Source organism: Gossypium hirsutum, chromosome D11, assembly GCF_007990345.1.
Source record: "Gossypium hirsutum isolate 1008001.06 chromosome D11, Gossypium_hirsutum_v2.1, whole genome shotgun sequence".
Classification (NCBI taxonomy): domain Eukaryota; kingdom Viridiplantae; phylum Streptophyta; class Magnoliopsida; order Malvales; family Malvaceae; genus Gossypium; species Gossypium hirsutum.
Genome location: NC_053447.1, coordinates 28,809,708 through 28,881,796, shown reverse-complemented (window position 1 = coordinate 28,881,796; position 72,089 = coordinate 28,809,708). Strand labels below are relative to the sequence as shown.

The following is a 72,089-nucleotide window of genomic DNA, read 5'->3' as shown; positions in this document are numbered from 1 at the left end:
TCATGAATCTTTTACTCAAAGTTCGGGTTTCCATCTCTACTTGCCTCTTTTTTATTTAATTCTTCAGCTTTATGTGCTCGGTCAGCCAGTACAACAAATTCTTTTAATTCTAAAATCCCAACCAATAGCTTGATATCATCATTCAATCCCTCTTCAAAACATTTACACATAGCAACTTCGGTCGGGATACATTCAATGGCATATTTACTTAACCGAACAAATTCTTGTTCATACTCAGACACAGTCATATTCCCCTGTTTAAGCTCTAAAAATTCTTTCTTTTTTTGATAAAGGAATCTCTAACTAATGTACTTCTTTTTGAATTTTGTTTGGAAAAATTCCCATGTAACATTTTCCCTCGATACAACAGAAATCAATGTATTCCACCACTGGTAGGTTGAGTCTTTTAACAGAGAAACAACACATTTCAAACATTCAGCTGGGGTGCAAGATAATTCATCCAGAACCCTGATGGTATTTTCTAGCCAAAATTAAGCCCTTTTCAGATCATCCTCAGTAGTGGCCCTAAATTATTCTGCCTCATATTTACGAATTTTATCTACCAGAGGCTTACTAGTTCTATTAGGCTTTGTACCTTGTGGCGTGTCAGTAATCGGTTGAGGAACAGAAGGGGGAGGTTATTGTACAGCTAGATTTGTCCTTAAATATTCAGTGAACCATTCATTCATCATTTGAAAGAAGGCTTTTTTAGCCTCCTCACCTCGGCCCTTAGATACGGGCCTTCTACTATTTGATGCAACTCTTTGAATTGAAGCTTGAGCATTGCTATCAGCTTTCTCGAATTCAGCTCGGTTGGACGACATTACTATATGAAGAACATATTTAAAATGGTTAGGAGATATCACACTATCACAAATTATATAATAGCATGTATAGCTAAACTCATACTTGGTACATTAGTTTGAGAATCGGCTAAACCTGGCTCTGATACCAATAAATGTAAACCCCTAACCTATATCTGTCATCGAAATAAGGTTACAGAGTATTATCGAAGTTTACAGATCAAATATAATTAAATCGTATCATTTATTATTCATATCCAAAATCAAACATTTTCTATCATATTGTCATTGAAATGGACCCTCAAAGCCCAATTTATGAGTGAGAAACAAGTCAAGACTAAATCGAGAACTCATACAATTTTTTGCAAAATTTCAAAAAATTTACAAGATACAAAGGACACACGCCCGTGTGGGTAAGCCCTGTGGGCATTCGATGTGAAGCATATAGCCGTGTCCCAACCCTTGTCTTTACCCGTGTAACTCTCTAACTTGTGTCACACGGCCAGCCACATGCCCGTATGCTAGGCCATGTGGTAAATTAAATTTTTTAAAATTAGGTGCAGGGGACACACGACCAAACTATACGCCTGTGCGCATGGCCGTGTGTCACACACGGTTGAGACATACGCCCGTGTAGGCAAAATAAAGTCATTTATAAACCTTATTTCTCACCAAACTTGTCTTCCACCTACATTGAAATTTCAACATATTCACCAACCAATTCAAGACATATAAATCAAGCTAATAATTATGTTTTATGCATGACATGTTTGTTCATACCTTCAAGTATCTATCTTGCCTTTTTAATCATATACTTACCCAAACATGATTATACCTAAAATACTAATCCAAGCATACTCACATACCAAACATAATATAACTTCATGCATATATATACATTAAACACACTATCACTAGCCATTCCAATGGCTAAATACAACCAAAACATTTACATCCCCTCATTTGTCAACATTAACCTATACATGCCATTATACCAAAATAAGTTTTCTATTTATATCAAAATAAGCTGGAGGATAGTGTGATGATGCTCCAACCGAACTCCGACCTTTATTAGCTTCTAAGCACTATAAAATAGAGGAAAGAAAACCAAGTAACCATCTAATTTTTAGTAAGTTCGTATAATAAGAACTTAACATACGAGACTTATCACACATCGGGCTTTGTGGAATCAATAATTGTCTTCAATAACATAACAAATTCTTAATTCATATATACAACATTCAAATCAAACATGTAAACATACATAATTTAGTTACACGAACTTACCTCGTCACTTGTTCGTATACGAAAATCTACTAATCCGACACTTTTTCTTTTCTTCGATCTAACCTCGCATTTGAGTTATCCGAATCTATACGAGTAAATTTAACTCAATTTAATACAATTCTTATTCAATTCAACCAAATACACATTTTAGGCAAAAGTACCATTTTGCCTCTATACTTTTGTTAAATTCCAATTTTGTCCCTAGGTTCGAAAAATAAAATTCATGCAATTTAATCCTTATTCCAAGCCTAACCAAAATTTTCATATAACATTTAAAGCCCATGTATTTCACAAAAATCAGAAAATTTCTATGAAATTTACATCTTTACAATTTAGTCTCTAAATCTTAATTTCATCAAAATTCACTTTACAAAAGTTGTTTATCTATCAACAATCTTTCATTTTCTACCAGAAATTTCAAAATTTTAGTATATTCGTTCATGGAAAAATTTTGATATTTTGATAACTTTACAAATTGATCCCCAAAATAGCTAGATTAGGTTATTCTGATCTCTAAAATATAAAAATTAATAAAAACGGGACAAGATTACATACACAATTAAGCCAAAATAGCTTGCTTGAATGTTTTTCTCTTAGCTAGGGTTTCCATGTATTTTAATTTGGGGAAGATTATGAAATAAGATGATATCAGTTTATTTCATCTTTAATTAACATAAAATCGGTAAAATTTTCTTATCAAAATTTTCATACGTCTTTCCTATCATAATGTAGATCATGTAATAATGTTAAAATAAATTTTCTTTCTAACTCGAATTTGTGGTCCCGAAACCACTATTCTGATTTCACTAAAAACGAGCTATTACAGAGTCAGATTCTAGAAGATATGCTCAGATTTTGTATACTCAAATTTGAAGGTAACTGGGAAAAGTACCTACCATTAGCTGAATTCGCTTATAATAACAGTTATCAATCTAGTATAAAAATGGCACTGTTTGAAACTCTTTACGGGAGAAAGTGTAAAACACAGTTGTATTGGTCAGAATTGAGTGAATTTAAAATGGTGGGAAGTGATTTGATCCGAGAAATAGAAGCCAAAATTTTAATTATTCGAGATTGTTTGAAAGTTGCATTTGATTGTCAGAAATTGTACGCGGATCTAAAAAGAAAAGATATAGAATTTACTGTTGGCAGTCGAGTATTCTTAAAAGTCTCTCCATGGAAGAAAGTGTTGCATTTTGGCAATAAAGGAAAGTTGAGTACGAGATTTATAGGACCGTACGAAATTTTTGACGGAATCGGACTTGTAGCTTATAGATTAGCCTTGCCCTTTGAACTCAAGAAAATTCATAATGTGTACCACGTATCGATGTTAAGGTAATACATATATGATCTTTCACTTGTGATTCCTCATACTGAGATTAAACTACAGCCAGACTTGTCGTATTCGGAAGAACCAGTGAGAATTTTAGCTCGGGAAGTCAAAGAACTGCGGAATAAACGAGTACCATTAGTAAAAGTCTTGTGGCATCGTCATAGTTCAGAAGAAGCTACTTGGGAAATAGAGGAATCAATAAAACTACAATATTCGAATCTATTTTCAGGTAACAATTTCGAGGACAGAATTTCCTAAGGGGGAGAGTTGTAACAACCCGATTTTTAGTGTTGACAGAATAGTGATTTCGGGACCATAAATTTTCATCATATCAACTCATAAATATTTTTTTTAGAATATTTATAGAGTCACTAAGGTCGTATTAAAATTTGGTTCAGAGATTTTAACGTTTAGATAGTTAATTAAAAAAAAGGACTAAACTGAAAAAGGTGCAAATATTAGTAATTATTACAATTAGGTGATCAAATTGATTATTTAATAGTTGAGGATGGACTTAAGTAGTAATTAAACCATAATTAATGTGTGGGACGGCAATTAGAATTAAAAATGAAAGGAAATTTAATGATAATGGCATAATTGTAAATAAATAGAAATTTTAAAATAAAACAAATTAGAAGAAATATTCATTTTTTTCTTACCCATTACTGAAACACCATAGAAAGAAACTTGGAGAATCAGCTAAGCATTGAATCCTTGCATGTGAGTTCATTTCATACCCGTTTCTTATAATTTTTATGTTTTTGAGATCGTTGCAACTAGGTGCAACTATCTCGTATCTTCGTTTTTTATTTTGTTAAAAATTTTGGAAGTTTCCATTGATTAATATTGAATTTTTTTATGAATACCATGTATTTGGAGCTTTTATTATGTTATTTGATGAATTTGTAAAGTGATTTTTGTTAGATTTTGATTTTAGGATTAAATTGTGAAAATGTCAAAATTTTAGGGTTTAATAGGGAATTTAATAATTATTAGGGACTGTTTAAGGGCCTAGTATATTTGGATAAAATATTTGTAACACCCCTAACTCGGCCTAGACGTTATGGCCGAATCTGTGTGTATTACGAAGAAGGGTTTTAAAATTATATCTTTTAAGCTACAACGTATCATTTTATTAGTTTACCAATCAGAGTCTTAATATCCGGAAAAACTTGAGTTTATAATCTTATTTGAAACCATTTTGAGTTATCAAGAATTTGCAACGGAAGTTGAAAAACGTTTTATTTGAAACCAAACTCACGTTTCCAAAAACCATTTGTTAAAACCGTTTGTTTGTGTAAAGTGTTTTTGTCAACGTTGCGGAAAAGAAAACAAAACAAAATTCAAATCCATAAGTTAAAAACCATACAGTCCAAAGAGTCTCAAAAATTACAAACTCTCAAGAAAACCAGATTTTAAAATAAAATCGAAATTACTAAATAAAAACAGCTCTCTGTCGAGTGGTCACCGCTGAGCCTCCATCGCACCGACCCGCCTAAGTCTGTGGATTACCTGAACAGAATAGGCAAACAGATGTGAGTTTTCGTAAAATCAGTGTGTAACCCAATAGAAATAGTCATGCAACATACACATAATTTCATATACAGTTAGATACAGATTCGGACCTAAGTCCATAACAGATACAAATATCAGAATCAGATAAACAGAACATATATACAAAATCCTACCCCCATCCTCTACACACCATCTCCGACCAGTGCATCACACCATGCGGGATTAAAAACACCCACTCATCCTAACACACCATATAGTATTGATGCGACACATAACAGAATAATATGCAGTCAAGCTAACAGAATATAGGTGAAAGGTCACCGTACAGATTACTTCCTCCACATATGCAAATCCCACCCCAAACACAGATACAAAATATTGAATTAACAGAACTAATATGTTTAAAATGCTCATATACAGATAACATACATACTCAAACAGAATAGTTAGATATGCATATCAGTGTCCTACTCAGATCAGACTATCAGAATATCAGATCACATGAGTTAGGGTTTGGTTAGCCCTTATAGACTCTACAGTAAGCCCATAGTCGATTGGAATGACCTGTGTGACCCTACGAAAAATTTTAGAATATGGGACCCACATGCCCATGTAGGCCCACACGCCTAGATTAGCTTTGCCCGTGTGGCCCACACGACCTAGCCCAAAACCCACACGACCGTGTGGCCCATACGCCCAATCTGTCCTAGCCCGTGTGGCCCACACGGCTACACTTACGCAGTCACACGGCCGTGTCTCGAGCACAACCACACCTACGACATTCACACGGCCGAGTCACGTAGCCGGCCACACGCCCATGTGGTGTCTACAGACCCAAATTTTTGGCTTTTGTCGAACCTCGTTTTCTCATGTTAGGGGTACACACCTAGTTCGTTTTTCCAGTATAATCAATCCTAAGATCATCGAAACCTGTAAACAGTAACCCTAACCCCGCTTAGCAACCAATTTGCGAATTCACAACAAAAATTTAACAACGCTCACAAATTTCTTGTCGATGAAAACCACCACTAACACAGATTAGGCCATCGGAGTGAATTTTTTGCTTCACAATCTTCTCCTAAACACAAAATCCACTAATTAATCGCTACAGCTTAACATCGCCAACATCCCAAAACCAATTGTTAAAGAGATGCGAAGTTCTATTTACCAACCGATTAAAGAACCCGAAAATCACAGTAGCAATGATTTGAACGATGGATTCACGCATAGAATCAAAGTAAAACAAAAAGGAATTTTACCGAGAAGGGAAAAATGTTAGAAGAGGGAAAGAAAAGAGAAGAAAATTGACGTTAGAAACTTTGAAAAGAGAAATAAAAATAAAAATAAAATAAAATTTGAACCTCATAATATCTCAACTTCTCATTATCCCACTAACTAACCCACTAACTCTCCACCACATTAGAATTTTACTTCCACCCAACCTCTATCTCACAACCGAAACAAAAATATCATCTATGCTTACACAAGGAATTGAACACGAGACCTTAGGGCAAGCTAAAACCTTACCACTTGAACCAGTAGGTTCATTCTAATATGAGTTAACTAAAGATAAAATATAAGCCCACCCAACAGGGATAAGGATAAATAAAAATAACAAAATTTGCCAAAAGTGGGACTTGAACCCATAACATCAAAAACACATCTAGAACACTTAGCCACTGAAGCAAATACATATTTGTGTCAAAATTCCCAGAAACAAAGTTAAGAAATTTATGGCGTTACAATACTGACTTGAGAAAAATGTTTAATATGATGAATTTTGGGTTAAGGGACTAAATTGCAAAAATTGTAAAAGTTTAGGGTAATTGTGTAAATTTAAAAAATAAAAGGGTATTAATTGTAAAATGCATTGGAATGTGAAATGTAAGCTGATAATTGATGAATTCTATATTTTAGATCAATATCCCGTAGATACTCGTAAAAAAGGAAAAATAACAGAATAGTCCCTAAACTGTTGCAACTACTACAATTTAGTCCAGGTAAGTTTATACGGTTAGAATTTAACATCAATATGAATTGTTGAGTAAATTAACATGGTACAAATTATATATTTATTTTTAATTTTAATAATTAATGGTAATTTGATATATAATATTGAATTTGATGCTCGGTTTGGATTCAACACAGGATAGAGTACAATTGTGATTTGGTGTGTTACGGGGGTTTGGAGTGGAGATGGTATTGGAGGGAGATATTCATATATTACCTGAGTAAACCGAGGTTCAGAATTTTCTGTGAGCTTTCGTGTTATACTCTCTGTTTGGTGTGTTTCGGTTGGATCAGCTCTTATGAGCTTTTATCTGGTGTGTTCAGTTGATCTGATGATGTACTCTTATTCGTAAATCGTTCTTTAAATGAAAAACCTTGGTAAGATAATCTGTTTAATGAATTTGAATGATTTGTTATTTATTGAAATTGATCTGAACATAAATGAAGTCATCAGTTGAAATTGTGGATGATAGAGAGTTCTCCTAGTTGATTATTATTGTTTGAATTGTTGTATTTACTTCAGTAAGATTATTCGTTTAGTGCGTCGAACTTACTAAGCTTCATTAAGCTTACTTGTGTTGTTTAATGTTATTGTAGATACTCGGAAGGTTGGACGATTGGATCAACGTTCAAGTCACACTATCCAGCTTAATTCAATAGTTTTTGGAATGTTTGGCTCGATTTATATGGCATGTAATAGGCTTTTGTGTTATTATTAATTTTTTGGGATATGTATGTATCAAGTATGATCTTTTGTGCGAATGGCCAACTATTATGATATATGAGAATGAGGTATAGTTTCTATGCTAATGTGAATGACATGTATGAAAGAAATGTTGTGATTGAAAAGCCTTTGATAGGTAATTTAGTTAGGTATTGCTTGAAGGAATTGATGAGTTGAACTGATAATTTTTTATGTATAATTATATATATACTAAGATTGCCTTCAACGTCGCGACATACCCCTGAAGACACCCTGAAGCTAAACATACTGCCTTCAATGTCACGACACAGGCCCTGGTGTGTTGCGACATCTCCTCTGTAAGGGAAATTAATACGAGCTAGGGTCATTTTGGTTCGCACAATCCAAATTTAAGCTTGGGAACATTAGTTGACCTAGGGTTAAGGATGACGACCACTCTAAATCTATAAATAGGCCCAGTTAAACATGTTATAGACAGCTCTTTCTATTGTATAATTTTTTCTTTAGTTTTTTCCTTTCTCTTAGGTTTTAGACTTTATTTCCATTTTTTTATTTACTTTCGGGAAGAAATCAGATTCTGAAATTATTTTCAAACTCTGTGAGGATTCTACGCTTAAAATTAATACAATCAAGCTTCTTCTAAACTCTATTCTTGAAATCGTTCTTTATGTTCATTCTTTTTTTTTAAGTTTACATGGTTTACTAGATCCATGAAGAACTAATCCTCCTATGGGGGATTAGTGAGCAGAGATATGAATAATTAACTATCTTGTGGGTTTTTCTTAACGGATCAACTATTCAGGATAGAAAGAGCCTAAACCCTAGGTTTGACAACCCTAGGAAGTCATCAAGCTGGAAATTAACCCAAAATTGATATGGTATATCCGTGAACACTTCAACCTTGAATCAGTTTGGAATGTAAGGTCGAAAGATAAGTAGTTTCTGCCGACTTTGTATGTTAGTGGACGTATTTGAAGATCCTACTGGGATATTAACTAGTTGATTGAATAAGAAATCCCAAGATGACAGTTGATTAAAATTACCAAAGCGAGCTAATCACCCATGTCCAGATTTGATACGTATTTCTTGATTTGATTTCTACTTTTCATTTATTTAATTTTCTTGTTCTTGCTTATTATTAGTATAGTTTATCAAAAACTCTTCTTTTGATTCTTCGTACTATAAACTAATTAAAGTATTGATTAGATCTATTTATGTTTAAGTTATAATTAATTTAGTGCTTGCCTCCCTTAGGTACGATCCTTGGAGTACTCACCTACTCCGTTATAACTATATTACAACCTGACCCGTATACTTGCAGATATCGTTTTTCCACATCTTTTGTGTAGGATTTTACACTCTAGATGTTTGTACGTCCGGAGGCGGTCAAGTTGTTGGCACCATTGCCACTATTTTTATTTTAATCTTCGCATATTAATAGAATAATTAGGAAATATTTAGATTATAGATGCAATTTTAGTTTAGTTAATCATTTATTTATATTACTAACATTTCTCTGCTTTTCAAAAAACCTTCTTGAACAGTTTCATTCAAAGATACCCACAGCAGTAACCATGGGAATTGGCTAGTATAAACCATAGATAATTTTGATTATATGTGGTCAAATGAGGAATTAGATTATTATGCTGATATTTACAAAGAATGGGTCTATGAAGAATGGGAGATTCAGGAGAACCAACGACTATTGATGCTTGAATTAAGTCAATTTTGAGAAGAAATTCCCACTCCCTTACAAGATTATGACATCAACATCGATACCAATACGAAGGGGTATTAATAGGAGCAAGACAAAGAATAAACAAGAAGGAGAATTTAACGGTAAGCACTCATGAGGAAGGGGAGATCTCGAATAACCGGTTAACCCTGAGTATGATAGAATATCAAGATAGAATAAAAATAATAACATCCCAAGAAGCTATAGAACATGTTGAGGAAATGGTGAGGGGACACAGGAATCAATTAGGAGTTAAACTCACCTGTCTAACAATGTTAGATTCTTTCAATGAAGACAGCGTGCAAGATCAATATGTTATGGATCTACCTTGACAATCAAAGCTACTGATATTCACTACCAAGTTAATAGAAGAATGCCCGAAATCTAGGAAACTTGTAAGAAAGAGCGATGATAACCATGTACTTTCAGGGGATATACTTAATTTGAATTTTTTTGTAGGACATTAATCCTTAATTAGATGCCCCAAAATTTTAATGTTTTAGGGATCTTCCAGGTGTTAACAAAGATAGAAAAAAAACATACATTGATAGGACTTATGACCACACAATAGGCATTATTCGAATGATACCACTGATAAGTAGAGAAATAAGACTGAAGGAACCACTAAGTACTCGATTACTGCGAGAAACATCTGATATAATGGTAATACAACCTGTAGAAAGATTCGAAGGACTCTGGAACCGGGACTTAAGTTGTGTGGTACGAAATGGCACACTAATTGAGATGTTCAAGGAAATCCCTGTAATGCCATTTCTATTAGAAGGGTTATTTAAGTACTTTATGTATAATAAATATGAACAACCCCCGAACCTTTTGTAAAACAAGGACAAAAAACAAAAGTTAATATGGTTGTGTTGTTCCTTAATTCTGCAAGTGATTAATAGTTACGATCTGCAGAAGGAATTACCAGTGATTAGTGCAAGCCAAAAGGGTAAACTCCGAGAGTGGAATAAATGAAGAAGAATAGAATGGCACGATGGGTGTTGGACTAATACAGACAAAATTAAATTGCAAGAAGCACCCAATGGTGTACTAATTAACCTGATCGATGAGTCCAGTAGCAAAACCTAACATGTTTATGTAACTTTCACTAACTGTACAAAATTGTATATTTCACTGACCAATTAATTTAATTTTTAACAAGAAGCTCAAACACAAAACTACCATACACCTAAGGCACCCAGCATATGGAAAATTTGGGAAAAGCAAAGTCGGTGTTGCAACACGGTAACTCAACACCATGACTAGCAGCAAAGTAACCAAGAAAATTATCTCGATGTCGTGACACCACTCTTCTATGCCGCAACATGGCATACAGTTCCAAAAATTTCTAAACTACAAGGTGTATCACGACAACAAACCCCGGCGTTGCGACATCAACAAACTAACAAGGATGTTGCGACATAGAACCCTTGTGATACGGAATGAGATGGATGAATGCGAAAGCGGATCATAAAGTTTGTCAAAGTCATGGATTTATCCTAGATCTCTAGCCGAACGTAAATTGAAACAAGAAACAACAAAAATAGATTAGTTGTCACAAAAGTGAGTCATACGAAATTAAAACAAAAGAAAGATGAACTGGCTGGTAAAGAGTCCAAAAGAGAACGAATTAGGGTTTTTTTTGGATGGAAAACAACAATCCTTGGACATCAAGAAAATGCCCCAATCAGATCTAGAAAAACAAAACACAAACAGATTTTTTAGAAGTGATTTTATAAACAAAAGTAAACTATTTTGTGCAAGAATGTTTGAAACAAAAGAAAAAGATTAAAACTCCTAATTTTGATGTGTTTCTTGATGGAACAAGATATGAGAATCTCTTTATTGAAGCAACTTTAACCTAGAACGAAAATCAATAAAATTAGCAAGCCAAAACAACAAGAACTAACTTAAATAAGCAAGAAATGATAAATTAAGGATAAAAAGGAGAAGATGACGTCCTAAGAAGCCTTGAAAACATTAAGAATCTACAAATCCTTTCAATGACTCTAATTCCCCCTCCAAGAAAAATATCTTGGCAAGAAAAAGCTTAAAGATAATTCTCACAACCTGAAAGATTGTTAAAATAGCTTCTAAAAGAAACTTAAGAACAATTCTTGAAAAAAAAACTCAGAGAATTATTATTAACTCAAAAAAAATCAATTGTGCGTATATAAGGGTGAACGTCCATGCTACTTATAGGCCCCCAGAATAAGTTTTTCTAACCCTAATAAAATAATTAACATGACAACTCATCAAATAAAAAAAAACAAAATAATTCTAAGTGTGGACTTTTAATGGGAATTCATTCAAATGAATTAAATGGACTCTTTGGGCTGAATTCTTACATGATGATCCACCTATTAAAATAAAATTGGACCTATAGTTTAAATATTTTACAATTTGGTCCACTTTCATTATTTGGTCTGATATTTAATTAAATTACTTTGCAAACTTCAGGATGGATTGTAGACATCTCAATGGGCCATTTTTACAAGAATTTGGTATTGTGATATGTTTTCTCTCGAAATTGGCTCGTTCAAACTTGTACCTAAAATCCAATGCGCCTTGGCTGCAAGATTCAGTTTCTTGGACTAAGATTTTCAAAATTTGAAATCTTGATTTTCTTGATTCTTGAAATTGTCCAAAACAACAAAATTAGACCAAGATCCGGTTTCTTGATTTTCTTGAAAACAAGAAAGAGAATATTGATTTTCTTTTTTGATCGTGTGCGTATCTAGGGAAATTTAAGCCCATTACATTCATGAGCTTGATTTTGGGCCTTAAGGCTCATATCACCTTGTGTTGTGACATCGCTGCAATTTTTTGCAAGGTTAACCCGACCCGTTTGCACAACTCGGTGACATAAACCTTATTTCACCTGATTTTTAACTTTATAAACCTTTAATTTTAACCTAAAAACACTTTCAATCACCATCTTAACCCTTCTTAACTACTAAAAAATCTCTACCCTCCTCAATCCACAAACCCCTCTTTTTAATCCAAACCCTAACTAAACCCATCTCTTTGGTTGATTTCAAAAGTTGAAGTTGGGTGCAAAATCATTCAGCATTCGAAAAAGGAACAAGGAGGTTGAGGTTTAAGTATTTCTTTCTCGTTTTACTGTTACATTGATTATTGCTAAATTATTCTTTTTTTATTTAATATAGAATAGTAGAAAAGGCCTCTTAGGAAGAGTAAGACAACTACGATCCAAAAAACTCTAGTAGTTTCGGACCCTACAACATTTGATAATCCAAATACAGAAAAATATTTTCCCGAGTTACAAAGTAGGCCTTTCATCCAATAGCGAGGGTTCGAACCCTCAATGGTTTTGTGTAATGAAATTTGGACTTTAGTTAGGTACCATCATTGGGAGCGATTTTGAATCACTCCTAGGGAGATATGTGAGTTCTACGATGTACCTTTCTATAGTAAAGACTTCCTTAATAACACTGATTTAGACAATTTTGAAAATATAGATATGGAGGATGTCATTAAGTACTTAAGTCAAAATAGAGGCACATGGAACCATAGGCTAGATACAGATTTGCCAACTAACTTCAATCAAGCAATAATGTTCCTAGTAGCAAAAATGTGGATGTAGCTCCTGGGCACTAGAATTGCACCCGTATTAAATGTTTCTAATATTAATATTCTTCGAGCTATTTTGTTATATGACATTTTACAACACAAGTAGATATGTGTGGGTAAACAAATTTACCGTGAAGTGAGGCATTGTGTATATAGCCAAAAAGTCAAAATCTTCTTTCCCTATTTGGTGACAGAGCTATATTGAAGGGCAGGAGTTCCAATGGGGGAAAATGAACAGTTCATGAAACCAACAAAAAGCATCACCGGGGATTCATTGTATACATAGCACATCAATCTTCAAAGGAAACAAATCATGAACTGGAATCAGATGAGGAAAGAAAATATGGATGTCCCAGTTTCACTTAAATAGAAAGAGAAAACGAAAGCTCGAAGAGGGGTAAGCGGGGGCACGAAGGAGAAGATTGATAGGATAATGAGGTGGATGCAAGAAAAAGACCCAGTACTCCAAGAATTTTCCCAATTGAACAAGTTAAGAGCTCCAAATTACCCGTCGAACATGTTCGGCCAAACACAAACACATCATGAAAATATAGAGGGGGAGGTAACTCTAGAGAATGAGAGCAAACACAATCTCTCGGAAGATGTAGATGATTATGATGAGGCCTTTCAGCCACAATATTCTACACCAGAAGGGCCTGTCATCTGAAGTCCAGCCCACCATGCGCCTTCAACGGGTGGGAGCTCCCACCAAGAATATGGCTCAAGAAAGGGAAAAGCCCCAATGAAAATGAGGTGTGCGCCACATTGGGATGATTCGAAGGAAGATTAATTTAAACTCTTTAATGTTTTTAAGGATTGTATTAATTATTTTTAAGATGATTTTAATTTGATTTTTTTAGGAGTAGGATTAATAGTAGATTATTAGTTGTTTTGTGTCTTATTCTAATTTTCTATGTAAAAACCTCATATGGAGGAGGCACAACAATTACAACTTTAAACGATAAAAGAAGGAAGCACCCACCAATAGCCTATAAAACTATCACGATCAATCAAGTAACTTCTTTCCTTATCTTTGTAAGGGCTACACATTGAGGACAATGTGTTATCTAAAATATGGAAAAGGTAACATAGAAAATTTGTTCTTGAATTGTTATGCTTTTCTTTGATTTTTTTTCCTGTCATTTGTATGCTTGAGCTTGTAGAAATACAAGTAATTGCCTTGTAGCATGTACATAGGTTAATTGTATTTACAAAAAAAAAAAATTGGCATGATTATAGGTGATTTTAAATTTTTTATTATTAGACTATTAAGTTCTATATATTACACTGTAAATAGGCATTAAAGCAATTGAATGTACCAAATGATATAGAGAATATAAGGAAACGAGCATGCTAAATTGAATGATAAATTGTTGAATTTATGGTTGTTTGGCTGATTAGAGTTGTGAATATTGAGATACCTAGGGATGACTTAAGGTATTATTTGGAATACACCCAAAGCCAAAAAGCTAACCCTATTATCTATATTTAGTACCTATTTTAAGCCAGAAAACACTTCTTGAAAACCTTTATACAAAATCCGAGCCAAAATATAAATTTGTACTTGTACTTTTTCGTTTGTCCTAAACCGCATAACCATGACATCTGGTCATACGTATTGAGGGTTAAGTAGATACATTATGGAGGGTTTTGTAAAAATAGAGTGAAATAGGAGAGATCAATGTGATTTAGTAATTATAGGTTAGCCAATATATGCAATAAAATAAAATTGCAAGAAGAGAATCAAAATGAGTAGCAAAGGTACTTGAAAAGTAAAAGCATTTGTGAGTGAGATGTATTGAAAAAGAAAAAAAATTGGGACAAATTCACAGAAGTAGAAAAGCTCATTCATTAGTGCATAAAAACTCGTAAGCTAACCGTGATTGTTATATTATGATGTGACTTCCTATAAGGAGAAATAAGAAAGGTGAGAGAAGTAGACATAAAGTGGTAAGCGGGAAAGGGTTACTAAGAGGGAGAATAGGGGACAATATGATGTGCCAAACTATTTTCGTGCTTGAAACTATTTGATGCTTACTATTCTTAAAATCCATACATGTCTTAAGCCTCAGAATGTTACAAGCCAAAAAGTCTTATGATCTAGGTAGATTTATTCACAATTCAAAATTATACTGAATAATTGCACTTATGATTGTTTGTATTCTGCTAGGGTAATCAAATTACTTGTATAATTTATTGATAGATTCCTAAATTTAAGACCTTTAATGCTTGTATATTTTGTAATATGCCAAACTTAGAAGTCAAATATCAAAAATGGTAAGCCAGTTATATCTCATGCCAAGATTATATGTGAATATGAATTGCCTATTCATGCACTCCAAAGCTAACACTTGTATCATAATTGCTCAAGGGTCATCTTTTCATTTATTTTTGTTTGTTTGTATTGCTTGAGGACAAGCAATAACTTAAGTGTGAAGGAGTTTGATCTGTCGTAATTCGATGTAGCAGATTAAACTAGTTTTCTCACTTTAGGAGCTTGAACATGAGCATTTTAGTTAAGTTTTAATTACATTTCCGTAAGTATTAGTTAACTCAATAAATTGTGTTATTCAAGTCTCTTATTGGCCTTAAGGGCTAAATGAGGCCTATGGGTGAGCTAATATATTTTGTGAGTGTGCATGAGACTATTAAAAGGTGTATTAACTCAAAACTGGTCGCTAGGTTGCAACACAGAGTATTAGATTTCACAACATAAAGAAAAGAACTGAAAAAGCCCAAGACTACATTCAATGTTGCCACACAGCCTAAGGATGTCGCGACATACTGAAGACATCCTAAAGCTGAACATACTGCCCTTGATGTTGCGACACAAGACCTAGTGTGTTGCGACATCGCCTCTGTAAGGGAAATTAATACGAGCCAGGGGTGTATTGATCTACACAATCCAACTTTAAGCTTAGGAACGTTAGCTGACCTAGGGTTAAGGACAACGACCATTATAAATTTATAAATAAGCCCAATTAACACATGTTATGGACATCTCTTTCTATTGTATAATTTTTTTTTCTTTATTTTTAGTTTTTTTCCTTTCTATTAGGTCTTAGACTTTATTTCCATTTTTTTTATTTACTTTCGGGAAGAAACCAAATTCTAAAATTGTTTTCAAACTCTGTGAGGATTCCACGTTTAAAATCAATACAATCAGGTTTCTTCTAAACTCTATTCTTGAAATCATTCTTTATGTTCATTCTCTTTTTCAAGTTTACTTGGTTTACTAGATCCATGAGGTATGGGGGATTAGTGAGTGGAGGTACGGGGGATTAGTGAGTGGAGGTACGAATAATTAACTATTTTGTAGGGATTTCTTAACGGATCAACTGTTCAGGATAGGAAGAACCTAAACTCTAGGCTTGACAACCCTAAGAAGTCATCAAGTTAGGAATTAACTCAAAATTGGTATGGCCTATCCGTGAACACCTCAACCTTGAATTAGTCTGAACTGTGAGGTTAGAAGATAAGTAACCCTACCGACTCAGTATTTCAGTGGACGTATCAGGAGATCTTACTGGGATATTATCTAGTTGATTGAACAAGAAAGCTCGAGACAATAATTGATTAGAATTACCAAAGCGAACTAATCACCCATGTCCAGATTTGGTACATATTTCTTTATTTGATTTCTGCTTTTCATTTATTTAAATTTATTGTTATTTCTTATTATTAGTATAGTTTATTAAAAACTTTTATTTTGATTCTTCATACTATAAAGTGATTAAAGTATTGATTAGTTCTATTTATGTTCGAGTTAGAATTAATTTAATGCTTGCCTCCTTTAGGTACGATCCTTGGAGTACTCACCTACTCCGTTGTAACTATATTACAACCTGACCCGTATACTTGTGGATACCATTTTTCCATATTTTTTATGCAAAATTTTGTACTCTAGACGTTGGTATGTCTGGAGGTGATAAAAAAACTATACAAGTCATTAATCCCTCTAGACTATAGAGAATAAAGTCTTAAGCCTATTATGAAGCCATAACCAAGTTGGTCACTAAAAGAAAAAATAATTTAAAAACAGAAGTCATATACATTTGGAGGTGCAGTAAGCATAACAAACTAAATAAGATAGCAAAACTGACACCCTAATTATTGGAGTGGTTCTTTTGTTGGTGTACTTGGATCACATGGATATTTTCTTGGTGTGGGGTGATTTGTTAAGCAAATGATAGCAGTTCTTACTCAATGTGGGCTGTGTGATTCCACTACATGAAATTGGCAAAAAAAAACATAGAAAATGTTAATATCACTTCATAAAGACATGCTATAAATGCAAGGTTTGTTTTGAAAGTTGAAGTAAATAATTAAATGAATGAAAAGAGCAAATGATTATAAAGTTAAAATCGATATTATTATTTAAAAAAAATGAAAGATCTTATTAAAAGGACATCCAAAATGAGAAATGTCATTTTGGCAACCAGACAGTTCTTACAAAGTCAAAATCCCTTCACTCTTCCATCACATTAATTTGTATCATTTTCATTTTAACATAAATAACCACCGTTGCAAGTCCCTCAGATCCAACCTATGACAAACTGTATGAGAAAATTTTGTTCTTCTAATCTATGAATCTCTTCTGCCATTTTTTCGTCTTTCTTTATATCTAAAAAGGACTTTACCCCTTTTATCTTCCTCCTTAAAAAAACTAAAATAATATGATGATAAACAATATAAAATTAGCTTAAAATTTTAGTTTCATTGAAATCAAGAAACCAACCAAAGCTATAAACAACGATCAAGAAGGAAAATTTGGATGGCCTTAATCTATTATCCATCAAAATAGAAAAAGATAATTAACCATTTGAAATGAAACCCAATAAATCATCCCCACACTTGAAGAACCAAAAAAAAAAGGGAAAAACAAAACCAAAAAATAGTAAAAGAAAGTTAAAATTTCAATTGAGAAAGAAATTTTAGAAATTCAGATCAAACCCAAGCATCAAAGACTGATATTTTTCAGTTTTCAAGTTCTTGAACAGTTTAAGAAAAAAACAAATCAAAATCTCAAATCAAAATCAAGTATCAAATACCCATATTGTTAAGTTTTCAAGAAGCTTGAATCTTACCCATGAAAATTGATGCTTACCTGGAGACGAATTCAACGTTCTGAGTTTTCCTTTCCCTCAATTTGATAGAAAGATGAAAAGTGAAGTTTGGAAGAAAATAGTGAAAGAATAACGTCCCAGGTTTTTACCAAATATAAGCTTGTAAATTTGTGATTTTTTGACGGGTACATTGGGAATGAAAAAAATTTTAAAGTTATTTCTTGTATTTGCTGAATAACCATTACATGGGCTAAGTTTTGAATAACCATTCAACGTTTTTAACGAATGGAGCGGGAATGAAGATTGCGTAATTTGTGGGATGATTTGAACCAAACAATTGAATGGTGGCCATCTCAGAATTTGAACGTAATTGCATAGCAATTCCATTGAAGCAAACATGGTGTAAGAGTAGATAATTAATTGAAAAGTTATATAGAGGATTGACTGCAGTAATAAAAAAATTAAAATTTAAGAGTGAATTCGAGATATTCCATTATTTAGCTTATAGAAATTTTATTTAATAAAAATGAAATTAATTAAAAAATTAATATAAACCCAAATACGAATTAGAAATGTTTATGTATCAAATTATTAAATCAAAGTTTCTAGTAATATTTAAAGTTTATCCAGCTAAGATAGTTAAATTAGTGCTTGCTTGACAACTAATTAAGCAGCCTGCGTAGTACCAAAGATTTAATTTAATATTAATACTATTACTTTATTTCTCACATGTTAGCCTGTGTTAGTATTCAATGTCATTTGAAAACTCACTAGATCTAATTTATAATGGACAAAATTTGAGTATGAGGAGAGATAAATGGTTCAACATTGCAATGAAATTGTTGACTTGAATCCTTGAAGCTTTTGAGACATAGAGTTCAGGTTGGAGTTTCTCTTTTGTCTTGTTATACCTTGATTGGATTCTGAAAACAGACCTTCCGCTTTACCTTGACAAATACCATGAACTCCTTATAATATTTCATATTCGTTGGAAACTGCAAAATAGATTTCATGCAATTTCAAAGATTGGCCCCTGCCCTGTAATTGTAGTGCTCCATCTTTTCCTTTATAATCCTTCTACACCAACCCTCTTTTCTCTTCAATCTTACAGTTTAAATCCATTGTTTCTTAGTCTTTTTCTCTCTTTTTGTTCTGTTTTTTTTAACAGCAAAATGAGCAAGAAGGGAAGCAAAGAAAGCAAACTAAGCAGGTATCTAAAGGCACCCATTAGGTTTCTGATAAAGGCCGGGGAATTCTATGTAAAAAGCTTGACGCAATACTCGGAAAGGGTAGGCTATGGAACCGTCATGGGGTGCTCGACTGGCCAGCTTAATACTTTTCCAAGGAGCTACAGTGTCAGTACAACGAGATCGGGCAATGGCGATGATGACTTGAGGGAACTTATCAGGGCCGCTTCCACGAGGAGTTTAGACAATAACAACAGGGTTCAGTTGGACCTTGTTCGACGACAACAGGCCAGGCAGTCTCTGAAGATGCCTAGAAGTCATAGTGTTGGCATTGGGAGGATTGATGAAGACAGGCCATGTGACTTTGATGAAGATATCAAGGTCAACATTGATTATGTGCCAAGGAGGAAGAGCCATGCTGTGGTAGTTTTTTCTTAGTGAAATGGGGGGTGATTTATTTAATTTTGTCAATCTTTAATAGTACCATCTGGTTTCGGCTTGTTGAATGAGGTTTGCAGTGAAAAATATCGCAGTGCCCAGGGGAGAAATCCAATGTGTCTCTTAACATGATTTTAATGAATTGTATATGTTTCAAACCTTGTTATGTTCTCTTTTAGGGTAAATCAGAAGATTGAAATTCTAAATTGTATTTTTGTAAACTGGAATTAAAGCTTCTGCCTGCAATTAATTTGGAGTTGGAGTCTTGGAGAAGGTGTTAAACACAAGCCTATAAACTGTATAGATTATACAAATGTTAGTAGTTGGACTTTATTCAAGGAAGGATTCTGAATATGATAGGACAGAATCAACCTATTAGTGTCAGAATCCTATGGGGTTTTTTTTAGATAAATAACCCTAATTTTTTTAAAAAAATTATGAAAATAATCTTAATATTAGATTATTTAGAAAAATGATTTAATTTTTATAGCAAGAATAGGTGCCTCCACTTGTACGGCGCATCATTCAAAAAATAGTTCAATCATTATTTTATTATTACAAAAATATAGGATAAAAAAATATTTTTTTGGTGCCGTCACTTTCCAAGGCGGCACCCATATAAAATTTTATATTTTCATGTGTATTTTCTCAATTAAACAAAAAATATATATATATTTTTTATATTTTTATGCCGCCTCCTTTAATAGAGGCACTAATATCTGTAAAAAAGAAATCATCTCTGATGACTACATGAGATGTGACGGCTCCAATATTATTTTTGGAGTTTTTTGGTGCCGCCATTTCATAGTTGTTTCCAAAATAGCTTAAAAAATTTTCCCTTGGTTCCTACTATAAATGTGGTGACACCACCAATTATATATACCCCTAGCCTCAACTTAATACAAATAGAGGTCGTAATAATTTTTTTATGCTGAAAGAAAAAAAAATGTTATGTTAAAGGAATGAGAGAAATTTTTATTATGGTGTTCTTTAACGAAAAAATTGTTTCCTCATGACCATTATATATAAATGACACATAAAATATGTCATTTTTAGGGTAGTAGTTACGCGGTTAAAAGTTTTTGTTGGTAGTGGTTACGTGGTTAATAGTCCATCCCCTATTGAAATACCCCATTTAACACGAAAGGAGATGAGGCTTTTAGTTGGTAGTGGTTACGCGATTAAGAGTTCATGTTAGCAATGGTTACAAGGTTATGATCGCAAATTGGTTACGTTGTCATGGTAGAAGCGTCTATGTGAGAAGTGCTCTCAGGCGGGAGAAATGCCGGCGGAATGTCGTACCCCAAGAGCAACCAAAGATGAATATCGTAAGGTTCCCGGTCGACCTGATTCAAGCAGAAGTTGATAGAATCTGGCAAAATATTGATTTTACTAGATTACCAACTCTACAATTTACTAGATTATCAACTCTATAATGTGATGATTTCAATTGAAATTTTATTATTATGGTAATATTTGAAATGTTATTGTGTTAAGCAATATTTAATCTGTTAATTATGTATATAAAATACGATTAGTGGAAGGAAAAATGTTTAGATGATGAGAAAAATAAATTTATTATTTCATATAATCTGATATATGAATAAAAATATGTTTGCTTTTATAATTATTTTTTTGCTTAAAAAAGATGTAAGATTTCATTTAATCCAATGAAAAATAGTAAAAAAAGAGGGAAAAATAGTATACAAAATATATTATTGGAGTTTACTAAAATAAATCCGAATTAAATAAATAAATTTTCAAAAATGAGGAAAAAATAATATTTGAAAATAGAAAAAAATGAAAATTTAATTGAAAAAATTGATGTATTAATAAGAGCTGAATTAATAAGAAGATGTTAGTGATTATGTAATGAAAAATTAAGAAAAAATAAATAAATAAGGATTGGTGGGCGTATGACCGACGGGTCACATCAGTGCAGAGCTGTCAGCTGACAACTCTATTTAAATGGAAAAACTTGTTGCATTTTTTCAGGAAATCTGAATCAAGAAATGGAAAAAATCTAGACGAGTTTTATAAATCTATGGCTTTCTAAACCTCTCTCATCTCTTCTTACTTGAAAATAGAATTTCTATGAAAGAAAATCTCTCATGAGTTTAAAAGTATGCTCTGTGCTTGCCATACTTATGGATCCTGCACATTAGAAATTAAACATGATAAAAGATACTATTAAGTTCAGTTGAGTTTGAAGAAGGAGCTTAGTGATTAAAGATGATTAACGGCTAAAAGGCAGTGCCTTGTTGATGGCAAAAAAAGAGATGAAAAGCTTGTGTTTTGGCATAGCATACCTGCTGTTATAAATCGTTAATTGCTGATCTTTTGCTTCTTACTCTTCTACCTTTCTTGGTATCAGAGCCAGTAACTCCAAATTTTCTTTCATTAGAAAGACTACGATCTAGTAAGAAGAGAATTTAGAATCATGGAATCCTCTAGATTATCCACCACAAAAGCACTTCTCTCATTACCAGAATCCCCATTTTGCTCTCACTCTGCTCGAAAGATTTCTTCTCTCTATGAAGTAGAATATTTTACTGAAGAAAAGAAAGTACAAGCTACTAATCTTCCTCTTGTAAATCCATATTCTACCTATCAAAAACCTTCATTCTCTCCTATAAAAAGTATTAAGTCTCTTATTACTACCAGAAGAAAAGCTGTCAAAGAATATGTCCAGTCCTCTAAATTTGATAAACATCTTATTTATGGAGGACAAGAAGAACAGTTTGTTACGTTGGAAATTCCGTCTCATTTTCTTCAAGAATGGTGTCAACATGGATATTCTCATATTCATTTTGGAGCAGTTCGTTTGGCGCTTAATTATCATGGAACTTCAGGGAAACCTGTTGTTTCCAGGATAGCCCTTTTAGATTCTAGATACAAGCGTTATCAAGATGCTTGTATTGGAACTGTTGAAGCAACACTAAGCTCGGGTATGGCAATGGTGACTTTGTTTCTAAATTTCACCATGTCCTTGTAAGACCCCAATCTGATGGACGCCCTGAAGGTACAAATCCAGATCGTTGGCACTGAAATGGTTGAATCTGCAGTTACAGCAACTCTACACTATCAAATAGTGTATAGAGTTCAAGATCATGCTTGCAAACTCGCCAATCAAGGATCTGATGATTCTCTTTTAATTTCTGTCAACACAAGAGAAGAACCTCATTGTATTCATGTGCCCAAGCAGATACCCAAACAAGAGCTTTTAAAGCTTCTTCTAGAAAAATAGGTGACAAATTATGAGCAGATCCATCAACACAATCAGCCGATCAGATCCACCAAAAGCCAAATTATCACCAAAGTTGATGGAACCAGTGAAATCAGATTTGACCATAGTCACTTGAAGCAGCTCTCAACTCCTCCTGTTTTTACAACACAGATGATGTTACAACCAGTAACAGTAGAAGAAGTGACACCTGGTCCAGAAGCCTCATTAATCCAGAGTTTCCAGTTAGATGGAAAGCCTCTGTACTTTTTTAAAGATCCCTCAGGATATTGTCCCTGGGATATCAATTGTTCCTGTGAAGGATGCAAAAATGATGCCTTTGAAGAACTTGATGAAGACATTAAACGCACCAGAAAAAAGAAGTCTGGTAGAAAATCAACACAGTCAAGCTTTTATGAAAGATGGATGAATGGAGATCCAGATATTGGTCCATTATGGAAAGATAATGGAAAATTTGTTTATCTTGTGGACTATTCTGTAAAAAGACCACAATCCCTTAAAGTCCAAAATCTACCTCAAACATCCCCACCATCTCCTCCAAAAGCAGACCCTAATCAAAAATGGTTAGCTAAGCCTCTAAAGCATCCATGTTACAAACGAATCAATAAGTGGGTACAGAAAAATGGCCAGTTTATGACATGCAGCCAAGAACAAGAAATGAAAGTTCCAGTCTCTATTCAGACATCTCTAGAAGTTCACATGTACACAGCAACTTCTTCTTATGATCAAGAATTTCCGCCACTTGAAGAATTTAAAAAAAATGAATATCTTCATATGCCAAAAATCTCTTCAAAACTCCAAACAGATGCAGAAAGAAAGAAAATCAAGATAGCAGCAGCAGGAGCTACCCTGAACTGGCAGTCAGAAAATGTTGTAGCCCAGAATGCTGCAATCAAAAAGATTGATCATAAAGTCTGTCAGATTGATAATAAAGTCTCAAAGATCGAGAAAACGACAGATGAAAATTTAGAAATGATCAAGAATCTTATTAAGCTTTTTCAAAAAAGGCTTAAAGAAGTTGCTCATGAGCCAGCAGCCCCAGGACAGGATTTATTTTCTCATCTTGTACAAAGAGAAAAGGAAATCCAGAACCTTAAAGAGCAGATAAAGTATTTGAAAGAGAATGGAAAGCTACCACACCACAACCATCGAGAAATGTGATTGAACTTTTCCCATCAGTAAGACAAACTGATAGCCCTCGACATACTGGAACACAATCACTTATTTTCCCTCCTCCAGAACCAAAAAAGAAAGCTACAATTAGTGAATTGTTAACACAAATCAAAGCTCAGAAGGAGGAAGAAAAGAAAAAAGCTGTAGAAGAAAAAAGAAAAAGAGAGAAAGCTAGAGGCAAAAGACCAGTACAAAAATAAGATGATGATGAAGAAAGCCAGTTCTCTTCACCACCAACATCTCCACCACCAAAGCAGATATCAAAATCTTTGATGATCAACGAACAAAATCCTTCTAATCCTTTAACAGGGTTTTTAAAGGATTACAGTCATAAGATACTGCCAAAGATATCTGTAGCTGAACGACATGAATCAGAAACAACCCCAGTTCCAGATTGGGAACATATCCCAGAAGAAGAAGATTCAGTATCTTTTTTAGGGGAATCAGAAGATCCAGCAGAATCAGATTCTATTGATGTAGAATCCAATAATCTTTCAGAAGAAGAAATTACTGAAAGCCAAACAGACTTACCAGAAGTAATGGCTACCCCTGGTGTGAAAGTTGAAGAAATATCAGATGAAGAAATGACTAAAGTCGGAGAACCATCAAATGTAAGAACAGCACCACATGTCTCCACATCCAAATTGGTGTTTACCTTAGATGACATTCCAATCTCCAAATGGCCAGAAAGATTACAAGAATTTCATTCGTGGCTTGATACCAGAAAGCTTACAGAAGAAAGCCATTATAACATCCTGTCTGAATTTGTTTCAAGATTCACAGGAATGTTAAAAGATTGGTGGAATTCAGTCACTCAGCCAGGTCAATTACAATTCCTGGTGTTAACAGATTTTTCCCAAGTTATAAGGATTATCCATAGTTATTTTATTGGTAATCCTGAAGATTTGTTAACACTCAAAAGAAGAGAATTTTTCAAGAGAAAATGCTGCTCTTATCAGAAAAAAGATTTATCTAAGCATTTTTATGCTATGATGAAAATTTTTTATGCATTTGAATCAGAATCTAGCTTGAAGCAAGCAGTTGTTGCATCTCTTCCTGACCCTATTCAAGTTGCGATCAATCAGAACCTCTACAGGCAAAACAAGAATATTCTTAATCTAACCATGGGAGAAATTCAACAAGAAACCTTCATTGTTCTCGAAGACATTTGCAACAGAAGAAAGGTTTTCAAGGATTATCTTCATGGAGATAAAAGAATTGACAAAGCCTGTACTGACTCGCATCTCAAAATCAAATGCAGCAAGGAAGACAAATCGTGTTACCGTCCTACAAGGAAGAAGAAACATTTCCGAAAGGAAGGAAAGTTTTCAAAAAAGATCCCCAGAAAGAAGTACCGATGGAGATACCTCAAAAAGAAGAAGAAATTTTCCAAGAAGGGAAAATCCACGAGGTGTTACATTTGCAACAAAAAAGGTCACTTTGCGAAAGACTGTCCAAAAAACAAAAAAGGAGAAAAGATGATCAAGCAAATCCAGCAGAGATCGGGAATCAAGATAACTGATGAAGATGATATAGAGTCCTTATTCTCTATTGATGATGAGCCAAATGATCAGTCAATATGTGCTATTCAAAGCTTTGCATCTAGCTATTCAGAAGACTCAGAATTCTCTTTATCAGATTCATCATTGATGATACAACCATCAAGGGATTGTTGCTCCCTCTCTACCATTCCTCAAGTTGTTGCCATAGAAATTACAGCTCCTCACATTCCAGTTTCCATCTATATGAGCAAATACAGTAAACCTATTACTGTAATCGCCTTCATTGATACTGGAGCTGCAGAATCTATCATGAATCCAGAAATTCTTCCAGAAGAATACTGGGAGCCCCATACCAGATATTTTAGCTCAGCATCAGGAAAGGTTTTTACAACAAACCTGAAAACCAAGCCTTTCAAGATTCAGTTTTTCCCCACTTGTTCCATTACCACTACAATACTGGGATCGAAACTTCCTGGAAAAGATCTTATTGTTGGTTTTGATTTATATCTTAAAGCCAAACAATTAAGAATCCTCCCAAATGGTATAAGGTATAAACAAATGTTCAAGCCTTATGTACCAATTCCCAGGTTATTCTCAATTGATGCTGACAAAATTTAAGAAGTTGTTGAAGAACTGAAACAAAAAGTATGTGCAAACTCTTATTCAGATTTCCTGAAAAAATGCAACCATCCTTTATGGAAAAATTCAGAATTCTTCATTAAACTTCCTTTCAAGAAAAATGAAGACATCAATCCTACTAAAGCTAGTCATATTGGGATGAATCCAGATCATCTCAAATTAGCTGAACAAGAATGTCAACAATTGCAGACAAAAGGATTGATAGAAGCCTCAGATTCACAATGGGCATGCGAAGCATTCTATGTCAACAAGAGATCTGAGCAAGCTCGTGGAAAGCTAAGACTGGTAATCAATTACCAACTTTTCAATCATTTTCTTCAAGATGATAAATTCCCTTTACCCAACAGAAATTGCCTATTCTCAAGTCTTGCAAAAGCCCAAATCTTTTCAAAATTTGATCTCAAAGCAGGATTTTGGCAATTGGGTATAGAAACAGAATATAGGCCTAAAACTGGTTTTTGTAATCTAAATAAACACTACCAGTGGACTGTAATGCCCTTTGGACTCAAGACGGCCCCTTCAAAGTTTCAAAAGGCCATGATCAGAATCTTTCAGCCTATCATGGATCAAGCTTTGATCTACATTGATGATATCCTTCTTTACAGCCCTGATGAGCAAGATCATGTTATTCTCCTCAATAAATTCAAGCAGATTATTCTTGATTTTGGAATAATGCTTTCTGAAAAGAAAATGCAGATCAACAAGTAGGAGATTGAGTTTCTTGGAATGATCATCAAAGATGGAAGATATCAGCCAAGTCCAAACATTGCAGAAGAGCTGAAAAAATTCCCTGACAAAAACCTCACCCAGAAACAAGTTCAATAATTTCTCGGGATAGTTAATTATCTTAGGGATTTTGTTCCCAAGATAGCCAAATTAACAAATCCTTTGAGAAAGATGCTCGAAAAAGATCCACCTCCCTGGAAGTCCAAACAAACAAAAGCTGTCCAACAGATCAAGGAGAAAACAGCATGCTTGCCACCACTACAGATCCCGTTCAATGACAAAAGAATTTTGCAGACTGATGCAAGTGATAAATACTGGGGAGTAATACTTTTTGAAGAAAAAATGGAAAAAGGCGACTTTGCGGATATAAGAGTGGAAGATTCACAGATGCAGAAATCCATTACCACTCTACCTTCAAGGAAATTCTTGCTGTGAAATATGGAATCACCAAATTCCAGTTTCATTTAACAGGATATCATTTTCTTGTTGAAATGGATATGCCATCTTTTCCAAAAATGCTCAAATTCAAACAGAAAGAAGTTCCACATTCTCAACTTCTCAGATGGGTAGAATGGTTTTCTAGATTCTCCTTTGATGTTGTACACATTAAAGGCAAGGATAATGTTCTTGTAGATATCCTTACCAGATTACCTGAAAATTCAACCCAAATCCAAACTCTAAAACCCATTGAAGTTTTCATGTTTCAACCTTCTTCTTCCTCAAAAGGAAAAAAGAAACAATCTCAACAAACACCCTCACCCTTTTCCCTTCCCTGTAATCCAAATTCCCATCCAGATCACCCTCCAAAAGTCTTAAGCCTAATCCTAGAGAAAAAATTCCATAAAGAAGCCATGAACATGATGCTTTCTTATCAGTTAGATGTCTTTAAGAATTTTGGAGGATTATTTCTTAAGCCTTTAGGCCTTCATCCTGATTACCCATTTATAAACCCAATCAAGTTCCAGTTTGGTGAATTTCCTGAAGAATTAAAATGGATGTTCTGGTATTTAACTCATCTCTTTCATATAGGGATTGAGTTTTTTATGCCTGATCTCCAACACTTCCTAACAATGGCAATTCGCAATGAAGAAGCTCCTGAGATGAAAAACTTAGCCACATTTTTAAGATGGTTTTATCCTTTAGAATATTGGGTAGATATGCTCATGTTTGAATTTCTCAAAAATACCCGTGTCTAGTGGATAGTAATCATCTTTTATAAACTTCAATACTTCATGCAGAATGTACCTGCAACACAATTAGCCTCCCTTCCTAGCTCCTGGATCCATAAAACATATTTTGAAGAGGTTTATGAGAATCCTTTTGATATCAAAAAGTTACAAAAATATTTGTGTCAGATCAATAAGATCATTCCTTCAGAAATATGGCCTTCGGGAAAGTCACAAGCACCATGGGATGTTCAAAGGAATCCACCGACACCTTATCAAAACCAGTTGAAAGAAGCCCTGAATAAGTATCGGTCCAACATACCAGATCCAAAAGAATGGTCTCAAGATTATCCCATGCATTGTAGCCAGATAATTCAAGACACACATATCTGGAAGGATATACAGGGACCAAGTGTTTCAAAAGCCCCACTACTTCCCAGATGTAATAATGATGATGTGATACCACCAGATGACCTGGAAAGAAGGATTGAAAGGCTGGAACTTAGATGTTACAAAGCCCGTGAAAAGAAAAGACAGAAAATAGAAGAGCTAAATATTACCTCTGATATTGATACAGATTATGACACAGATACAGACGTATTAATAGTGTAAAAGCAGATTCCTTCTTATCTGCTTAAAATTATTGTGTCTCTTTACTTTTGTAAAATATGCTGAGTCATGTTATTTACTTTAATGAGTGGTGTAAAAGCAGATTCCTCCTTATCTGCTTATCTCAATCCTCCTCCTCTATATAAGGATGGAGAAGTGTCAGTTGTAAGATAAGAACTAGCTTTGAAAAAAAGGCTTAAAGAAGTTGCTCATGATTTGTGTATTTTATTAAGTTTAAGTTTATATTAAAAGTATGATTTGTCTGTTTATTATTGTTTGTATGATATTTTATAATAGTTTTTTATATTTAAAAGAATGATTTTTTATATGTTTTATTATATTTAAATTTGTATTAAATGTATGATTAGTTTGTTTTATTAATGTTATTGTTGTATCTTATATCATTTTTTTCGTATTTAAGGGGAAGGATATTTTTTTGTTGTGTTTTTTTAGTTTTAGGTTTGTATTGAAAGTATGATTAATTTGTTTTATTAATGTTTTTGTGGTATCTTATATTAGTTTTTCGTATTTACTTGAAATGTTGTTTTTTTGTTGTTGTGTTTTATTAGCTTTAAGTTAGTATTTTGGTTTGATTAATTTTTTTTATTAATGTTTTTGAAGAATGTTATATTCCACAATATTTTTTGTATTTAAGGTATGAACATATTTTTTATTATTGGTTATTTGAGTTTATTTAATGTTTGGGGAGTTGTGTTTATTAATATAATTCATATGTTATATTAATTTATTTATTATTTTGTATTTAAGTTATATTGATTTTTCGTTTTTAAGATATAAGCATATTTTTTTATAATTGGTTATTTGAGTTTATTTAATGTTTTGGGAATTGTATTTATTAATATAATTGACATGTTATATTTATTTATTATTTCGTATTTAAGTTATATCGATTTTTTGTATTTAAGGTATGAGCATATTTTTTATAATTGGTTATTTGAGTTTATTTAATGTTTAGGGAATTGTGTTTATTAATATAATTGATATGTTATATTAATTTATTAATTTATTATTTCGTATTTAAGCTGTCGAAACCACTTTTTGAAAGCAAAAAAAATTTAGTTGTCGACTTTAAAAATAAAACTGGAGTCGCCACCGACCCTTTATTAAGGTGTGATCGGCTCACCTTAAAAATAATTTTGGTCTATGAATTTTGAGAAAACGAGTTCGGGAGTCAGTTACGCACGAGGAAGGGTTAGCACCCTCGTAACGCCTAAAATCGGTACCAAATTGGTCATTTAATGTCTTTGTGTCGAAGGTTGAAAAGATTTTAAAATCAACTCAAATGATGAAATTTGAAAAAGGATAATCAATTGTTCAAGTCATGTAAAGAAATCGAGTCCCATTACGTTAGGGTACAATTCCTCATAATCCCTGAACTTTGAATATCTCTTTTATTTATGTGAAAATCTTCATTTTGAGAAAGTAACATGCCACACCCAATACGTTAGGGCACAACAAATTAAGTCCCCAAAAATGATTTTTTTGGTGCTCCTGTATTTAAAATAAAGAATATTCTCGGTTATTTGGAATCAACAAAGAAAATCAGAACCCAATACGTTAAGGCTCAATTTTCCTCGAAAATCCCAAAACCTTGAATATTGCTTTTATTCACAAAAACTTATGAATTGAGAAAAATTGATTTTAAGGCTTTGATAAAACCAAAAAAATATAATTTCTAAAAAGTATGTAGAAAACCTCAATGTATCATTATGAAACAGATACTCTAATTTAAAGCATATATGAATAAATATTTACAAATACATATACTAGTACAATAAGCAAATTTGCAAATATGTGTACACATATATCTAACACACATAAACAAGTATACATGTAAAGAGAAGGAATGAACTACATCAAATAAAAATAAAAATACGTGTTGAAAATAAAATAAAAGTATAAAAATACGTATGTGTATATATTTACAGAAAAAATGTATGAGTATGCATGTATTGGTAAAACATGAAAATATGTATATGTGGATTATAAAATAGATAAAAAAAATAAATATTATGAAATACATATGTACTATAAAATGTATACGAGTTTATAACAAAAGAAAAAAGAAAAAAAATTGTGCAGATAAAAATAATACAGAATACATACATGTACATCATCACAAAAGTTTAAAATATATTCGTGTTTATTACAAAAATATGCGGGTGTATGGATCATTAAATATAGAGCATGTAGAAAATATAAATGCTTGTATATACATGTATATGTAAAAATTATGAAAAATAAAATAATATATAAAAATGAAGCATGCGTGTATGTGTGTATTTTACAAAAACGAAATTATAATACCAAAAAAATGTTTTGCAAAAAATGTAAATGTTTATAAAAAGAAAGTTTCGTGTTAAAATTAAGAGCGTAAAGTAAATATACATATATATATTATAATAATAATATAAGTATAAACAGACAGTAAGAATGAGTAACAATAATAAAATAATGATAAAAAAGATGAAGGGATTTAAAAAAACAAAAGGATCATATTGTAATTGGTATAAAATTAGAGGGCACGAATGGTATTAAAAGTAAAATGGGGATGAAAAATGCAACAAGCGAATGACATGGGGGACCAAATTTAGCAATAATCCGCTCTCCCAAAATGCTGTGCATTGACACTGGCTAAAATGAACAGAAACAGAAGCATTTGGGTTAAATTTAAAAAAAAAACAAAAAATTGGCTTAATAAAAACATGGCGCAAAAGAGGGAGGACTGATCGCGCAAATTTCCCCTCTGACGTCAGAGCCCGCGGATCCTCCCCTCCGGGTCGAGTCACCGCGCGGGTCGTATCTGGCTAAAACGGCACCGTTTCACTTTTGTTATTTAAAACAATTTTTGTTAAAAAAAATTACAGCAGAAAGAAAAGAAAAAAAATATTTAAGAACCCTCTTCTAGGGTTTTCTTTTTACCCCTCTTTGCACCGCTGCCGCAACTAGTCTCCGCCGCGTTTTCGCCGACCGGAGATGCGACACGATGGGCTCCAAAGGTAAGTTTCTTTCCTTTATTTTTATTTATTGCAATATATATAAAAAAACCAAATCGGAAAAAAGAAAGGGGAAAAAATCTAAAAAAAAAATCGAATGATCACCTCTTTAAAACACGAATAATCGATTTGCTCTTTCTGATTTTTCTCTATATGTTTTTCAGTCTCCTCTACACTGAGTCCCCCTTTTACAAATTAAAAATGGCTTTTTATAGCCTGAAAAAGAAAAAGAAAATAAGCAAAAAAAAATGCTATTGCTTGCTATTTTTTCTCCTTTGGACTCCTTGAGTCCGTTTTTGCAGGCATTCGTGGAGCAAACGGCACGCGTGGAGAGGTCGGCCCCGAGACGTGCGGCGCTTGGGCACTTGCTGGAGGCGAGGAGGCTGCGGCGCTACCTGCTGCTGGGGGGGCCGAATGCTGGGTTTAGGGTTTGGGTCTTGTTTGTTGGCTTGGGCCTGGGTGTTATAATGTAAAATGGGTGTTAGATTGGGCCTGGGCACATTTGGGTTTATACATAAGTTATATCAGTTTTTCATATTTAAGGTATGAGTACACTTATCAGATCAGACGATCACGCGGCACGAAAGATCAATAAGAAGGTAAAAAAATTAATTTTGTCTTACTGAACAGTTGAAATGCTAAATTTGTGGAATTATTTTTTAGTTGATCAATATTTTTTTTAAATTGATAGCATGAGTATTGCGTTTTGAGGGCACGTAGCCATGGACCGAGCTATCATCCTGACGATTGTATAATGTCATACTTGGAAATGGATGGAGTTGGATCAACTAGTTTAATCGATATGTTTGAGTTGCGTCTGGACTTAATATCCCAATTGGCTGAGAGGTGGCGGCCAAAGACCCACACATTCCATTTACTGTGTGGGGAGTGCACCATCACGCTCGAGGACGTCGCACTACAACCCGGGCTACCGATGGATGGTTATGCGGTCACCTGTTTCAGTAAGGTGGCCGAAAATGCGGTTTTGTGTGACCGTTTGCTTGGTTGATGGTCGGGTTGTGGGGAGAATAAATTTACCAATTTGAAATTTTGCTAGTTAAAACAAAATTTCGAAAATGTATCAAGTAGTCCCTTAGAGTTAGAGCTTATGTGCGCTGCTCGAGCATTTATTATGCAGCTAATAGGGGGTATTGATGCCAAACGCGAACAATAGTAGAGTTCACATTATGTACTTGCCCCTATTTTCAAATTTACGCACCGCCTGGGAGTATAATTGGGGGTCAACAATATTGGCAACATTGTATCGTGAGCTATGTCGGGCTACAAAGCACGATACACAAGGAATAGGTAGTTGTCTAATACTATTGCAATTATGGGTGTTGTATAGGATGTCCTTTTTGGCATTAGTGAGCCATCAACCACTAGTGTGGCCAATTGTAAATAGGTAAGTAAATATAAAGAATAACCCAATCAACAGTTCAATTTTTTTGCATTAATTTATTTGTTAACAATTTTCATTTGTTGGTAGATGGTCTACGTGCCTCGCTATAGGGAGGTCTGCACAGCTTGGGGTGTATTGTCAAATGATCGAGGCTTATTCCGGGGAGGAGGTGAATTTTTTATAAAAAATGTTAATAAAAACTATATCATGATTTTTAATTGATTACATCATTTTTTAAAGTTTTTATAACTATGTTAAATATTTACAGTTTGTGTGGATGCCGTATTCCACGCCAGGCGTTGTCGTTGTTATTCCATTGTAGGCTCATGCACATTCAGCCATGTGATGTATCAACGCTCTGGTGCTGAATTTCTCGACCATTGAGTGGTATAACAATGACTGAGTTATTAGGAAATTCGGATGCGAACAACATGTTCTGGACAACCCTGTCATCTTCGACGTTATCCATGGTATCAATAAAAGGAGGAAGGAGTCAAAGAATTGGGCAGTCGAGCATCAAAAATTTATCACATTGTGGAATGCCAAGTTACAGTGTAGGCCTTGATTGGAAATGTGTTTGTTTGACTTCAGCCCCTTTATTGAGTACCAACAATGGTACTTAAAGAATAAGGTGCCATATCTACTTGGAGAATGTGTTTGCTTGTTTTATCGTGCATATCAGCCTCAAGCCTTGTCATCATTTCCCTGAAACGGTGTGGTTCTAGCTCGTACCCTACATATGTATTAAGATATGACATGTTACGTTTTCATTATATACCCCAAATGTATTCAAGATATTTAAATAATATTGTGATTCAAAAATTTACCTAGTTTCACCAAATCTTTGCGTTAGTCCATATTCTTGAACTCCTGGTGGAAATTAACCGTGATGTGGCAGATGCAATAGACGAATATCCACGGAACCCTAGATCATTGAATCGCAGCAATCATCCCCTTCGATCTGTCAGAAATAATACAAATGTTGTCTTCTCTGACAACATGACTCCGCAAGTTCGTTAAGAAAAATTCCCATGATTTCATGTCCTCATTTTCCACGATCGCAAACACAATCTGTAAGATATTCTGTTTCCCATCTTGTGCAGCCGTAATAAAGAGTATCTAAATATATTTCCCATATAATCAGGTACTGTCAACTTACAGAAGCGGCTTGCAGTGTGCAAAGGCCCGAACGCATGGATCGAATATCCAGAACATTTGGTGTAAAACTCTTTTCCCAGGTTAATGTTGGTTGTCAAGGTTATAATAAGGTCGTGTCTACAACTCCACGACTATACTTGGCACGTACTGTTGTATCGCGACTATCCATCATTGAATTCGTTGTACGACGTATCCCAATCACCATGCAACTGCTTCATTTCCATCTATTTCATCCACCATGCTTTGCTGTACAACATCTACTATTGGAATCGGGCTTACATTTCAGCAATGATGATCGACATTTGTATGGTGGGCATGCCTTTCATCATCGGCATGATGCAGTTGCAGATTATTTTCGCATCTATTTTGCAATGGTCTTCGTCATATGTGCGAACGTGCATGTATGAGGCTCTTCAAGTTTCTAAATGCACCATTATTGAGTCATTTGCCCTAATGCAGCTCGAATCCGCCATTGGCAACCTTCCCTAAACTTCCAACATTGTCCAGCATATAATGTCAGTGTAAACTTGATGACTTTGTAGTGTACTGACACCTTCATGTTGTACCGCTTGATGTATGTAAGCAATCCTGCTTATTCGGGAATTGCTGCCCTACGAACAAATTTTTCGTTTCTGAAGATGCCATCAACTGGTGAGAAGATAGTATATCTTCATACTAGGGGAACTCAAGTGTATGTGCTGCATCGGGGTCAACACTTAACATGTCTGCCCCAAGGTCATTTCCTAAAATAATCCCACGACTCGAGTGTCCAACTGAAATGCATTGTAAATTTTCACCGTCCTCTACGCCTTCATCGTCGATATTATTCGAGACTTCATCTTGATCGGGGTCGCTATATTCTTCGCCATCATGGTGAGAATGAACATTATTGTCGGACCCTTCTTTATTGTTTGCATCGGTGCCCCTCACCTCGGGATGTATCTCTAAACGACTGGTCGAAATTGAGTTCTTATACGTTGTCAACCTGTATTGTGTATTTTTAACCCCTATTGCATAACACTATTTTTTTGTCCATCTAGCATTGAGATCAAAGTCAAACCTGTGTTGTTTACATAATGGACCGACATTTTCAACGGGCTCGAGGTCGACTAACACGACAAATAATGGAATTGGTACAGTGTTATTGTCTCCCTATTTGAGTAATAAATTCCCATCATTATGCCCAAGTCTTCTTCGTCTACAATTTCCATTTGTTGAAATTTCAACGGATTGAAGGAAATTGGAAATCTATAGAATAGTCTGGACATTTTCCTCCCACAATGTTAGCTATTGTGGTACCAATCCTTTATTTCATTTCTTGTACGCCTACATTTTTATCGAACCTCATTCCAACCTTCTAACGAGATTCAAATACACAACCAACCGCTCTTTCTAAAATGACTCCATCAAAATGAACATAAACGATAATTTGATTATTCATTTTTTATACAATTTTTATGCTATACACTCCAACTAAAAAAAATACTGCCTTTTTTTCTTCTCTCTTTAACAATTAGCAATAAACACATATAATGAATTGTGCCCAGAATGGGTGCTTATATAACATACTGATTTTGGTGCCGCCACATTTACAAGCGGCACTTAAACATTAAAAAAAATTTACCTGGTGCCGCCACATCTAGTGTAGGGACCAGGAAAATAATTTTTTTATTCGTTTTGGTGACTTTATATAATGAAGTGGTGGGAAAAAAATCAAAAAAATATACTGGTGTTGCCACATCTTTAGTAAGGACTAGGGGAATTTTTTTTTATCATTTTTGGTGACACCAAATGAAGTGGCGGGACCAAAAAATTCCAAAAATAATACTAATGCGGTCACATGTCATGTTGTCATCAGAGAGAATTTTTTTTACAGATATTGGTCACTCCATGGAAGAAGGCGACACCAGAAAACAATTTTTTAATCCAATTTGGTGCCTCCATTAAAGGAGGCGGCAATAAAAAAAAATATTTTTTATTTAATTATGAAAATACATGTCAAAATATAAAAATTTATATGAGTGCAGTCTTGGAAAGTGGCGACACCAAAAAAAATAATTTTTTTCATCTTACCATTTTTGTAATCATGAAACAATGATTGGACTACTTTTTGTGGATGCACCCATTATTATTGTAGAAATTAGATCATTTTTCTAAATAATCTAGTACTAGGGCCATTTTCATAATTTTTTTTAATTTTTTTGGGTTATTTATCTAAAAAACTCTTTTTGTGCCCAACATCCGGATTAAAGTGTGAAAATGCTGCATTCCATAAAGGGAAAAAAAAAGTATGTTGTCAGATATGCACAAATACTTTTTCTTACAAGTTTATATATAATTATATCTATAAATCTATAAAAATATGTGCTTTCCATTAATTGTTTAGGATTTAGGGTTTTTGAAAACTTAAAAAGTGGAGTGAAAATGTTTTTAAAAAGTTTGATTTAAGATTTTAATTTTAGTATTGTTGTCAAAATATACTTTTTAAAATAATAAAATATACATTTTATATATTATATTATAAAGAAAATAATATATATTTAAATGATATTAGAATTTGTCAAGACATATGAAATATATCAATTTAAATTATAATAAAATATAAATATAATTTATTATAACTCATTATTAATATTTCTATATATAAAATACAAAGTTTAAATATTTTTAAATAATTAGTATGAATTGTTTATAAAATATAATTTGAATATATAAACCATATTAACTATTAAAATTACATACAAAAACATTACAAATTCAAGTATGCTATATATTTGAATTAAATTTTAGAAGGGGAAATAATTGTTTACCCAATAAAAATATTACAATAAAAAGTATTAGTGCTTGCAATTTAAAGTGAATTCATTAATTACAAGTTAGGGTATTCTTCGTTAATCTCTTTTCATAACTAGTTAAATTGTTTAATTCACTATCATCATCACTTTTTCATCATGCACACTTTCTAAGTTAGTAATATTCTAATATACCTTGTCATTATTTTCATATTCCATAAGATCTGTATATTTAGACTTACGTGTTTTTAAATAAAATTGTGTATTGTCATTTCACAGGGTAAATTAATGAAATATGTTGGTTTTTTTAAATAATATATATTGAAAAGTAAAACTTCCATTAAAACCATCAATAAGTCATAGATACACCAAAGTCAAAACAAGGTGGAAGTGACAAACAATGGACTCATCCCACCTCGAACCAATCGACTAATTAGAAAAAAAATTCTACATAAAAGATCCAAACCGATAACTCACAAGCAAGACAACATAGCACAACTCAAAACTAAAGCAAATAAACAAAGATGAGACCAAAATACTCAAACTAAAATAAACATTAGACAATCGCAACATCATTATATAACAAATGATAAACTGTGGATAGATAATATATACATTATACTAACTTGAAATTCTTAAAATACCCAAAAAGAAATTATAAATGTTTTAACTAAAGAAGAAAAATATGGACAGTAAAGTATGAAGAAGAAGAAGAAGATGGAGACCAAACATCAACCCTTTTTCACCCTTTAAATGTAAAAAAAAAAGAGAGAGAGAGAGAAAAAAAAACATACTTCGAAGGAACAAGCACAAAATATGTATCTTTGCAGAAGGAAAATTCTTCTTCCAATACTACTTCACAAATATAGAGCTAAATCTATTCAAAGAAAATGAAAATGCAAAAGTCCTCTTCCACTGCTACTTTATTTTTGGCTTTAGAATTATAAAATCCCTATACTTATGAAGGAAGAAGGAAATTTAATTGTAGGCTAGTGATGGGAATTTAAAGTTACTATTGGTTGTGTTAAATGAGGGTAAAAGAATCAATTTGGCCAAAAGTGATTTTAGCAAAAGCCAAAAGCTCAAATAAAATGCTTTTCTGTTTGGCTTAGAAAGTGTGTTTCAAAAGCACTTTGACCCTAAATGTTACTTATTTAGTGTTACTTATGACTCCAAAACTATTTTTCATAAGCAATGGAAAACAAAAGCATGAGAGGAATTGGGGAGAACGGGGAGATGGGAAAGGAGAAAAAGAATAGAAGAGGAAGGAAATGAATGGTGTGGAAAAGAAATGAAAAAAAAAAGAAAAGAGATTCATTTTTATGTTTTTTTACTACCTAATCACACAATGTGCTTTCTAGTATGGGTACAACAATAGCTACAACTTCATATGCAGCTAATGATAGTAATGATGACTCTCTTGATTTGTATGAGACATAAAGTTATGCTAGAGAAATGGAATATGATATGTGTTGTAAACAAATCCTTCCACGAGTAGATAATAATAGAAGAGAGATCAATCTAAAGCTCATTGAGACTATCAAAGAAAAAGATGCTATAATTGTTGGTCTTTAGAAGACTAATGCGAAGCTACATGAGGCTTTCAAAGAGAAGGATGCCATTATTATCGTCATAAAGGAAAATTGAAAAACGCAAAGTTAAAATTGAATGTTGTTCAAAATAAGTTTATAGATGCTCAAGTCATCTTGAAGAATTCTAGAAGTGAGAAACTTGGTGAAATCTCAACTATTGTAAGAACAACAATTGGACATAAAAGGCCTAGGTTATGTTAATAATGGTGAAAAATATCTTCCCCCACTATTTTTGTTAAAGACAAAAAAAATGTTGTTGGTTCTTATAAGACAACTAAAATTTAAAAGTGTACTTGTTACTATTGTTGAAAGGTTGAGCATATTATGCCTCATTACTACAAAATTATTAAGGATAAAAGATGGAGAAATACTAGGAATCTTCTATCACATGTTACATTTCAAATAATAGTATCTCAATAGCAACAAGTATGACACAAAAAGAAAAGCAAACTTATATGCCATTATTATGGTGTTGTATGTTGCATTAAACCTCTATGTTATAAGTTCCTCAATGATTTAAGTTAGGAGTAGTATTCAAATGTTGAACGAGGTGTTCCAACAAAACAAAGCACAAGTTGAAAAACTCACAAAAAAGAGTGAGTGAGAAAAGATCAATCACATATCACTCTTGAAGATTAAAAAAACGCTTGATGCTTGAGTAAGCATGAAGTTGTAACACATATTAATCAAATTGAAGACATTTCATCCATCTTAAATACTCCATCAAGGTTTCATGGAAAATATCCTTTATGTTCTACATGTCACAACTCTTGTTTGCAAGGTTGTAGATCATGTAGCACCCTGCCTTATCTACTATTAACGAATTTGATGCATAATGAAAAGGGAGAATGGAGAAAAAGGGAGTACTAATGTAGTTCTTCATGACTTGTTGCAAACTGTGTTGGAATAGTTGGTTTAACAACTTGTGTAGCAAGTTTTACAAGAAACTTTCATTAAGTAAAGGGAGAATATTTTGTGTTATTTTATGGCTTTTTTGTGGCTTATATAATTACATATTGAGTCCTAGATATAATATTCTTGGCATCTGACTTGATAATGGTTAAAACTCTGTATGATGCTATTGTTTATTACTCTATTTGATGGATTGATTTAATGATTGCTATTTTAATTGAAGCAAAGTGATAAAGTGGGTAGTTTCATTTATTTAGATGCATTTGTTCATTCATTATAGGCTGAAGAAACTATGGAACCTTAAGATCAATTGGCACTTGATACCACAATTACTTTGAATTTTTTTGCAAAAAAAAAAGAAAAAAGGGAGATGAAGGAAATCGTTATTCAAAGGAAGACTTTCTTTGTTGCCTTATGGTTTGAATTTCATATACTCTAAAGTTTGAAGTTCTTTTAATATGTGATTTATGTTTCATTACATTTCATTTTATTTTATTTAAATGTATGGAGAGTGATTGTTTTTGTTGCAAGGGTTTTGTTAAAAATGTCAGAATGGGATTATTGTTAGAACACAATAACTTGTGGTACAAGTTGTTCCCCATGACAAACCACAACTCATTTAAGAATTAGTTTTATTTAACATTATCCTTATATTTATATTATAAGCAACAAAAACGCGGGATATACATTGGATATCTATTGACTTAACAAAATACACTTAGAAGACTCCAAGATGTAAGAGTTCTATTTCAAGTATGATTCTTGAAGAGTTCTTATCCTTACCTCGACAACAAGCTTTCAAAGAATCCTTGTCCAATCACGAGTCTTGAAATTGAAGATAGACGTTAGAGATAATATAAAGACTTAAAAGTAATGTATTTGAAAAGCCTTGGAGTTAAATATCAACATAATGCTTTTGAATTTTATTCCAGGTTATAAGATTTAAGTAGCCTATTTCAAAGCCTATTTAAAGAGACTTTTTTTTTTTAAAAAAAAGGAGAATTTACTTAGAGAGAACTTACATGCTCATAATAAGAAATTTTAGTGTTTATTGTTTATTCATCTCTAAATGATTACTTAATAGTCTATAGTAGGAGAAGTTGTTTGGAGAGAGTTCATAGTACTAAATGTACTAAGGTGATGCCATAATGATTTGAGGGTTTAGGTTGATTAGGTTTAAATCATTATTTGTACCATAAGTTTAGTAATGGATTTTGTTATGTAGGCAAGACCCTATAGAGGTGATAAGTACTTGGTGTACCAAACTGCATTACTAATTTACTTGTGTTCTTTCTGGTTTTACTCCTTTGTTGTATTGTTGTAAATGTATTTATACCAAAGCTTGAGGTCATATCTTGTATCACAACTTACAACCAAACGTACTTTCAAAATTATCAACCAAAGTATCATTTTTATTTCTGGTATTGGTACATCTAGTATGTGATGGTGTGTGCTTTTTTATTTACCAGTTTTAAAATATTGTTTTATACGTATGTGTGTATTTATAGTCCAATTTTTTATTTTTAAATAAATTATATATCAATTTATCTACAAATATCCCTTAGCTACATATTTTAAAATGATTAATTAAGTTAAATAATTTAATTTAATAAATATTTTATTTTTTTAATATAATTATAATATATATAGTTAAGACAAAAAAGTATTTAAAATAAAAAAATCTTATACCAACATATACACGTACAAACAATTCAATATTAACTGATGAAAACATAACAAAATTTTGATTAAAACAAACTTTTTTTATTATTAATTATGTATATTCCGGATGAAACCGACCACAATAGTTTTATCAAACTCCAAGGTCGATTTCACCATTTTAATCCATTGATTTCTTTTTCTTTTTATGAGAAAAAAAGAGATCTAACCATTGTAGTGGTTCTGTAATGGTTACAGTTATTTTATTCACTGTATATTGTTCGAGTAATAAAATTTTTTTGTACCGATTAAAATTTTAGTAAGTATCGATCACACTGGTTGAAATATTACGCATCAGTTACTTTCTTGAGATTAGAACTTTCGTCTCACAATTCGTGCAGTCTTAGGCGATTTCTTCGCTTCAAATATGCCTAAATCAGCATAACTCTCGCAAAAGTGAGAATTCTCGCAGAATTTCTCTAAGGCACTGAAGTATAACGAAGGCAACTCGAACCGAAAGAGCAATAAATAACAGAAAAGTCAAAGGAAATTATTGCCCACCAAATGTTTGGGTAAATGCTTTCAGACATATTCAACTATGAAATGTGATTACAAAAGAAGAGGAGGCATCTATTTATAGTTGAACTTCCCCAGAATTAACAGTATAGATCGATTTACATCAGCGGCTAAGATTAGTTCTCATCTACAATAAGAGAGTCTTAAGATATTTAAATTCTATACGTGTTTATCTTTTAGGATTTTACAATAATTATCTTAGTAAAATACAATTTACTAGAGCGTTTTAGTTCAACCAGGATTTAAGTAGATAGGCTTCTATTTCCATTCCACGAATCAGGTCAATTTCAGTGGGTCGAATGAGCCCATTTCATCTGTTGACTTCCATGGGACGTTCCGTGCGCATTGGTCACGAACATTGATCCACGGCCCATAACACTAGTGCATGAATGATATTAAAAAATACAAATATTTTATATTTGTAATTTATACATCAATTGTGCATTAATATTTTATACTTGTAATTTATTTAATATCATCTATTAGATATTTATAAATATTTTTATATACATATATTAAATACTTTTCAAAAATATTAATAAATCTGAAAATAATACACTGAAATAGATTATAAATACACACAAATTTCGTCTCACAATTCGTGCAGTCTTAGGCGATTTCTTCGCTTCAAATATGTCTAAATCAGCATAACTCTCGCAAAAGTGAGAATTCTCGCAGAATTTCTCTAAGGCACTGAAGTATAACGAAGGCAACTCGAACTGAAAGAGCAATAAATAACAGAAAAGTCAAAGGAAATTATTGCCCACCAAATGTTTGGGTAAATGCTTTCAGACATATTCAACTATGAAATGTGATTACAAAAGAAGAGGAGGCATCTATTTATAGTTGAACTTCCCCAGAATCAACAGTATAGATCGATTTACATCAGCGGCTAAGATTAGTTCTCATCTACAATAAGAGAGTCTTAAGATATTTAAATTCTATACGTGTTTATCTTTTAGGATTTTACAATAATTATCTTAGTAAAATACAATTTACTAGAGCGTTTTAGTTCAACCAGGATTTAAGTAGATAGGCTTCTATTTCCATTCCACGAATCAGGTCAATTTCAGTGGGTCGAATGAGCCCATTTCATCTGTTGACTTCCATGGGACGTTCCGTGCGCATTGGTCACGAACATTGATCCACGGCCCATAACACTAGTGCATGAATGATATTAAAAAATACAAATATTTTATATTTGTAATTTATACATCAATTGTGCATTAATATTTTATACTTGTAATTTATTTAATATCATCTATTAGATATTTATAAATATTTTTATATACATATATTAAATACTTTTCAAAAATATTAATAAATCTGAAAATAATACACTGAAATAGATTATAAATACACACAAATTTCAGTTAAAAAAATCATACACTAGTCAATGCGATACTAACTCCCGTTGTAAGCCTAAATTATTTTTTATATTCTTGCTAAAATATCATAAGACTTAAGTGTTTAGTATTGTTATCAAAAAGTGCTTTTGAGAAATAAAATATCCATTTTAGATATGATATTATAAAGTAACAAATATGCATTTAAATAATGTTCAAATTAGTTAATATTATGATCTTTTAGCAAGAATATAAAAAATATTATTATAACTTGTTAATATTTTAATATATGAAATATAAATTTTAAATATTTTAAGCAATTAATATTAATTATTTATAAAATTTAATTAAAATATAAAACTATGTTTTAAATATTTAAATAAAACCATTAAATATTTGTAATTAGATATTAACACATTTCTATTATTATAAGAAATGTAATTTGAATATATAACCCATATTAGATATTAACATAACATAGAAAACATAAACCTAATAAATTAAAATATTACATGTATTTGGATTAAAATTTAAAAAAGAGGTAATATTTATATACTAAATATAAATATTAAAAATTTTACATTAATATTTGTAATTTAAAGTGAATGAAAAATGGGAGAAGAAAGATGGATGGATAAAAAAATAATAATATTTTTAAAAGTGCTTTTGGTTAAAAAAGAAACTAAAAATTTTAACTTTAGAGTGAAAATGCTTTTGAAAAGTCACTCCTTTTCAATCAAAAATTGCTTGTTTAGTATAAATTTTCTTTCGAAAGTCCTTTTTTTTTAAGTATCGCTAAAGACAGCCTAAGATAAATTAAAGCACATAATTTGATATTCGTTTGACATGAATTCAAACTGAGGTACTTGTTGCACCCGAATAAAAATATATGGATTAATTATTTATTATCAAATGGTATGCACTTCCTGACTACATAATCTCCTCGATTGAAATTTGTTAATTATTCCTGGTAGAAAATATTTCTAAAACAATCCCACAATACTGCAAAAGTAGTGGTCTTCAACGAGACTTGAAGAGAATATTCACCAATTGTCCAAGTTTAATGAGACGTGAAGAGAAACGAAAAAGATTCCATGAGGCTGTTCTTAGAACACTCTCTCCACCGGAATCTGAGGAGGAAGAGGAAAAGAAACAGCTGATCACATCACAGAGGGCCGTCGACTTCGGGCTTGGAAACCCAGGTGATTAAAAAATTATTTAACATCAAATAATATAGATTCTAGTTGTTTGATGTAATTGTAGAAAATGTAATCAAATTTGGGTGGCAGATGATTTTGAGGAGGACAAGAGTAGTTCCCCAAAGACTGCCGACGAAGATGACGGAAGTCAATCTGAGACTCAGAAGCTAAGTAGAGCTCAAAGGAAAAGACTTCGAAAGAAAAAGCTCAAAGAAGATGCTTTTCGTCTTGGGAAGATAATTGGGCCTTTGTTACCGTCATCTAAAAAAGATGGAGTGGGTTCATTGCAATGTGAGCCTGAAGGTGTTCGAGAAAATGCTCGACAGGAACAAGTTGCTTCAAGTGACAAACCTGGTAAGATTTTAACTTGGTCTTTCTTCTTCTTTAACCAGATGGGAGACTAAAATAAATGCATTGATTTGGGGTGTTTGTTCAGGCGATCAGCAGGAAGGTGATTGTAGTACCAAGAAGAAGCTGAAACAGAGGAGGATAGCTAAAAGGTTGGCTAAGGAGGGGCTGAAATCCACTGAAGGTGAAAATTCTGGTCAAGACAAAGAGCACCAAGTAATCTAGTCAAAGAGAATTGCCATCAAGATTAATAATTTAAGTCCTTTAACATGGGTTCTTGTTGTGAAGACTCGGGTAGTTCCACCAGCCAGAACTCCGATGTAGTTGAAGAATAATAGATTCATGAACTTGAAAATACCAATGAAATAGAGATTCATTGGTCAAGAATCTAGAAAACAACCATGCCTGCAAATGCAATAGATTCATTTTGGAGCCTAATGTATTATCTTTGCTTTGCTTTATTAGTAAAATGGGGAAAAGAGCTGATAGAAACAAGACTCCTCAAATGCTCTAGCAGATCATCACTAAGCAATGTCATGGGGACTGAACTGTTCACGATTTGCATAGCTAATGTTGGGCTCAAGGAGCAAATGGAGCCGAAGGCCCAAACTCTAAAAAAATCCAAAAATTAGAACTTTACCCTAGACCCAAAACTGAAAACAAGCCTTCGGAACACAGGTTTTATTAAAAGCTTTCTTCATCACTCTCTAAAACAATTCAAAAATTAGAACTTTACCCTAGACCCAAAACTGAAAACAAGCGTTCAGAACACAGGCTTTATCAATAGCTTACTTCATCATTCTCTTCCATTTCAATTTTCAGTTTCTCACAAAACCCTAAACCCTGCCTTTCCCTCCCTCAATCATCCAATGGCGGAGCTGAAACTCTCGGAGAGCCGAGACCTGACCCGAATCGAACGCATTGGGGCTCATTCCCACATACGGGGCCTAGGCCTCGACTCCTCTCTGGAGCCCCGTGACGTCTCGGAAGGGATGGTGGGCCAAGCAGAAGCTCGTAAAGCCGCCGGTGTCATCCTCCAAATGATCAAAGACGGTAAAATTGCTGGCCGTGCTATCTTATTAGCGGGCCAACCCGGAACCGGAAAAACCGCCATCGCCATGGGCATGGCGAAATCCCTTGGCCTTGAAACCCCTTTCTCTATGCTCTCTGGCAGCGAAATCTTCTCCCTTGAGATGTCGAAAACCGAAGCTTTAATGCAAGCGTTTCGAAAGTCCATCGGGGTAAGAATCAAGGAAGAAACTGAAATAATCGAAGGCGAAGTCGTTGAAATCCAGATTGACCGGCCGGCAGTTTCTGGGGCGGCTTCAAAAACTGGAAAATTAACGCTTAAAACGACGGACATGGAGACCGTTTACGATTTAGGGGCGAAGATGATCGAGGCATTAGGGAAAGAGAAAGTGCAGAGTGGAGATGTGATAGCTATTGATAAAGCTTCAGGGAAAATAACGAAGCTTGGAAGGTCATTTTCAAGGTCGAGGGATTACGATGCTATGGGTCCGCAAACAAAGTTCGTGCAATGTCCAGACGGAGAGCTGCAGAAAAGAAAAGAAGTCGTCCATTGTGTTACGCTTCATGAGATCGATGTCATTAACAGCAGGTAAATTCGAGCTTATCTTTGGCAAAAAAGTGTACCCTTTTCCAGATTTGCAGCTTTGTTGCCGTGTTTAATATGATTTCTCGAGTCTTTTTAACTTTTTCTGTAACTAGAGTGCGAAGTGGTTCTTCCATTGTTTATCTGTTATTGTTCTGAAATTAGCGTAGAGCTGTTATCAGCTGTTTTGCTTCTGCAGTAAAACATAAATAGATTAACAAAAACTATGCCTGGTTGGAGAAATCTGTAACATTTTGGAAGAATTAACCAATTAGGTGGATCTGATTTACATGTTTCAAGCTATCTAGTGATGATTCTATTCAGAATTTGGATGCTGCATGTTAAGAGCTCTGAGTAGGGATGAAGAAGGTTAAACTCAATTAGCTTATAAGTAGATGATTCTTTGCTATGGTTGCGGGTAGCTTCTTCCAACGTGTATGTCTTAGGGATCAACATATGTGGCGTTCCTTTAGACCATCTCTACATATCTTTTGTCATGTTGTTCAATCAAATGTGATGATACCATTGGTTTGTGATTATTAGGGAAGAATTTGTGCATGGTATATGTCTGGTATGAACATCATAACTTGATGAAATTTATCTCCCTAGCATAAAATTTATCCCTAGAAAACATTACTGTAAGTTCAATGTATGCATATACGGTGCAACTTTTCTATAGGCAGTATCTTTCCTAGTCTGCCTTATAGGATAATAGACTTAGAGAAGTTTTACGTTGTTTCACAATAGAAAATAATCTATTTTTAGTCATCATCTCATGTTTCATTATGTTTGAGTTCAGAACACAGGGATTTCTTGCTCTTTTCACTGGGGATACTGGTGAAATCCGTGCTGAGGTGAGAGAACAAATTGACACGAAGGTGGCAGAGTGGAGGGAGGAAGGGAAGGCTGAAATCGTGCCTGGTGTTCTCTTTATCGATGAGGTGCACATGCTTGACATCGAGTGCTTTTCTTTCCTGAACCGTGCTCTTGAGAATGAGATGGCCCCGATATTAGTAGTTGCTACAAACAGAGGCATAACTTCAATCCGTGGCACAAATTACAAATCCCCTCATGGAATTCCAATTGATCTTCTTGATAGACTACTAATCATCACTACTCAACCTTATTCCGAGGATGAAATTCGTAAGATTCTAGACATCAGGTGCCAAGAGGAAGATGTAGAGATGTCTGAAGATGCAAAACAACTGTTGACCAAAATTGGGCACGAGACCTCCTTGAGATATGCTATCCATCTGATCACAGCTTCTGCATTGAATTGCCAGAAGCGGAAGGGGATGGTTGTGGAAGTGCAGGACATCACTCGTGTTTACAGTCTATTTCTGGATGTAAGGAGATCAACGCAGTACTTGATGGAGTACCAAAAAGAATACATGTTCAATGAAGCATCAATCATTGATGGTGGGGATGCCGATTCCATGCACGATTGATAGCTCCTTCAGGTCTGGTTGAAGACTTTTCGTTATCCCATGGCGTTACTGGAACTATTATTTGGCAAATTAACTGTTACACAGTGAATTTGTTTTGTGATTTGTATGCGATACTGAGTCTTAATCCCGTGGATTTACGTGCCAAAACAAACTTGTATGTGGTCATCAAAAATTGAAGTCCTGATGAATTTTAGAATGATGACACAGCTGAAGTTCTGTTTTCAACAGATTATCCATTGGTCCTTCAAAGATTAATATCATTGCCTGTGGTAAAGAAAGCTTGCAGGATATTTATTGCTCTGAAAGTTAAGCGTGTCAAGTTATGGGTTTTCTTGCACGTCTCAAATACTTGTATTCATGGCAGACACAAGCCCTAAATGAATTGTATGCAAGCATAATAAAAGAAAACACATGAGCAATACAAGCCAAGAAAAGGAAAAAACTGAGTAGCAGTCAGCTTGGAAAACAAATGTTTCACTGTAGGGATCAATTGAATATAAACTAAAACTCTAGCCGTTCATATCGAATTTTTGACAGTTACAAGGACATCGTTGGTCGAGATAGCCAATGATGTATCCTCGCACATAAAAATGGTCTATTTTGTAATCAAAATAATATTAAGCTGATGTAACAAAATTTGATTGAGATATGACGTATTATTTAATTAGCTACTCGTTAAACTAAAATAACTATAAGGATAATATATATATAAGCACGAGTTTAGAAAGTTTTTAAACTTATTAATATAATTTTTATTTTTCATTATACTACCGTATTTATTATTTTAAATATTATTTTATTATTATTTACGAGATTTATTGATTTATAAATAAAAATTTTAATTTTATTAAAATATTTGATTTAATAAATTTTCTAATAAAAATTATCACACTTGTAAATAAGAACTTATATTCCATTAAAATATTTTTAGTAAATGATTTTATAAAAAAATAAATAAAAACAAGTTTTTATTAAATTAATTTTTATTTATTAGATAAAAAAATTACTTCATATTTAAACTATTATGTTTCCATCAAGCAATAAAGTAGAAAGAAAAAAAAATATATTAGTTTTTGTTTTAGATAGTAAATTTAATTATTTATATAATAACTTTATGTTATATATATAAAATTTAATAGATAATACATTTATATAATCTAATATATTATATTTATATTAATTATATGAACTACTATGGTCAATTTATTAATTATTAAGAAAAAATTGAATAATATATCAATTGCTATAGTTTGTACAAATGATTTAATAACAAATACGAATATTTTATTAGCAATATTTTTGTCGAGTTAGTGCATTCAGACTGCACTTGCTTCACATCTGTCCTCAATGACTGCATTTTCCCCTCTATTCGATCCAAGCGTTGACCACGTATAGTATGATCATTTGGGTTGATCCTTTCTTGAGGTTTCTGCAAATAAGGAAGTTGATAATTAACATTTTTAACTTGATTTGAAGTATTGCCTCATTGATTTTTGCCACATCTCAGATTTAAGTGGTCTTTCCATCCGGGGTTATAGGTATTTGAATAAGCGTTTCCACCCATATTCCCTATGTAATTCACGTCCTTAGTTGGATTATTGATATAATGGAAGAGCGGTTTGTCCTCTCCATATATAGATGGTGCACTATTCATGGGCTCTATGCGGTTGAGTCTGTTTACTAACTGCTGATATTTGTCATCCTTCTGGACAACCTTTACCGTAGAGGGTCTTTGGCTATATGTATGTCGTTCAATTGGCCATTGGCAGGAGTTCATCGCCATATTTTCTATTAATTCACATGCAACCTCGTACGTTTGGTTTATTAAGGCTCCCCATGCGGCTCCATCCAATCCTGACCTCGCGTGTACATCCAACCCATTGTAGAATATTTGCAGTTGTAACCACTTGGGTATCCCATGATGTGGACATTTTTGAATCAGTGTCTTAAAACACTCCCAAGCTTTGTGAAAACTCTCTCCCTCTAACTATTTGAACATGACAATCTCCCTTCTTAGCTGGACTATCTTGCTAATAGGGAAGAATTTCTATAGGAACTTTCTGATAAGTTCATCCTATGTCATGATAGACCCTAGTGCCTGTGAATCTAACTAAGAAAAAACATTATCTATTAATGAAAAGGGGAAAAACTGAAGACAAATAGCATCGTTGGTGACCCCGTTATATTTAAAAGTGTCACAAAGCTGGAGGAACTGTTTTAAATGCTGACTCGGGTCTTCCTCATTGTTCCTCAAAATTACAAATTATTTTGGCTCATCTGGATCATAGCAGGCTTGATTTCAAAGTTACTAGTTATGATGGGTGGCCTTATTATACTCCCTTGAACCATATCTAGATTCGGTAGCGCATACTCCTTTAGAGTTTTTCGTTACGCGCCATAGTATTGTTTGTAAGTAGTTGTGGTGGTGGTGGTAGATCTTCTAAGTTATTATTGTTAACCTCGTCGAGTAGTAGATTCTCACGAGGTAAGTTGCCCACAACAGGTGGTGGGTTCTGCACTTACAGCTGCTGTTGTTGTCGACGATTTCTAAGAATTATTTTTTTAGATCTGTGGCTGGCTCTATTGGTGTTCCCTTACTATGAGTCATACACTAAACCGAAAGATAATAAAGAAGTTAGTAAAAATAAGAAAATAAAATTGTAACTATAATCTAAAAATTTCCTAATTATTCTATTAAAATGCCAAAATTAAAATCAAATTAGTGGCGTTGCCTCCCCGAAAACGGTGCCAACAACTTGATCGCCTCCAGACGTACCACGTTCAGAATAACAATCCTACACAAAATATATCAATTAAGCGATATCCGCAAGTATATGGGTCAGGTTGTAATATAGTTACAGTGAAATAACGAGTACTCTGAGGATTGTACCTAAGGGAGGCGAGCACTAAGTTAACTTTAACCTAAGTACAAATAGATCTAATTAATACTTTAGATAGATTATATTACATAAATAAAGATTTTTGAGATTTTTAATAATAATAGTGAAAAGAAAAGAAATAAATAAATAATGATAAATCAAATAGCAGAATTTATCAAATCTGAGCATGGGTGATTAGCTCGCTTCGATAATCATAACCAATTGTCGCTTCGGGCTTCTTATTCAATCAACTAGTTTATACCATTGCAGGATCTTTCGATCATCCACTAGAATAACAAGTCAACAAAACTACTTATTTCTCGACCTCATAGTCCAAACTAGTTCGGGATTAAGGTGTTCACGGATAGACCATACCAATTTTGGTTAATTCCCACCTTAATGACTTCCTTAGGTCACCAAGCTTAGAGTTTAAGTTCTTTCTTTCCCAAACAACTAATCCTTTAAGAGAACCCTACAAAATAGTTAATTAATCATACCTCCACTTGCTAATCCCCCATAGGAGGATTAGTTCCTCATGGATCTCATAAATAGTATAAACTTGATATATATAATAGACATGCATAATAATTCAAGAATATAAAGTTTGGAAGAAACCTTATTTGTATTGAATAGAATGCCGAATCTTCACAAAGTTTGACCAAGTTCACAAATATAATTTCTTCCATAATAGCAAAGAACAAACTGAAAATAACCTAAAAGCCTAAGAAAAGGAAAAACTAAAAAAAAACTATGAAGGAAATTATACAATATCAAAAGTTGTCCATAACATGTGTTAAATGAGCTTATTTATAGAATTAGAGTGGTCGTCGTCCTTAACCCTAAGTTAGCTTTCGTTCTCGTGTTTAATATTTGATTGTGCAGACCAAAATGCTCCTAGCTCATAATTATTCCCTATACAGAGGTGATGTCGTCGTGACATCGAAGACAGTATGCTCATATTCAGGATATTTTCAGGGTGGTGTAGTGGCATCCTCAGGCTATGTCGTAACACCGAAGGTAGTCTTGAAATTCTTCCATTCTGCTCCCTATGGTGCGACATCCAACTCTCCGTGTTGCAACACAACGACCAGTATTGAGTTAGCGTACACCTTCTAATGGTCTTTTGCACACTCACAAATCGTATTAGCTCACCTTTAGGCCTCATTTGACCTCTAAGGTCAATAAAAGACTCAAATTACACATTTTATTAAATGTAAAGAGAATTACGAAAACTTAACTAAAACTTAACCAAAGTGCTTGTATTCAAGCTCCTAAAATGCGAAAACTAGTTTAATCTGCTACATCGAATTACGACAGATCAATATGATATTAGATATCAATAGGATGATATAAATGAAAAATCCGTTCAATTATTAAAAAAGATAGCTAAAATGGATATTAATGATTTTCCTTCCCATATAATTGAAGACAAAAAATACATGAGAAAGTTGGAACTCACTAAGATTTTCAATGGATTCATTAAATTTAGATGAAGTTGAAGAAATAAATCTGGACAAGTTCCAAAAAGGATAACATAAAAGATAAAGGAAACCACATGGAAAAAACCAACCAAGAAAAAGACAAAAAAGAAGCAATGTGGAAGCAACCACAACTGAATCTAGACAAAAAAGGAAGCAACGTGGAAGCAATCACAACTAATCTAGACAAAAAAGAAAGCAACGTGGAAACAAACTGGACAAAGATGTCATCAATCAAAGATGAGACATCATCCTTATCAGGAAACTATGCAAGATTCAATTTCAATTAAACAAAGTTTTGAATTTCTTCTATAAAAGGAGGTGAAAGAAGTCTAAATGAAGCATTGAAGTTGGATTTAAGTTCTCCTTCAAGTTATTTCTCAAAATTCTAAGTTATTTCTCTCTTTTGTAAATATTTCCTTTACTGCCAGTTTCCTAATAAGGATGATGTCTCATATTTGATTGATGGCATCTTTGTCCAGTAGTGGTTGCTTCTATGTTGCTTCCTTTTTTTGTCTAGATTCAGTTGTGGTTGCTTCTACGATGCTTCCTTTTTTATCTTTTTCTTAGTTGGTTTTTTCCACGTAAATTTTTCTGTCTTTCATGCTATCATTCTTGCATATTGTCCATATTCATTTATTCAATTTCATTTAAATTTAATGAATCCATTGACAATCTTGGTGAGTTCCAACTTTCCCATGTATTTTTGATGTCTTCAATTATATGGGAAGGAAAATAAACAATCTCTATTTCATCTATCTTTTTTATTAGTTGAACGAATTCTTCATTTATATCATCTTGGTGATATCCAACATCATTTATTAAATTTATGTTATTATGAATGATATATGAAGATGATTTCTTTTTACTATTTTCATCTTGAAATTAGTAGCCTCATTAGTGTAGCTAAAAGAGAAAATTTTTATCAACCATATCAAATTCAGATTATCTAATAAATGCTCGGAGGAAGAAACCTATCTGTAGCTACAAAAGAGAAAGAACACTTGACAAAATATGTTGACAAGTGTTATAATAATCATAGTTATTATCAAATCCAAGCAGAAATAGATTTAATCTCCAAAGCCCAAAATCTACTCCAATAAAAAACTTATAGCTTTTGGATTGATGGTCAAATAATACTAGCATATGATGTTAGATATCGCCAGGATATAAATGAAGAACCTGTCCAACTATTAAAAAGGATAGCTAAAATAGAGACTGATGATTTTCCTTTCCATATAATTGAAGACACCAAAAATACAGGGGAAAGTTGACACTCACCAATATTGTCAATAGATTCATTAAATTTAGATGAAATTGAAGAAAGACAATATCCAAGAAGGATAACATAAAAGACAGAGGAAGCTGCGTGGAAAAAACCAACCAAGCAAAAGATAAAAAAAGAAGCAATGTAGAAGCAGCCATAACTGGATAAGTCATCAATCAAAGATGAGACATCATCCTTATCATAAACTGTGCGGGATTCAAATTCAGTTAAATAAAATTCTGAATTTCTCTTATAAAAGGAGGTGGAAGAAGCCTAAATGAGGCATTGAAGTTGGATTCATGTTTTCCTTCAAGTTACTTCTTAAAATTGTAAGTTATTTATTTCTTTTGTAAATCTTTTCTTTACTACTTGTTTCATAATAAGGATGATGTCTCATATTTAAATGATGACATCTTTGTCCAATTGTGGTTGCTTCCATATTGCTTCTTTTTTTGTTTTTTCTCGGTTGGTTTTTTCCACATCGCTTCCTCTGTCTTTTATGCTATCATTCTTGAATATTGTCTAGATTTATTTCTTCAATTTCATTTAAATTTAATGAGTCCACTAACAATCTTGGCGAGTTTCAAGTTTCCCATGTATTTTTGATGTCTTCAATTATATGGGAAGGAAAGTCATCAATCTCCATTTCAACTATCTTTTTTAATAGTTGAACAGATTCTTCATTTATACAATCATGGTGATATCCAACATCATTTATTAAATCTATGTTATTACGAATGGTATATGAAGATGATTTCTTTTACTATGTTCATCTTGAAATCAGTAGCCTTATTGGTATAGTTGAAAGAGAAAAAATTTATCAACTATATCAAATTGGGACTATCTCAAAAATGCTCGGAGGAAGAAACCTATCAGCAGCTACAAAAGAGAAAGAACACTTGACAAAATATGTTGACAAGTGTTATAATAATCTTGGTTATTATCAAATCCAAGCAGGAATAGATCTAATTGCCAAAGCCCAAAATCTACTCCAACAAAAAACCTATAGCTTTTGGACTGATGGTCGAAGAATACTAGCATATGATGCTGGATACCACCAGGATGATATAAATGAATAATCCGTTCAACTATTAAAAATGATAGTTGAAATGGAGATTGATGATTTTCCTTCCCATATAATTGAAGACATAAAAAATACGTAGGAAAGTTGGAACTCACCAAGATTGTTGATGGACGTATTAAATTTAGATGAAATTGAAGAAATAAATATAGAAAATATTCAAGAAGGATAACATAAAAGATAGAGGAAGCTATGTGGAAAAAATCAACCCAGAAAAAACAAAAAAAGAAGCAATGTGGAAGCAACCACAACTAGACAAAGATGTCATCAATCAAAGATGAGACATAATCCTTATCAAGAAACTATACAGGATTCAAATTTAATTAAACAGAGTTCTAAATTTCTCTTATAAAAGGAGGTGGAAGAAGCTTAAATGAGGCATTAAGGTTGGATTCAAGTTTTCTTTCAAGTTACTTCTCAAAATTTTAAGTCCTTTATCTTTTTTGTAAATCTTTCATTTACTACTAGTTTCCTAATAAGGATGATGTCTCATCTTTGATTGATGACATCTTTGTCTAATTGTGGTTGCTTCATGTTGCTTCCTTTTTTTTGTCTAGATTTAGTTGTGGTTGCTTCCACGTTGCTTCCTTTTTTGTCTTTATCTTGGTTGGTTTTTTCCACGTAACTTTTACTGTCTTTTATGTTATCTTTCTTGGATATTGTCCAGATTCATTTCTTCAATTTCATCTAAATTTAATGGTTCCATTGAAAATCTTGGTGGTTTCTAACTTTCCAATGTATTTTTAATGTCTTCAATTATATGAGAAGGAAAATCATCAACCTCTATTTTAGCTATCTTTTTTAATAGTTAAACGGATTCTTCATTTATATCATCCCAGTGATATCCAACATCATTTATTAAATCTATGTTATTACGGATGGTATATGAAGATGATTTATTTTACTATTTTCATCTTGAAATCAGTAGCCTTATTGGTATAGTTGAAAGAGAAAATTTTTATCAACCATATCAAATTTGGATTATCTAAAAAATGCTCAGAGGAAGAAACCTATCACCAGCTATAAAAGAGAAAGAACACTTGACAAAATATGTTGGCAAGTGTTATAATAATCTTGGTTATTATCAAATCCAAGCAGGAATAGATCTAATTGCCAAAGCCCAAAATCTACTCCAACAAAAACTTATAGCTTTTGGATTGATGGTCGAAGAATACAAGCATATGATGTTGGATATCATAGGATGATATAAATGAAGAATCTGCTCAACTATTAAAAATGATAGCTAAAATGGAGATTGATGATTTTCCTTCCCATATAATTGAAGACATAAAAAATACATACGAAAGTTGGAACTCACCAAGATTGTTGATGGACTCATTAAATTTAGATGAAATTGAAGAAATAAATATAGAAAATATTCAAGAAAGATAACATAAAAGATAGAGGAAGCTATGTGGAAAAAATCAACCCAGAAAAAACAAAAAAGGAAGCAATGTGGAAGCAACCACAACTGGACAAAGATGTCATCAATCAAAGATGAGACATCATCCTTATCAGGAAACTATACGAGATTCAAATTTAATTAAACAGAGTTCTAAATTTCTCTTATAAAAGGAGGTAGAAGAAGCTTAAAGGAGGCATTAAGGTTGGATTCAAGTTCCCTTTCAAGTTACTGCTCAAAATTTTAAGTCCTTTATCTCTTTTGTAAATTTTTCATTTACTACTAGTTTCCTAATAAGGATGATGTCTCATCTTTTATTGATGGCATCTTTGTCTAGTTGTGATTGCTTCATGTTGCTTCCTTTTTTGTCTTTATCTTGGTTGGCTTTTTCCACGTAACTTCTTCTGTCTTTTATGTTATCTTTCTTGGACATTTTCCAGATTCATTTCTTCAGTTTCATCTAAATTTAATGATTCACTTGACAATCTTGGTGATTTCTAACTTTCTAATGTATTTTTAATGTATTCAATTATATGAGAAGGAAAATCATCAATCTCCATTTTAGCTATCTTTTTTAATAGTTGAATAGATTCTTCATTTATATCATCCCAGTGATATCCAACATCATTTATTAAGTCTATGTTATTACGGATGGTATATGAAGATGATTTATTTTACTATTTTCATCTTGAAATCAGTAGCTTTATTGGTATAGTTGAAAGAGAAAATTTTTATCAACCATATCAAATTTGGATTATCTAAAAAATGCTCGGAGGAAGAAACCTATCACCAGCTATAAAAGAGAAAGAACACTTGACAAAATGTGTTGGCAAGTGTTATAATAATCTTGGTTATTATCAAATCCAAGCAGGAATAGATCTAATTGCCAAAGCCCAAAATCTACTCCAACAAAAACTTATAGCTTTTGGATTGATGGTCGAAGAATACAAGCATATGATGTTGGATATCATAGGATGATATAAATGAAGAATCTGTTCAACTATTAAAAATGATAGCTGAAATGGAGATTGATGATTTTCCTTCCCATATAACTGAAGACATAAAAAATAACTGGGAAAGTTGGAACTCACCAAGATTGTCAATGGATTCATTAAATTTAGATGAAATTGAAGAAATAAATCTAGACAAAATCTAAGAAGGATAGCATTAAAGACAGAGGAAGCTACGTGAAAAAAACCAACCAAGAAAAAGACAAAAAATGAAGCAACGTGAAAGCAACCACAACTGGACAAATATGTCATCAATCAAAGATGAGACATCATCCTTATCAGGAAATTGTGCGAGATTCAATTTCAATTAAACAGAGTTCTGGATTTCTTGTATAAAAGGAGGTGGAAGAAGCCTAACTGAGGCACTGAAGTTGGATTCAAGTTCTTCATTAAGTTATTTTTCAAAATTTTAAGTCATTTCTTTATTTTGTAAATCTTTCTTTTACTATTAGTTTCATTTTGTAACCTTAACCCTCATTCGTCCTTTCTGTAAATGGAATGTAAAAATAGAACGTCGGTAATGACAATATATCACAAAGAAAAGAAAAAGAAAAATAAAGAACACAGAGATTTTTACGTGAAAACCCTTTCGAAAAAAAAACGACGGATAGAGGAGAAGAAAATTCATTATGTCAAATTCGAATGATTACAAGAGGAGTTTTGACTACATCTATTTATAAGTTGAAAAAAACCTAATTCTAATGAAAGTGAAATATATTATGCTAATAAATACTAAATATATTATACTCATAAATACTAAATCTTCTAGAAATAATATATATTTTGTTCAACTTGACTTGAAAGCAATATCTTAGAATTTGGGTCACACAACTCTAATAATCTCCACCTTGACATAAATTCTCAACGAATAAGTTTTTCATCTCTTTCATAAAACCCCTTAAGGGTTTAACTTCAACAATGAACACCAACCAAGTCTAAGAAATGCTTAAACTTGGTTATAGAAAGCGACTTAGTCATCATATTTGCAGGATTTTCATGAGTACTAATTTTGCTCACAACAATATCACCACGAGCAATAATATCACGATCAAAATGATACCGAACATCAATGTGTTTTGTTCTCTCATGAAACATTTGATCTTTTGTAAGGAAGATGACACTCTGACTGTCACAAAATACTGTACTGATTTGAAGGTCTTCATTGAGTTTACTAAAGAGTCCCTTCAACCAAATAGCTTCTTTACAAGCCTCAGTAATCGCCATGTACTCAGCTTCAGTAGTAGACAAAGCGACTGTAGTTTGCAAAGTGACTTTCCAACTAATTGCGCAACCTCCGATTGTAAAGACATAACCTATGAGAGATCTTCTTCTATCAAGGTCTCCAAAAAAATCAGCATCAACTTACCCAATGACTCCATCTCTAGTTCTTCCAAACTGTAAGCAAACATCAGTAGTACCTCGTAAGTATCTTAAAATCCACTGAACTGCTTTCCAATATTCTTTATTAGGATTCGCCATGTATATGCTAACTGCACTGACTGCTATGATAAATCTGGACATGAACAAACCATAGCATAAATGAGAGATCCCACTGCACTAGAGTATGAAACATGTGACATATACTCAATCTCATCATCTGATTATGGAGATAAAGCCGATGAAAGTCTAAAATGGGCTACTAAAGGAGTACTAACAAGCTAAGCACTCTGCATATTGAACTTGCAAAGAACTTTCTCAATGTACCCCTTCTAACTTAGGTACAATTTACTTGTTTTTCTATCTCCGAGAATCTCCACACCAAGTATCTTCTTTGCTGGTCCCAAATCTTTCATCTCAAATTCTTCACTTAGTTGGGCTTTGACCTTTCTTATCTCTCATTTATCTTTTGCTGCTATCAACATGTCATCAATAGAAAGGAGTAGATACACAAAAAAAAACCATTTCTATTTTTCTTAAAGTAAACACAACTGTCAAAACTACTTGTTTTGAGAAGTCATAAAAGAATCAAACCTCTTGTACCACTGTCTTGGTGACTGTTTCAAATCGTAAAGGGACTTTTTCAGCAAGCAAACATAGTCTTCTTTTTCTGAGACTGTAAAACCCTCTGGTTGTTGTATGTAAATAATCTCCTCAAGTTTTCCATGCAAAAATGCAGTTTTTACATCTAACTACTCAAGCTCCAAATCATGTATGACCACAATACCAAGCAAAACTCGAATCGAAGTATGCTTCACAACTGGGGAGAACACATCTGTGAAGTCCACTCTTGGAATTTGACTGTAACCCTTTGCAACAAGCCTTACTTTATATCTGGGTTCTTCAACTCTTAGAGTCCTTTTTTTTTCTTTTTAAACACCCATTTACAACGAACAACCTTTTTACCTTTAAGAAGTTTCACAATATCCCATATTCTATTTTTGTAAAGTGATTTCATCTTCTATTGCATAGCAAACATCCACTTTTCTGAGTCTTCACAGCTAACCACCTCAGAATAATCAGATGGCTCTTGGTTTGCATCTATATCTTCAGCCACATTTAAAGCATAAGCAACTAGATTAGCGTCGACATACTTCTTTAAAGGTTTAATTTCTCTTCTAGTTCTATTTTTGGTGATAGGGTATTGTGGTAAAGAAGCAACTCTATTCTGAATTTTTTTACTGGATTGAGGAGTCGACTCTGTTGTAGATTCAGAATTAATCTGATGCTCCACCTGCTTTTGTTTTTCTTTATTGGAAGAGTCTTTAAGAGATAAGTTGGGTAACATAGTAGTTTCATTAAAAGCAACATCTCTGCTAATCACAACTTTTCTATTTTCAGGACACCATAACTTATACCATTTTACACCAGCTTTATAACCAAGAAAATTATATTTAATGGATCTCGGTTCCAATTTTCCATTATCAACATGAGCATACGTAGGACACCCAAAGATCTTTAAATTAGAATAGTCAACAAGATTACCAGACCATACCTTTTGTGGAGTTTTTTTCTCAATGGCAAGGGATGGAGATCGGTTGATAAAAAAACATGCAATAGGGGTTGCTTCGGCCCAAAAAAACTTTGGTAAGTTGGCATTTGGCAACATACATCGAACATTCTCCATTATCATTCTGTTCATTCGTTCTGCAATGTCATTTTACTGTGGAGTATGACGAACTGCCAAGTGTCTCACGATCCCTTCTGACTTGCACAATTTATTAAACTCATTAGAACAGAACTCTAAGCCATTTGTCTGTACGGAGGTATTTTATTTTTTTTCTCCTCTATTTTTCAATCATAGTTTTCCAAGACTTAAATGCAGAAAACACATAGCTTTTCTACTTCAGGAAGAACTCCCAAACTTTTCTGGAAAAATCATCAATAAAAGTTAGCATATAATTAGCTTTACCTCTCAAAGGCACTCTGGCTGGCCCTTATAGATCATAATGAATATACTCTAACGTTTCCTTCGTGTTATGATTCCTCTAGTGAATCGAACTATTTTTTGCTTCCCAAAAACGTAGTGCTCACAGAACTGAAGTTTGCAAATTCCTTACCCATCAAGAAGTCCTCTTTTGCTCAATTCTGTCATGCCATTCTCACTCATATGCCTTAGGCTCATATGCCAAAGTTTAGTAATGTCATCATCTAATAAGAAAGAGAAAGCAACAGCTGCATCACCAGTAACAGTAGAACCCTACAAAACATATAACTTGGCAATCTTTCTTTGCCCTTTCATCACAACGAAGGAACCTTTGGAAATATTCAAAACCCCACTTTCAGCTGTGTATCTGTACCCTTTTGAATCAAGAGTGCTCAACGAAATTAAATTTCTCTTCAATTCTGGAACATGCCGCACGTCACTAAGTGTTCCGACAACTCTGTCAAACATCTTAACTTTAATCGTTCCAACACCTGCAATTTTACACGAAGTATTATTTTCCATGAAAAAAACACATTCAAACACTATTTCGTAAGTTGTAAACCAATCCCGATTGGGACTCATGTGGAAGGTGCAGCCCGAATCAAAGGTCAACTCCTCGCTCACTTTAGAATTGTTGACAGAAGCGACTAGAAGTTCACCATCGCTGTAGTCTTCTACAACATCAGCTTCACCAGAATTTTCTGATTGTTTTCCCTTTTGATTCGAAGCCTCCCTTTTAATCTTGTTCTATAGCTTATAGCACTCAGATTTAATGTGCCCTTTCTTCTTGCAGAAGTTATAAGTTTTACATCTGTTTGAAGACTTCGATCTAGCTTTAGATTTACCGCGAGAATTTCATTCCTGTGTCCCTCCACAATCATCATCAGCATTCCCTTCTTGTCTCCCACGAACAATGAGACTCTCTCCCTTAAAGTCAGGTTTAACCACAAGATGCTTCATCTTATCATACAAGGTCAAAAAATCATAAACCTTATCAATTGTGAGAGACTCGCAGCTATACAAAATCGTGTCTCTAAAGGTTGAATAAGACGGGGGCAACGAACAAAGTAGAATCAACCCTAGATCTTCCTTATCATACTGAACCTCCATGGCCTCCAAGTTTGAGAGAATTCCTTTAAACACTATTAAGTGTTTGTGCACAAACGCATCTTCCTCCAAACGATGAGCATAAAGATGCTGCTTCATATGCAACTTGCTGGTTAGAGTTTTCGACATACATATTTTTTCGAGCCTCTTCCATAATGCAACGGCGATTTTCTCCTTTATCACATCCTGCAAAATTTTGTTAGACAGATGCAAATGTAATTGTGTTAACGCCTTTCGATCCTTACGCTTCTTCTCTTCATCTATTAATGTCGAAGGCATTTTATCTATCCCTAGCAGTGCATCCTCCAGATCCATCTGGGCAAGAACTGCTTGCATCTTAATAAGCCACAATGCAAATCTGGTGTTGCGATCCAACAGCAGAATTTCATAATTCAAAGACGCCATTACCGTGATCGAGATGAACAACCCGAAAGCTTGGGTACTAATTTGTAAAAATAGAACATCGGTAATGACATTATATCGCAAAGCAAAGAGAAATAAAAATAAAGAACACACGAATTTTTATGTGGAAACTCTTTCGGGAAAAAAACCATGGGTAGAGGAGAAGAAAATTCACTGTCAAATTCAAATAATTACAAGAGGAGTTTCGACTACATCTATTTATAGGTTGAAAAACCTAATTCTAATCAAAGTCAAATATATTATGCTAATAAATGATAAATATATTATACTCATAAATACAAAATTTTTTAGAAAGAAAATATATTTGGTTTAACTTGACTTGCAAGCAATCTCTTAGAATTTGGGTCACATAACTCTAACATGAAATTTTGAGAAATCCATATTTGAGTAAAGAAAGAAAAACAAATGCTCAAGTAAAATGAAAATGAATTTTTTTTATCAAATCAAAGATTGAATAACCTAAAAAAATCTATTATGTTTGCTTGAAATTCAAGGCTGTAATCCAAGTAACTGAGATAAGAAAATCTTAAAATTTTCTTGCCAATTTTTTTAATTCTTTCTCTACAATAAAATTAATATAGAAGAAATTTAAATACATACAATGAACTACGCAACTCAAAAAAAAAATCATAGAAAATATTCATAAAAAAGGAAACAATAATTGATGCTTCAAATTCAAACGTTTTTATCCATTCTCCCCTACAATAAAATCTATATAATGCAAACAAAAGCACATGTAATGAATTCTAAAACTCTATTATTTTACAAAATCAAAAGATATTAAAAGTAAAATACTATTAGATTTTTTTAAATATTGTTATTTTTATTTTGCATGTTTTTTTTCCTAAAAAATAATGTGCAAATTTTAAATTTTTTTAGAAATAGTGTATAAATATTAATATTTACGAGACTATTATAGAAAAATATTAAATTTTGGTCTAGTAATTTTGTCGAATTGATAGTTAATTAAAGTATAAGGACTACATTGTAAAAGTTTAATCACTATAGATTTTTAATTAGCTAAATGATCAAAATGGTAATTAGACCATTTTAAGTTCATCAAACAGAGGTGGGTGACTTCAAAAGCCACTAACTTTGGTTAAATTGTATTTAGGCCTTAATTAATTAAAGTTAGGGGTGAGCATTCGATCGAATTGAGTGAAAAAATTTCGAGTTAATCGAGTTGACGAATCTTGTTTTATTATCCTAAATTGATTTAAAATTTTTTCGAATTGAATCAAATGAAATGAAATTCGAGTCGAATCGAGTGAAATCGTTCGAGTTAAATTAAAAAAATTAAACATGTCAAATTAAAATCTTATTACAGTATAACTAATTCTTTGTAAGAGCACCTAAATTTGAAACCATATATATTTGAAAACCTTTTCAAAGCAAAATAAAAAAAATAGTATGATAAACTTAAATCACTAACTTATTTAGGTCCCAAAATTATTATTTTAGAAAATTTTTAAAACTTTAACTTTCTTTATATATTCTTTAGATTTTAAAAAAATATATCTTTTAAAATATAAATTTTAGAATTTTTATAAATATTTATATTTTTAAAAATTATTTTGAATTTTTTTATAATTTTTGTTGAGAGAGAGACCAATTTGCTCATTTTCAAAATTTACAGAGACTAAAGGGGTATTTACACCAATCTATTATTCGAGTTATTTGAATTGTAAAATTTAACTCGACTTAAAATCAAAACTCGAATTACATATTCGAGTTGACTCGAACAACTAGATTTGATTAACTCAAAATTTAAAAAAAAAATTGAATAAAACTTGATTCATTAAGTTAATTTAAGTATAAATAAAAAAAATTAAAGTTGTCATCTTTATTTTCTTTCTTTCTTCTCCACTGAAACCACCAAAGAAAATCTAGGAAGCCATTTTCAAAGCTTCAACATATTTGACCATTGATTTGGTAAGTTCAGTCTCAATCTAGTCCATTTTTGTAATTTTTATGTTTTTGAAGTCATGGAAACTTGATTTAGCTAGCCCATGTACCAATTTGTAAAATTGTTAAAGTTTTAGGAAGTTGTCATTGTTGATTTCTTGAAGTTTTAGGTGTTAAATTGATAGATTTTAAGCTTAGATGTGAAAAGGACTAAATTGTAAAGCTTAAATGATAGTTTAGTACATTAGGGACTAAACTAAATAAAATGTAAACTTAATTGTAGAAATAAGAAAGTGGATGTCCCTAATAGAAAATAGTGAAATCAGATTTCAATTTGGATCTTTAAATTGAGAGTTATGTTAGTCTTGGTTTTAGGGACTAAATTGAATAAATTGTAAACCTTGTATAATTTGATAATTAATTGGGAATTGATTGATTATTGATAGTACTATATCTTTTATATTAATCCATAGCTAACGTCAACTCAAATTCGTCGAGAGGGAAAGAAAAATCCAAAGTCATCAACGAGTAGTTCGAAATTCCGATTTGTATTTCTATGATTTAAGACTCATTTAATTACTGTATATTCATGTTATTTTTCATTATATATTTTCAAGGTGAGTAGTTATTGAATTATTGAATCAAAGTGTTATGGTTTAGATTGAATATTGAGGCATGGACTTAATTGAATAGAATAGAAAGTGATATGAGAAGATGAAACTGCATGAGGCCTTGGGTACTCGGTTAGACTTCAATACTGCATTCCATCCACAAATTGATGGGCAATCTGAGAGGGTGATTCAAGTGTTGGAAGATTTGCTACAGAGTTGCGTTATTGACTTCTGTGGTAGTTGGGAGTATTTTCTTTTAATGGCTAAATTTGCTTATAATAATAGCTTTCAGTCTAATATTCAAATGGTACCATACGAGACTCTATATGGTCATAAGTGCCGCACTCCATTGTGTTGGACCAAGTTGGGTGAGAGGAGGATTATGGGTCCGGATATGGTTTCTGAAACTTAGGATAAGGTTAGGTTGATTCGAGATCGTCTTAAGGCGACTCTTAGCAAACAAAAGTCTTATGCATATCTTAAGAGGAAAGATACAGAGTTTCCTGTAGGAGATCAGGTTTTCCTTAATGTATCTCCATAGAAGAAGGTTTTATGATTTGGACGTAAAGGCAAGTTCAGCCTTAGGCTCATTGGGCCTTATTGGACTTTGAGACGAGTGGGATTGACTGCTTATCATTTAAAGTTGCCTCTAGAGTTAAACCACATACACGATTTTTTTTGCATCTCCATGTTAAGACGATATCGTCTGATTCATCTCACATTGTGTCTGTTGAGAAGATTGAGGTGAGGTAGGATTTGACTTTAAAGGAAGAACCAGTGCTGATTCTGGATCGAAAGGTTAAGGTATTGAGAAAGAAGATTATTCCGTTGGTTAAGGTTTTGTGGTGGAATCATGGTACTGAGGAAGCCACTTGGGAACCGAAGGACTTGATTCAATAGTAGTATCCATATCTGTTTGAGTTAAGTAAATTTTGAGGTCGAGATTTCTTTAAGGAGGGGAGAGTTGTGACGCCCCAAAATTTTTCTTTTTGAATTGTTAAAACTTTTCAAGTGAATTAATTTGGTCCAATGGTTAAACATTGTGCTTGTGTGTGAGAGGTTCTGGGTTTGGATCTTTTCTTTAAATTTTTTTGTTATTTATTCCTAAACCTTATCTTTGAACATCTACCATATATATTTTCTTTGCTCAATTTTTGTCAAAATGAGCCTGCTGGTTTAGTGGTAAGACTTTAGCTTACCAAGAGGTCCTGTGTTTGAATCTTGTGTGTGCAAAGCGAAAGAATTTTTGCTATTCTTTTTCTGCGTTACCCATGTGGTCGAAATTTGAGTTAAATTCAAACACTAGAAAATTTGATAAGTTAGGATTATATTTTATTTTATATTTTAAAATTTTTGAAAATTAGTTCCTTAAAATTTCTCCTCTCACATCTCACTCTCCCCACTCATCTTTCAGTTTTGGTTCTCACGATACTTTTCCTTTTCTTTTCTTTCTTCCCAATTTTTTGTTCTTCTTCTCCTATATTTTGTTTTCTCAATCAGCCATCATTGTTTTGGGTGTTTACATCGCTTGAATTTTGTATCCGGTCTTGTGTGTTCAAAAGTTCTCCGCTGTAATATTAAATTTTGGTGTAAGTATAAATCTATTTGTTTGATTAGGACGTGGAGTGTGAACTTTCATTTGTAGTTTGTGACTGTTTCTGTTGGGTTAATTTGTTTTACCTTGTATTTCTGTTAAGCAAATTTTGAGAGGTGCAAAACCCTTTCCGATGTTCGGTGAGTCTTAGGATCGGTTGCTTTGATCGAGATAAGTGTCTGAATGCTTTTTAGGGGACGAATGTTTAGCATAGATGGCCAAATTGTTTTATTAAATTTTGTATAATGTTGCTAATTATTCCATTTTTAATGCTGGTTTTAGGGTTTGGAAGTGTGTTGAATCGTCGTTTATAAAAAAAATGTTTAGGTGTGTAACGAAAACCTCAAAAATAGCAAACAGCGCGATGTTGAAAAGGCCATTGTTGACATCATACAGGCTAGGTTAGTTGGGCCGTGTGGGTTATACGGGCGTGTGTTAGGCCGTGTGGGTCACACAGACTAGGCTAGTTAGGGCCATTTTTGTAAAATTTCATTAAAGTCGTACTTGACGTGCGATTCTAAATCAGTCACCTTTTAGGATCCGATATGTGTTATGTATGTGTAATAGATATGAAATCTAATATTCTGCTTCAGTTAATGTGATTTATAAAAGCATGGTATTATATTCTAATGTGTATATCATGTATGACATATGTGCATCTGATATCTGTATAGTATTGCATATGCATTGGGGTGGGTTAATGATGTGACAGAAGAAATGTTGGCAGTTTAATGATCTGTCTTATCTTGGTGGTTTTAACCATATTTCTGTTTTGATGGCTTGACCATGCTTACGTGATTCTGGCGGTTTATTGCATTATTGGTGGCAACTTGACTACATTATTCTGAAAAGTGACATACGCTCACTTATAGGTGTGCGGGGTTGGATAGGTATTTATTACCTTAACTGGTGTGTAAGGATGGACAAAAATGATGTGTAGCGGATCGAGGTAGGATTTGATTCTGTATCTTTACTTCATATGTATCTGATTCTAAAATTGCAACTGCATTTGTATCTGAATTGCATCTGTTTCTGTATCTATTAATGTATATGTATTTGTTCTATTTTTTTGAGATGAGTTACACACTGAGCTCATAAGCTCACACTTTGTTTTCATCCTCTCAGGTAATCAACAAACCTAGGAGCTGACGGTGTACAAGAACTTGGGATTAGACTCTTTTGATAAAATGGTTTAATATAAACTTTATGATAATACTGGACTTTTGGGACTTTCAGACTATAAATTATTTTGGACTTTATTTTTCGTGTTGACATGTTTTTCTGGATTAAGTACTATTATCTTTCTATCTTCAAAATTATTTGTTTACAAATCAAGCCAAGGTTTTCAAAATCTCGAAACATAGAAAATTTCACTGCAAGACAAAGATTTCACATAAATGTTCTTTGTAATAAAACAAATAGTCTTAATGGGTATTTTCCCTAAAAATTGGAAAATGATTTATCAAAAGTTAACATTGTTTTCTACACGATTACAATTCAATTGCTGAGTTTAAACAAGTTATTGTAATTCCTTAAGCTTTGGCCACAACGTCTAGGCCCGGTGTGGGGTGTTACACTTGTCGACTTTAGAGAAGCAGGCGAACTTAATTGGGGGTCAGCCTTGTTGGCGACATTGTACCGAGAAATGTGTCGAGCAACAAAACCACAAAAAATGAAAATCGGTGGTTTCATGCTAGTACTAAATCATGGGCACGATATCAACTACCATTTTTATGTCCTTGAGTGGACCTCCCTTATACATTCTCAGTCGTAATAAGGTAAAATTCATTAGATAATATATTTACCGTAATATAATTATTGAAATTTAAATTATTGTGTTAACATATTATTTCAATCGGTAGAACCATGTGCTGAGTTACGTTGAACTACTGAATGAGCTTCAAGATATACAATTTCTGTTAGACTAACGATTAGAAGCTGAGGTATGTATTTTTTAAATTTGAATTATATAATATTAACATAGTTCATTTAAAAATTAGTAGTATATAGATAACCAAAATTTTTATTATTTTAATATAGTTCGAATGGACGCCATACTCCGATCCGACAATTCAAGAATGCATCTCGTTCGAATTCTTGGTGAATCCCAACATCTGGCACATGAAGGTGCCATTGGTAGTGTACGTTAATGTGGAGATGCACGAGTCGGATAGAGCGTTACGAAAATTTGGGTTCAAGCAAGCGATTCCATCAGTACCCCAAGACATCGAAGATTTGCATTATATTGACTTGCAAGGGAGAACGGATGAGCATTGGTTTGTATTCCATGCGTAATATATCAACATTTGGAACAATAGGCATGGTTTTTTACCTACTCGCGAGGCCATTGTCGCTTCGGAGTTAGCCTACTATTCAGAGTACATGCCACAATTTAGGTTCTATGGCAAGCCATATTTGCTGGGTGAAGAGGTAAGGGTAGGCAACTGCATATGAGGAGGCCACGACGGGCGCCTAGGCATCCAAGGTAAGGAGGCCACGACGGAGCTACTGAGGCGGTTCTATTGTCTACACTTACAAAAGAACTGACACCAATGGCCACACCTAGACCTGCTCATGGGCAAAAATATAATCCCAAAAAAATAGGCTTGGGCAAAAAAATAATTCCCATTTAAAAAATGGGTCAGGCCTCGGGTAAGGTACTTTTGGCCCGGGCCCAATCTGATTTCACAAAAGGACAAAAAAATATGTTATTTTTTGTTGTTTTAATATTATTTTCTTGTTGTTTTCTCCCTATTTTTCTACCATTTCACTATTATGTTACTACTATTTTGTTGTTATTGTTTGGATATTTTATAACACTTGTTAAGTTGCATCTATCTTAGTGTTATTTAAGTATACATATTTTTTAAAATTTATTTTCAATTTTTTGGGAAATATTTATTTTATTATTTTTAGTATTTTTAATGTATTATATATATTTAAAAATAACATAAAAACTAAAAAAAATTAATACGGGCCAGTCGGGCTAGGCTAGGGTTTTAGCACTTTTATCTAGGCCTAGATTGGGTAAAATTTTAGGCCTATTTTTCGAGCAAACCCAGCCCATGAGCACCTCTAGCCGCACCACCCCCCGGTCAGTATGACTCAACTTATTCTGGTGCTTATACTAACCCCATTATTTTTACATAAGCACCACATATTGCACCACATTTTTCTGCTTCTACTTTTATGTTAGGTTTGGTTTTTAGGCCTCCGTCCCCGACATATTACATGTCGATGCCATCGACGTTTTAGACGACGACGATGCCAACGACGACATATAGGTCGCCTATGTTTGGGCCACTGACCAGGAGTCCGACCGTTATGCCATCGGTGTATGGGACACAATATAGTTATACCCTTACGTCGATGGTGTCCCAAACACCTTGGGGATTATTGTTCTACCAAGATGGATCATCTTCGCAACCACCTATTACTAGACTGAAGGATACACGATGGTAACCGAGGAGCAACCGATCACAATCAACTAAGGACAAAGGCAAAGAAGATGAGAGGCCAAGACCATAACCTGTACCAGAGGTTGAAACAAGAAGGAATCTTGCTCACAACCGTCAACCACCCCGATGTGGAACACATTTTGACCGGGGATTGGATTGATTTATTTTATTTTGTACTTTTCATGTAAATTTTTAAATAAATATGAAATATTTTTATTGTATCGATGTTGTACATCCTTATGTTTTTAAATAAATACCGTTTTTGCATCAAAATTGGTTGTCGTTTTCATTTCATATTATTAAATCAAGTCTCCACGGGAACAATGGAACAATGTTGTATATTTTGTTGATTTGTATGGTATATTAAAAACACGTGTTTACAAATTACAATAAAATTTGAGTATGAATAAAAAAACAACAAATAGATTCCAGTTAAAAAAATTAATAAATAGGTTAAAAATATTAATAAATATGAGTATGGATGCGCTTTCAATGCTTTTTTTATAGTGCACTAAAAATAATGCACTAAACCTATCTCAATGTTCGAAAATAATGCACTGGAAAACTAATACACTGAACCTATCTAAATGTTCGAAAATAATGCACTGTAAATAATGATTAAAACTCAGTTGCATTAAAAAAATTCGAAAAAAATAAAAGAACTAAGATTTAATCAAATCCAATTGTTCGAGTTTTGATTATGAATCGAATTGAATTTTACAATTCGAATAATTTGAATATACGATTGGTGTAAATACAATGCTTCTAAATATCGGATTAAATAATTATTAACTTTACATCTCAAAAATTATAAAAAAATAATATATAAATAACTTAGAAAAAATATAAAAATATCTAACCCTAACCCTAACCCTATTTTAGAAAAACAAAACCCTAACTCTAAAAAAATGAAAAACAAGAAAAACACTTCCAGTTGGGAGCGTTTTCTTTATTTTGGCCTAGTTCGATAATTTTTCGAAAAAATGACCTAATTTGGTAACTTTTTTAAAAAATCGGAATTTTTAAGAAATTCAATCCCCAAATAATGTATCAAAAGTAATTTTAAATAAGTAAATAATTAAAAGAAAAATGGAGAAAAATAATTTGAGAATAAGAAGATGTCATATATTTAAAAGAAAGTACAATGGAAATTGTTAAAATCTTAAGCTATAAAAGATGTCACATAATTAATAGAATGCGACAAAAAGTTAATAGTTTTTATGAAAGAAAAATGTAGTAAAGTTAATCCATGAAAGTAAAAAAAGAATCATGAAACTATTATTTATAATGAAAAGATACAGATTTTTCCATACCAAACTAGTATGAAATCTTAATGTTCAAATAAGGAAATTTTTATTCTTATTTTAAAAACAATGTTATCTAAGTATAAGAAATATCAACTCAACCCTTAACTTCTCATATATGTCCTAGTTTTCTCTTTCATACTTTATATATAGGTTAGTAATATTCCATACATTTATAGTGTATTTTTTTATTTCATAAGAAAATTTTAAAAAATTGAAATGTGTTTTTTTATATTTTATTATATCCTTATATGATACTTGTCAACCTCCTGACACTGTTTGTGGAATCTAAAAATTCTATTGGCAATGTACCAAATAATTTCTCTATGTATATATAGGAAGGGGAGAGCCACTTGCATAATGTAAAAACTAAAATAGTTTTACATACTTTCATAACTATTTATATGATTAATATTTTAATGATTTAACTGTTATATTTTATATTCTATTCATGTAGATTATGCATGTCAAATTTGATGTAAATTTAAAACTTCTAACTAAAATTCAACCGTTGAATATATATTAATATATACAGTATTTTAGATCAATATGATAAAAATATTGGATCGGTTCGAAAATTTACATGTATAACAAGTACAATTATATTGATAAATTCAACGGTCGAATCGTTAAAATATTAATCATATAAATGCTTATGAAAATATGTAAAACTACTTTCATTTTTATATTGTGTAAGTGAATCCCTATGAAATATATATAATATCTTTTATATTTTTTTATTCAAACAACAATGAAAAAAATTAAATATAAATTATTTTCAAGATATTACAATATCACTATCTTCTAAATTTCTTATCTTCTCTGTCGTCCACACTCATTGCAATTGAACATATAAATTCTCATTTTTGTTCTTGTTAATCATCCATAGTAGGTTCTTAATTAGAAAAAAATCCTTAAAGATTGTGAGAACACATGTAAATTTTTTTTTTTTACAAAAACCCAAAACCATAAATATTAAAATTTGATGATAAAAATTGTTATATTTAAATTTCAGAATATCTTTTGGGCAAATGAAATATATATGATAAATAGTCATGTAAACTCATAAAATATTATTATATTTGGGTGGCTTCAAATTTTTTTGGGTAAGAGATATTCTACCATTTTGATAATAATACATATTTATATATAATAATGTTATTTATAATGTGATAAAAAAAATCATTTTGGATTTTTGTGAGATAATATTAGGATGATTTACAACAACAAAATAAGACTTACATGTTTACTTGCAACAAGTGAGAATGAAGCTGTAACCTCCCTAATCTGGCCTAGACGTTAGATCTGAATTTAGAAGATTATTAGTCACCAAAGTGACTCAGTGAGCTATTACGGTTTTGAAAATAGTCACTTTAAAGCATTTGTTTAATTTAGTAGAAAACTTAGTTAAA

At 32.8% G+C, this 72,089-nt stretch overlaps 3 protein-coding genes, 1 long non-coding RNA gene and 1 other non-coding gene across 6 annotated transcripts; 4 read left to right on the top strand and 1 right to left on the bottom strand.

The window, feature by feature from the left end:
• Nucleotides 1-16,991: 16,991 nt before the first annotated feature.
• LOC107913305 (uncharacterized) lies at nucleotides 16,992-18,430 on the bottom strand. The gene is made up of 2 exons (XR_001688466.2): nucleotides 18,091-18,430; nucleotides 16,992-17,209 (listed from the first exon to the last, which is right to left on the bottom strand). It is a non-coding gene; the product is annotated as an uncharacterized lncRNA (long non-coding RNA).
• Nucleotides 18,431-18,836: 406 nt separating this feature from the next.
• Nucleotides 18,837-19,939, top strand: LOC107911386 (uncharacterized). 2 transcript variants are annotated; one of them, XM_016839225.2, is made up of 2 exons: nucleotides 18,837-18,931; nucleotides 19,218-19,939. In XM_016839225.2, exon 2 carries the CDS (start codon nucleotides 19,222-19,224, stop codon nucleotides 19,672-19,674), a length of 453 nt encoding a protein of 150 aa, XP_016694714.1. In that variant the 5' UTR covers nucleotides 18,837-18,931; nucleotides 19,218-19,221; the 3' UTR covers nucleotides 19,675-19,939. The 2 variants fall into 2 exon arrangements, with proteins under 2 accessions (XP_016694714.1, XP_016694715.1); XM_016839226.2 differs by lacking the exon at nucleotides 18,837-18,931 and adding an exon at nucleotides 18,940-19,095.
• Nucleotides 19,940-43,936: 23,997 nt separating this feature from the next.
• LOC107913303 (ruvB-like 2) lies at nucleotides 43,937-48,019 on the top strand. Its single transcript, XM_041104011.1, has 4 exons — nucleotides 43,937-44,389; nucleotides 44,477-44,740; nucleotides 44,823-46,352; nucleotides 47,146-48,019. Exons 3-4 carry the CDS (start codon nucleotides 45,604-45,606, stop codon nucleotides 47,792-47,794), a joined length of 1,398 nt encoding a protein of 465 aa, XP_040959945.1. The 5' UTR covers nucleotides 43,937-44,389; nucleotides 44,477-44,740; nucleotides 44,823-45,603; the 3' UTR covers nucleotides 47,795-48,019.
• LOC107913304 (uncharacterized) lies at nucleotides 44,251-44,959 on the top strand. Its single transcript, XM_041104263.1, has 3 exons — nucleotides 44,251-44,389; nucleotides 44,477-44,740; nucleotides 44,823-44,959. The coding sequence occupies exons 1-3, from the start codon at nucleotides 44,251-44,253 to the stop codon at nucleotides 44,957-44,959; spliced, it is 540 nt and encodes a 179-aa protein (XP_040960197.1).
• A 1,688-nt stretch (nucleotides 48,020-49,707) lies between the features above and the next one.
• On the top strand, nucleotides 49,708-49,813 carry LOC121223993 (small nucleolar RNA R71). Its single transcript, XR_005921456.1, has one exon. It is a non-coding gene; the product is annotated as a small nucleolar RNA R71 (small nucleolar RNA).
• Nucleotides 49,814-72,089: the final 22,276 nt, after the last annotated feature.

Excerpts from the sequence above, each read along its gene's own strand:
- LOC107911386 (XM_016839225.2), top strand. The coding sequence starts at position 19,222 with ATGAGCAAGAAGGGAAGCAAAGAAAGCAAACTAAGCAGGTATCTAAAG.
- LOC107913304 (XM_041104263.1), top strand. The coding sequence starts at position 44,251 with ATGAGACGTGAAGAGAAACGAAAAAGATTCCATGAGGCTGTTCTTAGA. Across the intron at positions 44,390-44,476 it reads CTTCGGGCTTGGAAACCCAG|ATGATTTTGAGGAGGACAAG; the intron begins GTGATTAAAAAA and ends TTTGGGTGGCAG. Across the intron at positions 44,741-44,822 it reads TGCTTCAAGTGACAAACCTG|GCGATCAGCAGGAAGGTGAT; the intron begins GTAAGATTTTAA and ends GTGTTTGTTCAG.
- LOC107913303 (XM_041104011.1), top strand. The coding sequence starts at position 45,604 with ATGGCGGAGCTGAAACTCTCGGAGAGCCGAGACCTGACCCGAATCGAA. Across the intron at positions 46,353-47,145 it reads ATCGATGTCATTAACAGCAG|AACACAGGGATTTCTTGCTC; the intron begins GTAAATTCGAGC and ends GTTTGAGTTCAG.